The 63,687-nt window shown below is 33.9% G+C and overlaps 3 protein-coding genes across 4 annotated transcripts in view; all 3 read right to left on the reverse strand.

Annotated features, from left to right (window-relative positions):
• LOC18439999 (MATE efflux family protein) overlaps nucleotides 1-13,130 on the reverse strand; it is a 36,187-nt gene extending 23,057 nt beyond the window's left edge. For both annotated transcript variants that reach the window (XM_088863159.1, XM_020670857.2), the window contains exon 1: nucleotides 12,822-13,130. The gene's annotated coding sequence lies outside the window, so the exon portion shown is untranslated. The remainder of the gene's footprint in view (nucleotides 1-12,821) is intronic.
• A 10,341-nt stretch (nucleotides 13,131-23,471) lies between these two features.
• On the reverse strand, nucleotides 23,472-30,615 carry DIT1 (dicarboxylate transporter 1). Its single transcript, XM_011627182.3, has 3 exons — nucleotides 27,534-30,615; nucleotides 25,231-25,452; nucleotides 23,472-24,116 (listed from the first exon to the last, which is right to left on the reverse strand). Exons 1-3 carry the CDS (start codon nucleotides 28,623-28,625, stop codon nucleotides 23,754-23,756), a joined length of 1,677 nt encoding a protein of 558 aa, XP_011625484.2. The 5' UTR covers nucleotides 28,626-30,615; the 3' UTR covers nucleotides 23,472-23,753.
• A 15,285-nt stretch (nucleotides 30,616-45,900) lies between these two features.
• LOC18440003 (carotenoid 9,10(9',10')-cleavage dioxygenase) lies at nucleotides 45,901-57,175 on the reverse strand. The gene is made up of 14 exons (XM_006850157.4): nucleotides 56,762-57,175; nucleotides 55,165-55,235; nucleotides 54,504-54,518; nucleotides 54,163-54,274; nucleotides 53,357-53,456; nucleotides 52,578-52,640; nucleotides 51,548-51,658; nucleotides 51,021-51,205; nucleotides 49,478-49,613; nucleotides 47,353-47,470; nucleotides 47,136-47,237; nucleotides 46,651-46,902; nucleotides 46,343-46,454; nucleotides 45,901-46,169 (listed from the first exon to the last, which is right to left on the reverse strand). The coding sequence occupies exons 1-14, from the start codon at nucleotides 56,975-56,977 to the stop codon at nucleotides 46,146-46,148; spliced, it is 1,617 nt and encodes a 538-aa protein (XP_006850220.1). The 5' UTR covers nucleotides 56,978-57,175; the 3' UTR covers nucleotides 45,901-46,145.
• Nucleotides 57,176-63,687: the final 6,512 nt, after the last annotated feature.

The following is a 63,687-nucleotide window of genomic DNA, read 5'->3' on the forward strand; positions in this document are numbered from 1 at the left end:
TGGACATTTTTATCTAAAATAACAAAGAAAATTCACCCTAGAGTCAATGCAATAGACATTCGTAATCATGTTTTTAGTGTTAATAAAAAAAGAGTAATGATCATATAGGATTTTTTTTTATTCATGCGTATAGGATCTCAAATGATCACCATTAAATTTGGCATAGATCTTTATAAAAATTATCACATCACTATGAGATTTGACTTTTGCATATATTTATATCAAATTAATAGTGATCATTTGAAATCCTACACGTATGGGTATAGATCATTACTAAAAAAAAAAAAAAACAACCTAAAAAAAGCTTTGAAAATTTTATACAAGGGTGTACATAATTTTCCCAAACAATGCTCGAGGCAATCAAACACGCGCACACCAAAAAAAAAGAAAAAAGAAAAAATAAGAACTTAAAGTTCAAATAACTTACCCTTCTTCGTACGACGAGTAATCCGAAATAATCGGCGATTTAATAGAAGTTTCAAATAAAAAATAATAAAAAATCAGAAAGCAATAGATGGTCGAATAATGTAGATGAATGGACGGCTGCGATATTCTAAGATATGCGATCCCAAGCTGGAACTTATGCCTGATATTTTTATTTACTAAAACTATCCTGTAAATATTTCACCATGACAAATAGGTGCTGCTAACCTCCCTGAGCTAGCCCCTAAAGTATGACTTAATTTGAAAAAAAAATAGAAAAATTGTTGTTGAAGGCACAACTACTTTCAAAAAAGTACAATCATATAAAATAGACTATGCAATGATCACTCATTCTTTTCATGCGTTCATAAAATTATTTTATGGAAATTTAATATTAATGTAAGAGCACGGTTTTTACGAGTCCTCGTACTCACACGTGGAAGTACAGCCGCCCTTGATGATATTTTTTTTTTTATAGTTTTTAAGGAATATGTAATCCCTAATATGGAAATCATTCATGTGTAAAAAAAAATAGAAACTAAAAATAACATTTTTTTAAAGGATTATTTACACTGTTGATTTTTTTTTTTTAAGGACCATCATTTACATCCATCTTTGAGTGGATGGTTTACGCCTCAGCGAACGTAGAAATGCATCCCCGACGAGTATAACATTTTTCCTTAATGCAATAAACTATTCAAACGTCTTAAGTTTCTTAGCAAGATGTTTTAAATTTTAAAAAGATATCTACAAATAATTACTTTGACTAAGCTTCGCTCATTGCCATTACATGGGTCATTTGGCAAGAAAAAAAAAATAGAGGACACTGGAATATCATAAGTGAGATAACTTCTATGATAAAAAACAACATCCCAACACACAGTAATAGAAGATGGGAAATTCAATTAGGGGAGCTTTCTATGTTCTCCTTACAATATAGGAGTTCTATTCTCCTTTTTATCCAACCGTCCATTTTTTAATGGAGGGTTAAGATTGTCCTAATCACAATGTCATGTTTTTGTACTGGTTTATTTTTAACTTTTTTTTTAAAAAACTATTTTGACACCAAATTTTGGACGTTCATTCTTCTATTAAACTCACACTAACAAAAAACATAAAAAAATATTTTTAATAAAATAAAATGACCAAAATACCCTTGAAAGATTCAAGGGGTATTTTGGTCTTTATTTTTTATCTAAAAAATATTGTTAATATTTTTTATAGGTACGTCCCAATGAGAAGATGACACATCAAATTTTATATTTAAAAAAATTGTATTAAAAAAACCTAAAATAAAATACTTTGAGACATCGGATCTAATATCTAACAGTGAGTGATTCTCTTAACAAAAAATGGATGGCTGGATGGTAAAGGAAGGATATAACTTCTATGTTGTAGGACGAACAGATAAAACTTTCCCATTCAATTATACAACTCACTTGAGTGCATGAAGCACATATACTGAGAATAATGATGAAACTCTCGGCATCTACTACTAAAAAATAAAAATAAAAATAAAAATAATCCTATGCATCTTCCACTATTACTCCTTGTGTCACCATGCAGGCTCAAGGGAAAATATAATATCGATAGACAAATCAAATTTTCTCTCAAAATCCGCACCTAAAGTACATGAAGAATGAAGGTTCCAGCTTGGTTCTTCTCATGGCCACATCGTGAAAGAGAGAGAAGATCAGGGAAGGCAGAATTAGAGAGAGAATCCTAGAGAGAGAGAGAAGAAGACTCATGTTATAGAGAGAGACTGTGGAAGTGGATCTTGAATGTGACTAAAAAGTTTTTTTGAGAGAGAAAGAGAGGGGCCATACCCTCTTGGTCAACTTTCTACGCATTTCAGACATATAATGGTATTGAAATCCGTGAAATATCATACTGCTTATTCCAAATCTTCTAGGTTCATATGAGGAAGGCCAATTGATGAATTGTTGAACTTTGTCTAAGGCCATGATATGAATTTATATAAGGTGCATGTATAAATTTTATCACAACATGTAATTTTGCTGTCCAAAATCTTACTATGGTGGTTTAAAAATCAATGTTCAACTTAATTATAAAATTTAAAATTTTAAAAATAATGCAGATCAAGCTGAACTATAAACACAAAATCTTAAAAATATACAATATGAAATTTTTTTTCTCTTTATGTCTATAAATCTCAAGGTTGAATCATCAATCGGAGGGTTTTCCAATTGTGTTCATTAAAAAAAATAGAAAAAAAAAGGGTGAATGGTGGAATGCAAAATGCTGGTTATTGAATGCCTTTTGCATGTCACTTAAATTGAACTTCAACAACGTTACTTATAATGCACTCTCCAAGGGTTTTCAAACGAATCCTTAAGTGAAGTGCCTTTCAAAGCGGGTTGGACAGATTGGACCGGCTTCCTGATGTTATGGTTTTGTTTGTAAAGTCTTTCTTGACGTTATGGTTTTGGTTGTAAAGTCTTTGTTGATGATATGGTTTTGTTTGTAAAATCTATGCTGCTTCTTCTATCACTTTTCATTTCCATGTGCAATCGGATCTCAGCATCCATCCGAATCCTAGCTAAAATGGGATTTGTTGGTCAACATCAGTGAAAGTAAGCCACACTTCTAAACTTTGTCCGAATATGCAATTTTGGTGTCCGTAACTCTTATAATGCCATGAAATTTTATTTTTACCATTAATTATAATATTTACAACCCAAAAAGATTGAGTCAACAACATTTAAAAATCTTGAAAATGGATGGTCTAGATAATATGTTACAATATGTATTTTTTTAGGGATTTAATCCTTTTTTTCTTCATATTTATATATCTCGAAGTCTAAGATAACCAAGAAGAGGGTTTCTTAGCTTAGAAACTACTTTTTTTATGGATTTTTGACATGTGTGTTACTTCCGTTGTATTAAGGTTGATGGCTTATATAAATTTTGTCAAGAAGAAAATATATTTCGTTATCGAAATATATAGAATGTGCAGCTATCTACAGCATGATCCTAGAGGATTATATGTTTCTACACTTGCTCCCTTGAGCGAGAGAGTCCGGTAACAAGACATTTTTTTGTCAATGCTTCGAGATCCAATTTAGAATCACGAGATGAGCATTTTTAATGATGAAAAAATTTGAATTATGATTCCTAGAAACTTAAATTTAATTATCCAAGAATTAAGCGGTCTCTATTCAATCTTAAGATACAACTATTTCAGGCACAATAGAATGTTTTCGAGAAATAAAAACTTTTTCTAAAGATGATGATTTAGTAGAGGAGGTTTACATTATCAAAATTATGAATGGACAAGATTTTAACTAAAAGAGTAAATCTAGGATATACTCTGGCTGGGAGGACATTATCTTCTTTACTGTAATGACACTTAAGGGTGGCAAACGGTTAGACCAGGCTTGGCCCTGGCCCGGTATTTATAGCCATAGGGCTGGCCTAGGTCCAAGCCAAAAACACATGTAGAAAGAAAAAAAAAAAAAAAGGATTGGACCAGGGCGAACCATGCCAACACTAGCCCCTAGCTCGGTCCTCGAGCCACAGTTCATGGGCAGGCCCTGTTTTTTTAAGGCTGGGACTCATTTTACACGGTGGATATTGAGTGTGTTATTTTGTGCTAAGAGTTGAGGACAAGAGTCTTAAGTGGAATCTTCTGTACGAGGAGTACTTCGAAATGCTTGGCGATTTAATAGCAATTTCAAATAAAAAAAATAAGAAAAATATCTGTAAGCAACATAATGTCGAATTTTGTGAAAGAGTAGTAAAATTACTTGGTAAATATTTAATAGCAATTTCAAATAAAACAATAAGAAAAATATCAGAAAGCAACATAATGTCGAATAGTGTGAAAGAGGAGTAAAATAATTTGGTAAATAATTACGACTGAGATTTCCTAAGATGTGCGATCTCGATGCACCGACTTGGAAAGTGGCCCCACTTTCCAAGTTTGATAATATCATAATTTGATTTACTACTAGGGCCTAAACTTTTTGATAAAAAAAAATAATAATAACCCTAACGCAAATCCTCGTTTGGAAATTTCAACATTGGCTGTGAAATTTGAAGGTAAAAAATAATGCAGATCTTGCTGCTCTATGAACAGTTCAAAATAGGCAACTTGGATAATTTATTACAATATATACTATCTCAAGTTTGAAATTTTTTTGTTTTTCTTTCACAACCATAACGATTACGGTCGAGATCATCGATTTGAAAGTTTTAAATTTCAAAAAGAAGCTTTGCTTTTTCTCACATGGCCGAGACCTTTCTGAAACTTTTTTGTTTTTTATAAGTATCTATAAATATAAAAAAAATAACCCTAACGCAAATCCTCGTTTGGAAAGTGCTTTGGGGATCATAATTCTCTTTGATTGTTCTAAAATCAAATTTCAACACTGGCTGTGAAATTTGAAGGTAAAATATAATGCAGATCTTGCTGTTCTATGAACAGTTCAAAATAGGCAACTTGGATAATTTATTACAATATATACTATCTCAAAGTTTGAAATTTTTTTGTTTTGCTTTCACAACCATAACGATTACGGTCGAGATCATCAATTTGAAAGTTTTAAATTTCAAAAAGAAGCTTTGCTTTTTCTCACATGGCCGAGACCTTTCTGAAACTTTTTTGTTTTTTATAAGTATCTATAAATATTTTTCCACGGAAATTAGGTCCTGTCAACCTTGCCCCTCAAAAGCATGGACCTTATAAAAAGAGGAAAAACAACTGTTGAAGTCGTGAGGACTTTCAAACATGGAAAATAATATAAGGCAGACTTTATGTACTGCGATAATAAGAGCTGTCGACCTATGGGCACTTATCCCATGCAAATTCCAGTGATATATAAAAAGGGAAAGCATATAATGAGATCAATTATCTTTGATATAAAGTAGTTATAATTAATTTTGAAGATGTAAAATTGGATTGTTGTATTTATTTCATTGACCAAGCTCAAATTTTTTTAAAAAAAAATTGAATTTTAAATTATCAGATTTCACATTAGATGGTTATAACTAATTGTGACTTCTTTGTATCAAAGATAAATGACTACACTATAATATAACAAACTGATTCAATCATCAAAAATTTTTTAGCCATAAAAAGATTGTCAGAAATAATTACCCTGTCATGATTTGAGAATCTCATTCCTCATAATTATATGGGTCAATTGGCAAGAATAAAATTAGAGGCCACAACTTTTTTTTTTTTTTTGGGACAAGATTACTTACTTTTATTAATCACTAAATAAGTACAATAGCTGAAAAGGCCGCAGGAATCTCACAAGCAATCTTCACCTTAAAGTGAGAGAACTGTGATGATAAAAATAACATCCCAAAACAAAGTTTTTCGTACCAAAAGATTGAAAAGCAAAAGAATCATTTATAGAAGAATGGGAAATTGAATTATCCAATGCACTCACTTGAGTGCATTGAGCATAAGCAGTGAGAATATCAGACTGTCAAGGGCCCTACGCATCTTTCGCTATGATTATTAACTCTTTACACAGACACTTAGAAGATGAAAGAGCATATATCATTTTTATATATGCTTTCTCTATCTTCTTTTGTAATTCCTCATTTTTCTTTTCCTTTGTATTGAAAGTTGTAATTTGTTTCATTTTCTCAATGAAATGTCGTTGCAAGAGAGAGTGATACGTGACTCCTGTGTTCACACTCTCTCTCTCTCTAAAACGAGACCCTCATCCTCCCACAGGAGGCCGTATGGCATTTTCCCACCGCCCTATTGCTCATCTCTCTATGCATTTCATATAATATTGATAGCATAAAACGCCATGATGATGTGGTTTGCTCGAATTTAATGTAGGTCTATATGAGGAAGGTGTATTAATGGAGTTTGTCACCCAACCTACCCAAGGAAAGTACCAGTTTAAAAGTACAAAATATTGACTTAAACTGATTGAAAGATGAAACTTCTTTTCCTTTTTTTTCCTCGAGTGACGCAGATCAAGATTTGGCTTCCTTTACTTTTGTCTCTGTTTCTGTTTTTACATGTTAGAGAGAGAAAGAGAGGAGAGAGAAAGTCTATGTGATTTAGGTTTTGGAGTAAAAAGTGGGCACCATGCACACATATCTATAACTCGTTTCCACTTCTCTGGCAGCATTTGTGCCCGGAAAATCTCTCTCTCATACTGATTTATTTTCTAGAGAGAGTCTCCATTCAATTCTCTCTCTCTCTCTCTCTCTGTGCCTGGGTGCATGTTATATATCCAAAATTTGAGATATATGGGACTTCTATAAGGAGTTTCTTATTTTTATTTGATATGGGATTTGGTTATATATGGAATAAAAGAAGAAAGAACTTGTGTGAGCTATTTGGGACATCATAGGGAAAAGGTGATTTTTTTTAGCGTGAGAGAGGTAGGCGATTCATGTGTATAGAGATAAGTGAGCTTCCTATAGAGAGAACTATTATAACGGTATTTCTTGTGAAATGAGAGATTTGTTTCTTATAGAAAAATGGTTTTTATAGAGATTTTAGATAGTTTGCTCTTGCTTTATCTTTAAGTGAGAGAAAGTCTTAGTTTTCCTCAAGGTTCTCTTATAGACAGTAGTTTAGTTATAGAAGAGAGATAAGAGATTGGGGGATGATGCCAGTTTGGAGAACTGATCTAAAAAGGTTGCTCAATGGGGCTTTATTCAAGGGTTAGAGAGATAAATGTGCGTCTCAAAATTTGTGATGTAACTCTTTTTGGTATAATGAATTTTAGTTTGCCATGCTCATAGATGTAGACCTTTTAAGAAAAACCACACAAATCTTCGTGTTATTGTAGTGTTTTTTATTTCTTGTTTTACTGTTTGCACTCTCAATTTTGTTTCTAATTGGTTAGGTACAAGAACTTGGGATCCAACTTTAGGGATTCTTATTTCCACGAATAAGAGGGTCCTTAAATCCCAACAGTTGGCATTAAAGCTCATAGTCATCACAGTCACCTCGTGGAGGACTATTGGGTCCCTCGTGGTGTTTGGACTTGGATTGCTTCACCCTAAAGATTATTTTTTAATTAATATATTATAAAAATATTGTTTTAGATTGATTTGAGAATTCTAAAATTTGTTTAAACGATCTAGATTTTACTTTATATATATATATATATGGAAAAAGCTGAGATTAGCCCACTAGCTCATATGAACATACGAGCCCAACATCCCAGATTGAATTTGGACTATTTTGATGAACACGGATGTCCGGTACTGTTTGAATTTTAATTTTTTTCTACAAATCCAAATCACATTTTTTTCTACAAATCCAAATCACTTGAAATTTTAAGAGTGTGTTCATAAAAAATAGTTAAATCTTTGAAAAATATCAAAAAAAATATTTTAAATAAATTGATCAAAAATACCCCAGAAAATTTTAAGGGTATTTTGGTCATTTTATTTTACGAATAATTTTTTTTTATTGTTTTAGTAGGTGCGGCTTGATGAGAAAAACACATGCCTAAAATTTTAAGTGATTCGGATTTGTAGAAAAAAATTTAAAATTCAAACATGAAATGAGGTCGTGACCGTCAGATCGGCCCAGATTCAATCTGGGCCGTTGAACTCATATGTTCATATCATATGAGCTAGGCATTTTGTAGTGTCTTTCTATATATATATATATATAGATAGAGGAAAAAGCTGCACTAGCTCATATGAACATATGAGCCCAACGGCCAAGATTGAATATGGGCCGATCTAACAATAACAGATGTCTGGTAGTGTTTGAAATTTTTTTTATTTTTTTCTACAAGTCCAAATCACTTGAAATTTTAAGCGTATGTTTATCAAAAATAGATGAACCTTTCAAAAATATCAAAAAAATATTTTACATGAAATAAATTGACCAAAATACCCCCAAAAAGTTTGGAGGTATTTTGGTCATTATTTTCTTAAATAATGATTTTTATTATTTTTATTCGGTGTGGCTTGATGAGAAGAACACACATCTAAAATTTCAAGTGATTTGGATCTGTAGAAAAAAAAAAAAAATTCAAACACTACTAGACATCCTTGATCGTCAGATCGGCCCAGATTCAATCTGGGCCGTTGGGCTCATATGTTCATACGAGCTAGTGGGCTAATCTCAGCTTTTTCACACACACACACACACACACACACATACACACACACACACACACATACACACACATATATATATATATATATATATATATATATATATATATATATATATATATATATATATATATATATATATATATATATATATATATATATATATATATATATATGTAATAATTCTAAAGTAATATAATGAAACAATATTAAAAAAACCATATTAGTATCATTTGTTTGCTCCTAATTTTTAAATATAACAACTTTTTTCATTGTAATGTACTATCACAAAAAGGTAAAATTTGAAAGCATACCCTAGAAACTGTTTTTTAGCCCAATTCAAATAAAACCTCCATTTTAGTGTGATGCTTAGTTCTAGTCCTTAGAAAGATTTTTTTTCTTTTTACATCTTTTTTATCTGACAACGCTTTTGATGAACGGCTCCAATGGATCTACTTGGAAAAAATTCCTAATTTAGAGTGAAATCGGGAAGCATTATGTATGCATAAGAGATATAAAGTTACCCCATTGGAGGTATCAATAGGTATGTTACTCATGTAGGAATAGTAAGACTCGTTGTTTTATTGTGTTTCATAACACATAAGGATGTACCATCAAGATAGATGACTATTGATCACATACCTCTATCTCCTTTTTATTTCCTATTACTCTATTTCTGTGGAACAATCGGAAGACAGTCAAGTGGACACGTCGTGGGCGAATGTTACCGAAAGAGAAAAAAATTTGAACTTTGCTTTGTTTGATCATCTACCTTTATTTGGATTTCGTTTTTATCCAATATTGAAACCACTGAGATCCTAGTCTAGATAAGGGTATTTTTTTTAGCTTTCTTATCAATAGATTAACAATGTCAAAAAAGGAAAAAACTTGATTTTGAATTTGTAAAGGCCTAGATCTTGAAATTCACCAAATAGATGGTCTACATTCATTGTTAGAAGGAACTCATCTTGACTATATCTGGGGTGCAAACTGAATGTTATTTTATTTTGGATTGATTATTAGGACGAAGAGTACATGCCTGTGTGTGCAAAACTTCGGGGTATACAATATGCCACAACCATACTTTTCTAGAAGTGTAGTTTCATTATATTTCAATATGATACAATGACATCAAATTATTCCCCATATGTATATGTAGGAGAACAATTTCTAAATCTTATAGGAAAAAATGAATAATATTTTCGCCCCTGCAACGAATCTATTAAGTTCGTTGCGGTTTATCGTAAAAAATTGACAACCACAAACCTATTATATTCGTTACGGTAGCGGTACCATAACAAATATGACATAATAGGAGGGGTTTTATTTATTGTACAGTAACAAATAGATGGTCTAGATTCATTGTTAGAGGGAACTCATCTTGACTATATCTGGGGTGCAAACTGAATGTTATTTTATCTTGAATTGATCATTAGGACGAAGGGTGTGTGTCTGCATGTGCAAAACTTTGGGTTATACAATATGCCACAAACATGCTCTTCTAAAAGTGTAGTTTCATTATATTTCAATGTGATACTGTGACATGAAATCATTCCCCATATGTATATATATGAGAACAATTTCTAACGCCTATAGGAATAAATGAATAATATTTTCACCCCCGCAATGAATCTATTATGTCTGTTGCGATTTATCATGAAAACTTGACAACCACAAACCTATTATGTCATATTTGTTATGGTACCGCTACAGTAAACAAAGCCCCACCTCATATTCGTTACGGTAGCGGTATCGGAACAATTTCTAACCCTTATATAGGTTGTGATCGGTTTATTTATTAGAAAAATCATTACTTTTTGTTCAAAAAACTGTTTTGATAGGTAGCTTAATCATTAATGGAAGGTAAAATCAAAATTTTAACAAAATTTCAATGTTTTTTTGGATGTTAGTATCATGAAACTTTGGTTGTAGAATACTTTTTATCTTTTAATAAAAAGTTCAATTTTACCCCTTATGAAGATAACAAAAATACCATTTACCTTTAATGATATTTACACATATACCGTTAGTTGATGAGTAAGATATTACAAAAAGTAATTTATTTTAAGGAAAAGGTTTATATAAGGATGCTACTTTATAATGTCGAAGTACGGATGCCTTTCTAAAATCTATCGGAAAAGGTAGTTTTAATGTTGAAAAGTCCTTTGATTGATCATCTCGACATCGAGATGTATGACTATGAAAAATAAAAAGATTTTAAGTCTCAAAAATAGTGTATTTTATAGCATATTATCTACACTGTCAATTTTCAGGATTTTCTTATGTTTATAGATTTATTTGATTTTAACCATTTTTTAAATTTAAAATTTTATAATTAGATATAAAAATAGATTTTGAGATAATCTTAAGAACATTTTATCAAAATTATATACAATGATAAAATTTGAAGGTGCACCTTACCTCTACACCTACGGATGCATCCGTATGCAAACTGTACCCTTTTTTCAAAGGAGAAGTGTTTGGTGAGTTGGCAGACTCACACTATTTTTTAGTAGTCTCCCTATAAAAATATATCGCAACGATGTATTTTCAATCTAAAATTTTACAGTTCGATAATATCAACCATGACAATGATTTAAATTTGGAAATTTTCTTCTTTAAAAAATATAAATCATATTTTTTGAATTCTATACTTTTACCTTACATTCTAACTTTTAATTGATGTAACATTTTTTGACATGCATCTTAGAGATGGACGTTAGATAAACAAGGAACTGCAAGTTAACAGGGCTAAATCACCAAAACCTTGTCCTTTTTAAAAAGTGAACCACATAGTAATATATTTTGGTGTGATTACCGCGTTATGAGTGCCGATACTCTACACTTTACTCTTCCAAGGCCATTTTTCCATGCAATTTGGCAAAGAAACGAATATAACTACTCTTCCAAGGCCATTTTCGACAATTTGATAAAGAAACGGCTATAACCACCACTTAGGGTATGTTTGGTAACAGAGAAAATTGTTTTATAGGAGAATTTCTGAGAGAGTGGAAGTAGCAAACTCTAGTTGGAAGCTGAGAACGCTTGTATGGTATGGTAATCTGTACGTGAAAACTGGGGAAAGCTCGGGCTAGAGCTTAGGCAAAGAGAGATTGAGATTGTGCGGTTAGAAAAATGAAAGGCGGACAAGGGGGTTCTCGAGTTTCTCTATTTTATTGAGAAATCGACAGTTTTTCCCAAAAATAGGGAAAAGCGTGAAAATGCGGAGAAAAGATGGGGCTTTCCATGTTTTCCCCATTTTGAAACAAGGAAAAAAATGTTGTGACTGAAAAAATATTTCGTTTTTTCCTATTTTCTCAGTTACCAAACACGACCTTACTTGAAGTTGCAAAAATGCTTCTTTTCAAAGAAAAATATCAAAAAAGGGGTTGAAACTCCTTACGATATCACTAAAAGGGGTCAAAAGATAACAAATCCCATTTGAAGGTATTTTGTTTTAGTTTTTATATCAATCAGATAAATTGAAATTTTTTCAAACCGCCCTTATTCGACATTTGAAATGCGAAACATTCAAAGATATTTTCATCATTTATCATAAACAAAGCATCGGTACCAAATCACAAATTATCCTCTATAGTTCTGCATCAGGAAGGCGGAACACATTTTTAAAGTTTCCCCATTATCTCATGAGAATAATGCGAATTGAGAAAATTTAATTTTTTACCTTAGTTATTCAGCATTAGAAACACGGGACAATGTTCCTTTCTTTAAAAATACACGTCGCGTGTTCCTAATATTGAAATACGAGGGATAAGACGGTATTTTCGCTCCATCTACTTGCCCGAACAAAATGACCATTTCAGCCCTAGTTCTCTAGCATTAAGAAGTTGGACTTGGTATTTTTTCCTTTAAAAACTTTTTGTTCCTCTTTTCTAAAGCGGAAGAATTAAGGAATTTTTGGAAACAACATCAATAACTTTCTTATATCAAATGGTAAAAAATACTTCTGAATGTTGCGTATTTCAAATATTGTACAGGAGCGATTCTTAAAAAATTTAACATCTTTCTAAGGACGTACCTGATTGACATAGAAAACTAAAAGGCATGCCCAATAGAGTAATTTGCTATCATTTTGACCCCTTTAATGATATTGTAAGGGGTTTCAACTCTTTTTACTGGATATTTTCCCTATTTTCTAAAATCTCTTTCTTGAATTCTAGAAAATTGAAAGTTGATTTAAGTAGGGGAAAATCTAGAGAGGATGTTGTATTACACTCCAACGCATGTATTATTTTGTCCTTACTACTAGTATAAAAAAGATCTTAAAACAAGTACACAATGGAAAAAGATGATAAACATACCTGTATTAGAGGGACCATCACCAAGATGTGGCTTCCTTGATCCAGTAACCATATATTTGGTCCCATAATTTGAAATAAATAGGGAGAAAGCTTCTTTTCAGTACCCTAAACATGCTAATACGTAGGGTACTCTCTCTAAAGACACCTTAATTAGGCAACACCAATTGGGCCTTACACAAACACTGTAAGCAAAGACCTCACGGTTTTTTCAAGCTTTAAACTTTTCAAAATCTGCTTCAGTTGTACATTATTGGTCATGGTTGCCCTATCGCTCTCACCAAACTTGTCTGTGAAGGGTCACTTTATATTGCATCTTCGGGACACAGATTCATTAGATCTTCAACAACTCTCACTCACACTCACTCTCTCTCTCTCTCTCTCTCACTTAAAGATGGCAACGGGTCGGGTCCAAAACCAAAAAAATTGATATGGGACCCGGACCTGGACCAAAAGTATAGTGTGGAACTTAAACCCATACCCAGACTCGACCAGACCCGATCCAAAAATTAAAATATCGATGTATTTAACTGTATTTAAATATATTGGGACCTAAAAAATATTACCGAACTTAAACCCGGACCTGACCCGTCAGTTCTAAATTTTGGACCCATACCCGGACCTGGATTGATTGGGATTCCGTACTGTAGTGGGATTCCGTATTGTAGTGGACCACGTTAGAAAAGCATAAACTTCATTGAATTACGAGAAAAATGCATGATTCACTTTGCAAAAGTAGTGGTGAGCCAATGGTGCGTAGATAAGGTTTCCAAAGCATAATTAGCCTTTCACACTAGCAAATAGTGGAGTTGTGGGCCCCCAAGCAAAGTTGTAATTAACATGTCATCTTATCGCTTCTTTGATTTATTAAGGATAAGTATCACGCACTATCTACTAAAAAACATATAATTTGGAATAATATTTAAGGGCCAATGCGTGTGGCATGGGCCTTTTTCCTTTTGCCTGGCACACATTGTGGGGTCTAGATGCTGAGTCAGTGGCTCTCTTTTTTTTTTTCCTTTTTTTTTTTATATTAATATGAATTTGTTAATTACTTTATTAAATTAAAAATGAGTACAAGTGTCGAAACAAAAAAAAAGAAAGAGCACAATCAACTAGAGAAAGACACAGGAAAACACAAGTGATGCCATGAAACCCATTAATTTATAAAGCGGTGATTTAAAAGAGGACAAGTTGGCACAGAATTGCCCGGCATGGTTAGGAAATCACTTGTCCCCCATTCTGGTTATCTATAGGAAAACAAACGAGTGTAGAAGGGAACCAACGGTTCTGCACTATAAAATGGTGATTTGGATGGTCGATTCATCGATCCATACCGGTTTTTGACATGCGTACTGTTTTTTTCCATGTGTTTTTGTGTCAGTTCATTGTTTTTTCTACCCAGTAAAATAGCGATCTGGACCGTCGATTCGCCAATCCGAATAAGTTTTTGAGGTACCCGATTGAAGTCATCGATCCTTTTTTTAAATAATTAGTATAGAGCATCAAAAGAATAACCCTCCTAATAAAGCTTATGAACCTCGTAAGTTTTTTTATTCCGTGGCTTACGACAGTTTATGGTGCGCTTTTTTAATTTTTCTTTGTTGAGCATGTGTATTGTATTCCCTCTGGAGCATACTATGCATTAACTCCTGGAATTTTCAGAGTCCACTTTAGAATTGGAGAGTATCGAGAACTTCATAAAGCACGTAAATTTGACCTCAAAATTGGACATTTTTATTGAATCTTAGGATTTTAATCTTTTTTATTCCTAAAAATATGATTAGATTTATGATTGAATTGAAATCGTCACACTTTGATTTAGGGCTTCATAATTCGTGGCTTCTTCAAAGTCCTTGAGTAATTGGGATAAATCACATGTGTTGTGTTGGGATAATGCTACTTCTTGTTTCCCTTTCTAATCCAAAATCAAAATAGTACACGCATATCAAGAGATGATTGTCACTTCCAAACAGCAAATTAGTAACATGCTAGCATGAAGGGAACTTGATACGTATAAAACATGCCTTCATTGATGGGTGTCTTTACATACCTTACTCCATGCACTCGCCATTTCCTTGGCTCTTGTATAAACTGACTCATTATCATAATTGGATACTCTTAAGTCTGATTGGGTAATTGTCAGGTAAATTAGGTTACCTACCATTTCACTATATGGTCTCATGTATTTAATGAGATGGACATCCTTTTTCAATAGCTTGTGATTTAAACTAGGGGTATGTTGAAATCAGTTTGAACAAGATATAGTGCAGATTTCTTTTGCAAAATCAATAAGATTTGGTTGCATATCTCATAATTTCAATCCTGGAAAGATGTAGACGTTTTCCTAAATCCTTTATTCTTCGGGGAAATAGTTCATAATTCTTTCAACTTCACTCAGATTACTACTCACAACGATCAAATCGAAGTGGTTTGCACACATGACTATTCTTCTATAGAAATTTTGAGAGAGAGAGGAACTCTTTTAAGAAAAATAATAGTGTCCCACACTATTTTGTGGTGGTTCTTTCATTATATATATAATGATAATACAATTGTGTAATACATACTTTTTTATCTTGTTACATGCAATATATAATTTCTTATCTTGTTACATTCTCATCTCAAAAAGAAAGGATAACATTTCTATCTTGGCCTTTCCAAAAACTGAAATCGGATATTGTTTCTATTGCTCCTCCTCAAACTCAACTGAGGAGGCATTTAAAGCCCGAGTTTGAAGCAAATATCTCGAAAAGCATCTCATGGCAAATGTTTGGTAAAGATATCTGCTACTTGATTACGAGAGAAAACAAAACGAGTGATAAGTAATCCAAGAGCAACATTTTCACACACAAAATGATAGTCTAACTCAATGTGCTTTGTCTGCGCAAGAAAAATACGATTAACTGTCATACAATGAGCACTAATATTGTCACAAAAAAGTGTTGGTGGATGAAGAAGAGGCAACCCAATATCCCGAAGAATAAAAGAAAGCCATGCCAATTCTGCAACAGTGGATGCCATAGATCGATGTACCGCTTCAATACTAGAACGAGCTACAGTCGACTATTTCTTAGCACTCCAAGATATGCAGTTAGAACCAAGATAGGTACAGAAACTAGTAGTTGAATAACGAGTGGTTGAACATCCAGCCCTATCTACATCAGATAAGGCATATAACTCAAGGGAACTGGTAAATAATATTCTTAAATCATAAGATTGTGTACCATTGAGATAACAAAGAATCCGCTTAACTGCCTGAAAATGTGCAATCGTAGGGGCATGTATAAATTGATACACTATATTAACACTATAAGAAAGGTCTGGCCGTGTTATGGCAATATATTAGAGAGCACTAGCAATGCTCCGATAAAGAGAAGGATCAGGAAATGAATAAGAATTCCTATGAATATTATTCTTTATTGCCATTGGTGTTGAAATAGGTTTGGTACCAAGCATCCGCGCACGATCAAAAAGATCCTAGGCATATTTACTTTGTGAGAGAAAAATCCCGCATAAAAAATTAGATACCTCTATGCCAAAAAAGTAATGAAGAGGTCCAAGATTTTTCATTGCAAATTCCCTTCCAAGTTAGGAAATAAACAATTCTAGAATATCTGAATTATCACCAATGACAATAATATCATCACCATAAAGAAGAAGGATAACAATAATTTGACTAGTGCGAAAAATAAATAGAGATGAACGACTACGCTGCAATAAAATCCCAAAGATAATAAATAAGCAATAAATCGATCAAATCAGGCACGAGGTGCTTCCTTGAGACTATATAAAGCTCTTTTTAATCGGCAAACATAATTTGGATATTTTGAACTTACAAATCCATGAAGTTATTCTATAAATATAGGTTCTTTAAGAAAGCCATGTAGGAAAGCAGTTTTTACATAAAGTTGTTTGATAGGCTAGTGGCACATAGTAGCTATGGTGAGCACAATCCGAATACTAGTAGGCTTAATAAAATGACTGAATGTTTCAGATAAATCAATTCCAGCTACCTGATTGTATCTTTTAGCAACTAGTCTGGCTTTAGTCTCTCTAGACTTCCATCAGACTTTAATTTAGTCTTATAGACCCAACGATAACCAACAACATTCATATCTGGAAGACGTGAAACTAGTTGTCAAGTTGAATTAACATATAGGGCTTCAATTTTTTCTTCCATCACATAATGCCACCCTAGATGACCCAAGGCAGACTTAATAGTTTTAGGCTCTGAAAGGATAGTTTCAAAGGTAGGTGCACTTGAAATTATTGCCATGGAGAGCAGAATCTGAGGTCTTTGAATACCATCTTGAGATCTTGTGACCCTGTGATGATGAGGATGCTCATAGGCTGGTAAAAAATTCGATTGGTTGGTTTCATTAGTGGCAACATGTTCATCACCATGATTGTGTGTTGTATCATCCTGGACATCTTGGATTGGTGTTGCAGTGGTTATGTCTTCTTCTATAAGAGAAGTTGGAGGATTATCATTGGTGATGGGTAAAGTAGGACCTGAAGAACCAAATACATCAAGTACGTCATGTATAGGTCATTTATGTGGATGTGATGAATCAAAAGAGAAATGAATTTGTATGTCAGACTCATAACAATCTGATCCTTCTGCATAGATGAATGGCTCCCTCTAAACCTGAGCACTATCAAACAAAAAATTGAGGTTAACATAAGGATAAAAAATTTCATCAAATACAACATATCTAAAGATATAGACTCGGCTTGTGGGTGGATATAGACATATGTAGCCCCTATGTTGGATATTATAGTCCAAGAATACACATGGAAGAGAGAGGAGACTAAATTTGTTTGCAGCATAGTCTCGAAGATATGGCAAACACCGACAACCAAATACTCGAAGAGAGGAGTAGTCTAGTAACAGCTCAAAAAATAATGAGTGTGGTGAATCCTTTTTTAAATTGGTAGAGAGAATTCTATTGATAACAAATACTACAGTATGTTAACCCAAAAACGTTGAGGAATTCCTGCATAAAACATCATTGTAGGGCCCAATTCTACAATATTTTTATGTTTCCTTTAAGCTATTCCATTTTGCTCAAGGGTAACCTAATTGTTGCATGATTCCATTGTCATTAAGATGAGCAATAAATTCTTTTTTAGAAAATTCACCACCTCCATCACATTGAAAAACTCAAATTCTTTTATCAAACCTCATTTCAACCAGGCGATGAAATTTTATAAATGCAGCAAAAAATTCAGATTTTCATTTCAAAAGATAAATCCAAGTAAAACGAGTACAATCATCAACAAACAGCACATAAAATCGGTAGCTTTGATTAGATAAAATTAAAACAGGATCTCATAAGTCTAAATGAACCTTAAAGAGAGGTTCAGTAGAGGTTTTATCAACACCATTGAAAGGAAGCTTGCAATTTTTTCCCATCTGACAACTAACACGAACAGAATGAGATTTATTTCATGCATCAACATTAATCAATTATTTAGATTCTAAGTAACGAACAACATTATTTTGAGCATGTACAAGACGTTGATGCCACATATCTTCTGATGTTCTTTTATTCCGATTAGATAATAAAGCTTGTTTCACTTCTTCAAGTGCATATAATCCTCCCTTTCTACTCCCAATGGCCAGAGTTCTGTCTATGCCCATTTCCTTAATTAAAAAACCATTTGATGAGAACTCAAAAATGCAAGGGAAATATATTGTAAATTGACTAATCGATAATAGGTTCTTTTTCATTTCAGGCACCAAGAAGATATTAGAAACATTGATTTTTTTTAGAGCCAATAGCAATATTTTTTTAGCACCAATATGTGAAACAATTAATTGTTCATCATTCTCAACCATGACTCTATTTGTGCCTCTGTAGGGATGAAGATTTAGCAATTTACTGGGATCTCCTATCATATGGGTGGAGGCACCTGTATTTGGGAACCATTCTAAGTCTTGTGAATCAACTATAGTCATTGCAGCAAGGGCCTGATGAATATCTTCTACTTGGTTCATGTGGTTGAATAGATGCCAACACTTCAATGCAGTATGTCCAAGTTTCCCACAAATTTGATACTTTTTTCGAAGTGTCTAAGATGATTGTTATATCTGTGAATCTTGTTGGAAGCCTTGATCCATGTGTCGCATAGGAAGTATACCGCCACTTTCTTGATTTTTTCGGGGCATCCCACGACCCCTATTACTGATCTGGCTAGTTTGAACAAACCCACGTGCTTGAGAGTTGAAGAAACGTTGATCAACAAAGTTGTTCCTCCATCTACCTCTATAATTCTGATTACCTCTATTGCGTTCAAAATATTTTTGTTTTCCAACAAATGCCATATTTCGATTTAGATTTGAGTGTTCTTCAAAGATATGAGGCTGATTTCTAATGTCATGGCTTTTAAGAAGATGTATAATTTCATAATAAGAAGGAATCGAAGGGTTAAAAATAGTGGTAGCAAAACTCTCATATTTTTTACCATCTCTATTAATAAGCCAAAAAACATTATTTTCATATAGTACAAGTTTTTCAATAGCCGTCAAATTAGTACATATACTCTTGAATTTGCATATGTATTCTGATAGGGTTAAATTCTCTTTCTTACATAGTTGGAGTTACTGGTAAGTAACTCCCTAGCTTGAGAATTACCTACATAGGTATTCTTTAGGTATTTACAAACTTCTGCAGAAATCTTGAGGTCAACAACAAGGCTGAAAAACTCTTCTGATAATGTCCATGTGATCCAGGCTTTAAGAAGCCGGTCGGACTTTAACCATGATTTGTAATCTGAGTTTTCAATTTCATTATTACCATCAGGATAGGAAATCTTTTGGCTTGGTGTAGGGCAATCACCATTAATAAATCCAAAAAGTTACTGACTCTCTATGAGAGAAAGAATTTGAGTTTCCTATAAGATGTTATGTATCAACTTAATAGACACAAAGTTTCCTATATTAAGAGTGGAGGGATAGGGATATTTATTTGACGAGGATAAATTATCCACTGGAGCGAGTAGGTATTTGAAGGGAGAGGGTGAGAAAGGGGATTTGAGGGGTTTTTTTTTGGTATGCAAGAGAGGGTGATATGAGTTGTGCGTGACTTGGTTATTAGGGTAAGAAATAAGATAGAGAGTGGAGTCGGTTTTAATGGTGATGGAGGGAGTGCGTTAACTAAGGACGTGAGCTTGAATATGTGAGAGATAGAGAGAGAGAGTTGGACGTAGGATGGGATGAAGCTCAAGTATGCAAGAGAAGCCAAGAAAGTGAAACAATGAGGTGAAGAGAGAGTTTTTAATGGCCAGAAGGAAAAAATGAAAACATGAGAAGGAAAAATGGTGTAAAAAAAAAAACGATAATGGCTTAATAAAAATAAAAGATGGGGAAGGATTGAAGTACCGTGAGTCAAGATGAAGTTGCTACCTGCTTTAGATTGAGAAACTACTTCAAGATGAATTGAAGAGAGGATCGGTGATGCTCTGATACCTTATAGAAATTTTTAGAGAGAGATGAATTCTTTTAAGAAAAATAATTGTGCCCCACACTATTTTGTGGTAGTTCTTTTATTATATATATTATAGTAATACAATTGTGTAACACACACTTTCCTATCTTGTTACGTTCTCATCTCAAAAAAAAAAATACAATACTTCTATTGTGGTCTTGCCAAAAATGGGAATTGGATATTGTTTCTATTATTCTCCAGAAGAATGATCGATGAATATGCATGAGGAACGAACACAAACTCTTTTTACCATGTCAAACCACATTTGAAGTGCTTGTTTCAAGCTATATGGAGCCTTAATTTATTAATACACATATTGGGGTTCTATGGATTTTCATATGCTTCGAGCTGATGATGTGAGTTTTTTTCAATCAAGATGTTTATCACATGCATTTGATGAGAACTTGTTACATCATAAGTTTTAAGGAAACACATTATCCACCACCACATTTGTTAATGGAAAAAGTTTATATACCACATTTGTTAATGGAAAAAGTTTATATAAGGTTGATGTTTATCACATGCATTTGATGAGAACTTGTTACTTCATGAGTTTTAAGGAAACACATTATCCACCAGCACATTCGTTATTGGAAAAAGTTTATATAAGGTTGCAACATCAAAATGTAGAATTAAAGATGCACCTCAAAAATCTATCGGAAAAGGTTGTTTAATGTTGGAAAACCCTCTAATTGATCATCTTGACATCTAGATATATGAATATGAAAAAAAAGAAAAGATTTTGAGTCCTAAAAATAATGCATCTTGCAACACATTATTTACATCGTCCATTTTCATATATTTTGTATGCGTTTTTTCAGTTTAAAATTTTATAATTAGAGATAAAAATAGATTTTTCAGATAATCCTAAGAATTTTTTACACCAAAATTATATATTATGATGAAATTTGGAGGTGCACCTTAATTGGATTGTTTAAGGTTGCAACCGTATAGAAACCACACCCTTTGTTAATTCTCAAATCGCCATTAGATCCATTTTGTAGATCCACATGTAACTGGTTGCCTTTTTTCCTCCTGGAAGAGAATAGAATCCCATGTTTTCCTTCATAATAATGTTGCCTCTTTGGTTATTTTCAACTCCTTTAAACCTTCTCAACTCATGCTCCTATGTGACATGCATCATTCATGCACAATGCACACAATACAAATATAACAATTGTGGAGCCTTTTAACTGGATATTTTTACCTTTCTCGATAATGATTTACTTATTCTAGAGTTTGGGAGGTTGCCGGAAGAATATGTTTCTCCTTTGATTGTGTGGGAATGATTAGCTTCAAATGGGATTTTTTATCTCAATGGATGCTCCTTTCCTCATTCATATAAAACAAATGCATTTATATATTTTTTGTCATGGATAAACACTTTAGGAATATGAACTTTACAAACGTGTAATCAAAGTGTCATGGTCCTCATCACAGCACTGCGCTTCACATTAGGCTACACACCCATGTGTTTTGGTAAGTTAGTGAAGGAGAAGACCCCTTACTAACTATTTGATTTTCGTTAATAATAAGAAAAAAGTACAACTCATAAATTTATGACCCTTAAATAGGGGCAGTTATACCAAATCATAAAATACCGCAAGAAAAGAAAATCCGGCAGTCTAGATCTCCAAACCGCATCTCTCCAAACCATGTGATTTATAAATACGCTGTTGATGGAGCAAGAAATGACCAACAAAGGAGTAAGAAAGAGGACTAGATAATTTGTGAAGTTTTATGAATTATCTTTAGTTGACCCAAGAATCTCAAAACAAAAATCCAAAAACTGTCATGTTCTTTTGTTCTAATCTATTAAACCTTAAAATCAATGAACCCTAATCAGATAAGAAATCATAAGCCCGTAACAACAATACCGCCCCTTAAATGAAAAAAGATAATTCTGACCTAGATAATACCACAATTTTATGCTTTAATTCCATTTAAACTTTCAAAGACCCATTTTAAGCCGCGAGGCATTTTTTATCAACTTCGCGGGCAAAATTGGCAATGGTAGGCTTTGGTGCCATAGAGCACTGTGATACATTTAAGTTGTCATAATATACAAATGACCTTTTTTTTTTGATAATTTATATACAAGTGAAAAGTTATTACCCTAGAAATGTGTCTAAAAAAAAAACACTCCATGCATGAATCATAGTGCACATTGCCTTAATCCAATGTACTTTTGGCAAACCCTTTCTATTCAACATTGCACAAGAATTCCCACTTGATTTTGTCTACTGGATTTGTTCTTTTTTAATATTTCACTAAGGGCACGTTTGGTTCTTTGGTAAATGTTTTTCAGTAAATATTTTCACGTGAAAATTGTGTTTCATACATTTGTTTGGCGTAATGCATATGCAAATATAGCTCATGATAAAAAAATTTACCATGAAATGATTTAATTTATAGTAAAACAAAACTCCACCTCTTAGGTAGTAGAGAAATATTCCCTGTGCTTTTATTTTTCATATGCTGACCCATTATTCACAATACACTATTTACAATATAATATTTTATTTATATATTAAATAATATATTTATTTAATATATAATATATAAATAATATATCATTTTATATTATATTATAAACTATCTATAATATATATTAGTTTATACATTATATTATATTATTGTATATTATATTATAATATACTATAGTACACGGAAAAAGTTCAAACTTAAAATGTAGAATAAAAAATGCATCCCAAAAATCTATCGAAAAAGATCGGTTTAATGTTGAAAAACACTCTAATTGATCATCTCAACATCAAGATGTATGAATATGAAAAACAAAAAGATTTTGAATCCCATAAATAGTACATCTTGCAACACATTATCTACACTGTCCATTTTTAAGATTTTCATGTGTTCATAGATATTTTAATCATTTTTAGAGTTTAAAAATTTATAATTAGATATAAAAATAGATTTTTTAGATAATCCTTATATTTTTTTTCACCAAATTATATGTTATGAGTTGTGCCTTAATTTGATTGTTTAAGGTTGCAACCTTATAAAAACCACACCCATATTATATTATGTATAGTATATACCTATATTTATTTTATTAATGTAATTTGCATACACGTAAGGGAACTGACGTGAAACACAGGCAGGGAAAATAGCAAATAGAATAAATGGAAAACCGCCAAAAGAAAAAAAAAATTTAACCAATAGATAAACACATCCACATACCAAATATCCTTGCACAATGTCAAAATTTTCGGGGAACCCACTGTCGCAAAACAACAGCTCCCCCACCCCAACCAATCACTACGCCCTCAAGCTCTCAAAATTCATCAAAAAATACACATCCCTCTAATAGAAAAATAGAATAGGAACAACAAAAATGTTTTATTGCCTGGATATATAACCCAGAAGAATAATGCACTTTTTTGTAACAAAAAGAATCAAATCTGGGAGAATTACCTGGATTTCACCAGAGGCCAATGGTCTTCCACCAAAAGCCTCCAACTCCAAGCCAAATTGCAATATTTACGACCGAGATGAGGAAGCCATAGCCCCACCATTTGGCGAGTGGGACATAGTTCGCGCCGTAAAACACAGGGGCTGAGCCGATTCCATAGTGAGTGAGGCCACCCATGAGGTTGGATAAGAAAGCGAGGACCAAAGCACCAAAGAGTGGAGGGGTCCCGAGGGCACTTGCAACTGATAGAAAAGCAGTGAACATGGCACCAATGTGAGCAGCCCCACTTGCAAAGAAGTAGTGAGAGTAGTAGTACAAAAGTACTAGGATTCCAAATGAGAGTTGCCATGAGAGTCCCAAACCCCCAACAAACTGCACATTAAAAGAAAAAGATCAGTTTCCTCTTTCGTACTAACATTTTTAGTTACCGAAGTAAAGTATCAGTGTGCCGAGTACTATTTAGTTAGACATTTGATGACCCTAAGTAATAGAGTACAAATAGATAGATATCTCAGTTTTCATGGCAACTAGAGTGGAAAAAGATGTTAATATGGCAACTGAGCAATGCTTATCAAAGATAATCAAACCTACAGCAGCTTGGAATGAATTATAAACAATCAGTTATATATGAAGCTGCTGGCAGATTTTTGGTCAATCGGTTAGCAATGGTGCATCTACTAGATAACCCACAATTAATCACAACTCAAAGTCTTTTGATCTTCTCGAACACCCAAAAATTTGGAAGGAAGGCAGACCTTTCAAGAATTTCACAGAGAAGAGAGCCAATCTTATTTGTCTTCTTAAGTCAAAATCAGGATCAGATGAATCAACAGAAACGCCCCCATATCCAAGGGAAATTGTTGGAATTTCTCAAAACTGTGAATACATTTTTTTTTTGAGGAAGTAACTTTGAATACATTTTTTTTTTATCTTTTATGTTTTATATTAGTTTTTTAAATTTGTTGGTACTGAAGAGAGTAAACTTGAACGCGCATTAGGGGATTTGTTGCCACATAGGAGATCCCCAATACCATTTCTACTTTTTGCAACTACTATATAACAATTATTACTTCTCAAAAAATTTTCTAGTTCCACTAATCTAACTACATGTACTGTCTGCATCTCTTACAATAGTTACTATAATAACAAAGCTCCCAGTTCCACCTCCTACAAATGCAGTGTATAAACTCAAAAAGAAGAAAGAAGAAAGAAAGACTGGTGCTTATCCACTAAGACACGTCAACAAAAAGAAGGAAACAGTATGAGTTGCTATTATAATAAAGGCAATATGACACTCTTTTAAGTATTTTTATCATTCAGTTCAGTACTGACTAGCCACTGCTTTATGGGGCTCATTAACCATTTCTCATGCTGTTTCTATTGAATAAGATGCTTTGGAGTAATCTAAAGATGTAGCACTCAGAAAATCACTTCAATTGAAAAAAAATAAAAAAAAAACAAAAGGGAAGAGAGTATACAAGCATACCTTAACCACTGTCTCACTAAACCAAGTGATGAGACCGTATTTGTTTAGATAATTGGCCATTGCAATAAGTGCAGCAAACCAAGTGAGTGTATCCCAAGCCACTGATTCAGACAAGCACTCCTTCCATGTCACAACTCCTGATATGAGAAGAATAGATAATCCAAGTATGGCAGCTGTGACTGCATCAACATTTATCATCGCCCCAAATATCCATAGTCCAACCTGCACAAACAATCCACAAAGTCGTCAACATAATGATTGAATTATAATTTACTCTTAACACGTGAAAGCCAAATCGTATGAACTTCTGTCGAAGCTAAGTATCAGTAACTCTTGACGAAAATTTCTAAAGGAATTTAAGGTTCTCTGTGAAGCATGCGCAGGGAATGAACATATGGTCGTCTACCAACTAATTCGCATATAACAAAATCTACAAGAACTTTACAGAATATGTTGAAATCTCCACAATAACAGTACATTAAAATCTCATGTAAATTAAGAAAAATATAACAAATGTTTAAACCTCACCAACCAATCATAAAAGTGAAGTCTCAGATTGTGTGGTTTCCATTTATGATGAACAGTATTATGATAAAAAAGTACGGATTGTAATATATTATAAATTTCACAAATCAACCAGAGACTTGTTGCTACCCATGATTCTACAAATATCAAATTTCCTGAAATACCTATTGGAGATTTGGTTGCCATATCATGTCTGTTTTTTTTTTTTGGGTAAGCGTCATATCATGTCTGTTAAGAATGTGTGAGAATACATGTTTACCCCACTTATTTCTATGCATCCTTCATGTATCCCCCATAGCACAAAGAATTCCCATGTGCTTTTCTAGATCATCGATTTGATTGAGTAACAGTATAGTTCTAAAAAAAAATTTAGGGTATCCAGGCCTTAAAGGCAGCAAAGCTGCTAAATTATCATGTCAGATGCTCCTTATGTACAGAGGGAATCAGCTGTGCAGAAGCTGTCAAGTAAAGAGCAGGAAATACTAGTCTACGACAAATATAAGTTACCAGAAAGCAATAAGAAAAGCTTTAAATTTCGAGCATTTCATGAAAAGTAGTCCAACTTGTAAGGTAACAAGAGAGTAATCTTAAGTATGTCACACAAACAAACTAGATATATAATTGCATAGAGCAAAATATGGTTTTATGATAACTTCACAGTTATTTCCTCTGGCTTTTGTACTCATAAATTATAGATAAGTTATCTCTTTTCAGCATACATATTTTCTCTCCTTTGATATTGTTTCTCCAATTTTGGAACTACTATTATTCTCATTTTAACCTTCTTTTATTTTCTTTAATTATTTTGATTATATTTCCTTTGTTTCTATTTTCCCAAAAGTATCATAAAAAATTCCAGAAAAAAATATAAATTTTGTGACTGTCCCAAGAAATAAAGTCACCCAACTTTTTTTGAAAATTAGGCTTGTTAACACGGTTGCAAAACAACAAACGCAAAAGGAGTTTACTTTGCTTAACGTCATGTTTCTAGACAACAAGGGCCACAATAAAGCGGGCCAAAAGACTAAACATAACGACATAACTGCCCAATTATTGAATACATAGAAAACCCATTACCTTCCAAAACCGAAAAGAAAGCCATGCCACCTTTATCTCCTTTTAAAAACAAACCACAAACTATGCCACTTGTCCCCCCTATCTATCCTATCAAACTGTATAATCCAGAACTAGAGGGCCACAAAAATTTATCTTTTGGAAAAACCCAAGCCATTCATAAGTAGAACACTGAGAGTGATCCAAAACCTCTGGTTCAAATGAGGTTTGACTTTAAGACGAAAAAAAAAATTGGACTTATCGTCCACTAAATCAAAAAATTTATCAAACCCTTTTGTGTGAATACAATTTATCAAACCTAAGAAACTCATAAAGCCATATTTGGATAAAAAGAAAAAATAGAAACCAGAGTACAGTTCGAGTCATCCCCAAGAATTTGAATGATTTCTTCCTGAATCATAGCAGATGGAGACAAATAGAGAGTCCATCTACTGTACCCAACTTCAGCTTCAGTAAAACCAGGTCCAAAACCAAATACCACAATTTTTTCGGAAAAATTCTACACAACAAACACACGCCAAAAAATAAAAAAGCCAAAATATGCAGGAAATTCATATCACCCATGCATAGAGAAGAGAAGAAGAGGAACATTAAACTATGACACAAAATTATGTATCACCAACCTCAAATTCCCCTGTTTTCCCAATCAAAATATCCACAATATTGAAAACCAAATATACGAAAAAGAAAAATGAAATTCATACCGTAACAAGGAGGGTGGCGGTCATGATGAACTCATTCTTGCTCATAGGCCCCATCTTCTGCAAGTTTTCCCTTGCAAGCCTCGGTGCATCAGGGCTACTTTTCACCTCAGGTGGATAGACCAAATACAGTATCAATGGCACGACAACCAGTGAAACCAAACCAGGAACAATGGCACCCACTGCCCAAGCAGTCCATCCAATTGGTTGCCCTAAAACCGCACCAGCAAGCTTCGCGCTTAATGGATTAGCAGCCATGGCAGTTAAGAACATAGCAGAAGAGATACAGGAGGTTTGGAAACAAGTGATCATAAGCCATGAACCAAGCTTGTTCTCAGTTCCATCTCCTACATTGGAACCACAAGCTACACAGAGAGACTTCACAATTGGTAAGAATATACCACCTGCTCTAGCTGAGACAGAGGGGATAGCAGGAGCTAAAAGAGCTTCGCTAAAAACCAGACTGTAACCTAAACCTAGAGATGAATTTCCAAAAAGAGAGACAAATTGGTAAGCTACCCTTTTTCCCAACCCCGTTTTGATGAAACCTCTGGCAAAGAAGAAAGCCAAAGCAATTAGCCATGGAATTGGATCACCAAAGGCTGAGAAAGCAGCAGCAAAAGTCAGAGTTTTGGTGAGAACAGTGGCTCCAAGCCCCAAAAGGGCCACAGCGCCAAGAGGCAATGGCTGCGTGATTATGCCGACAATTGTAGCGAGAAAAATGGCGAGAAGCTGCCATGCATTTCTTGAAACACCAGAGGGTGAGGGGATGAACCAGAGGATCAAACCAGTGGCTATGGATGCCAATAATGGCTTTAGGGAAGCTCCCTGCCATGGCTCTGAAACCGTAGCAGGTGAAGTTGCAGAAGCTCGAACCACCGTGGAAGGATTCCTCGAACCAGAAGGAAACGATCTAGAAACCGAAACCCGAATCTGCTTCTGAACCAGAGGCAAGCGAGAGAAGAGCTCTTTTTTCACATGGTTTGAGGTGAGGTTGGGCTTGATTTGAAGGGCTTTTGCAGAGGATCTAGGCTTGCAGGTTGAAGAAGGGCGAAGCCCTAGGTTTAGAGGAGAAGTAACAGCAAAGGACGCCATGGATACTCTACAAATTCTAGGGTCTCTTCATAGGTGCATGGAGATTAATTAGGGAGGTTTGGAGATTGAATTAAGGTTATAAGAACACAAAAAATCGGAAATTTAAACAGAGGAACGGGAGTGGCGAGATCTAGAGATGCGGTCTTTGTAGAGAGTTGGTAATGCGTAGGTGCGATATGGGCCAGAAGACTTTGGGGAGTTTTTGACCACTTGATTTCGATTCGAACGGACTATATTTATTCGGAAAGTACAGAGTGCGTGCACCTTTGGAAACATCGTCGTTTATGGAGTAGGCCAGAATTTAAAGCCGACGCGGCAAAACAGAAATTTATTTTAAATTGAAGTGCTAATTTTTTATTCCCCTCGTTGATCTCAGCCCAGGTTTTAAAAAACGGGTGATGGGAATAGGAACGGGCCGATCCAGATCAGGACAGTCCTAAGTTCGTCTAAAATATGGAGAACCAGCCGGCTCCCTCAATAAAAAACCGCTGCTTTTCGTTCTCTGAATGAACCGGTTGCTGGCCATATTGCTGATCTAAACCGGCCTCCTACCAAACCAAACCAAAGCTTGTTTTCGAATGGGCCATCTAAGTCACTGGCCCGAACTTTTTAAGCTTTCATTACCCCCAACCATGCCCTTTCCGGTTTGTATGAGTCGCTTTAGCATCACACGTCCATTTTAGAGATCTAAGGTAAACTAGAGTCGCGTGCAAAAAAAATAAACTCACTTAAAAATCTTCTATTTTTAGAATTTGATTCTTAAAAAATTTTTAAACAAAGTTATTTATTTTTAAAAATTGCCAGCTAAAATCTATATTTAACGTGAATTAAAGAGGACGCACGTGAATATATTAGGTCTGACTCATAAAAACACTGCCCAATTTAAAAGTGTAAAATTTGAAAAAGTCAAATCCTCTAAAAAAAAAAATATTTTTTTTGGCGTAATTCATCCCTTTTTCTTTTTCTTTCTTTTTTTTTTGGTAATTCATCTCCCTTTTTTTTCTTTTTTTTTTTGAGTAATTTAACGGGGATAACGATCTCCCACCTCTTTTTTGAAATCGTTAATTTTTTTAAATCAGTACTAATTATTTAATGCTTTAGTTGGAAATAGAAGCCTAGACTTTAATACAAGCGCTGCTACCATTGTAGCCCCAACCCCATTTTGAATTTTTAGTGCAAAGGACAAAAAGGAAATTTAAAAACTCTCATGGACTGAAATTGCCCATCTTGTTTACAATTAAGAATGGAAGCCTAAACTTTAACAGTATACAAGTGGTGCTTCTACTGTAGCCCAACCCGGTTTTGAATTTTTAGTGGAAAGGACAAAAAGGGAATTTAAAAAATCTCATGGACGGAATTTGCCCACCTTGTTCAAGTACCAACACAACTTGCAGTTAAACGTGGTAACCAATGGTTTAAAAAACGGATCGGTGACCCGGATAGGGTTCTAAAAAACCGATCCGGATCGACAAATCGACGATTCGGATCGAAAATCGGGTGACTCTGATCGGAATAAAGCTTAAAAAAAATTCGAAAAAATTATTAAAATTTATTATAAATATTGTTTTTTAAAAATTCAATAAAAAATGAAGGTACTCCATGAAGAATTTTCATGTTTTTGAATGAATATGCGAATATTGATATGTTCTTTCCCTGCATGAACCGCCATTCAGCATTTAATTTACAGTATTTCGTGCTCATCCCAACACTGTTGCTGTTGGGACTCGATATGTGAATAATATGGCTAGGATAGGATGGCCTCAGAATCATCATCTCTCTCGTTTTCTCTTTAAATAATATGGATTAAAAAAAAAAATAACAAATTTTCAAAAAAATCAATCATGGATTAAAAAAAAAATCACAAATTTTCAAAAAATTTTATCATGGATTACAAAAAAAAATTCGATCATGGATTAAAAAAAAAAAATCACAAATTTTCAAAAAATTCAATCATGGATTACATAAAATTCGATCATGGATTACATAAAATTCGATCATGGATTACAAAAAAAAACAAACAAAAAATTTAATCATGAATTACAAAAAAAGAAAAAAACAGTTCGATCATGGATTACAAAAATTCAATCATGGATTACAAAAAACTCTATCATGGATTACAAAAAAAGCAAAAAACAAATAATTCAATCATGGATTACAAAAAAAAAAACAAACATTTCGATCATGGATTACAAAAAAAAAACAAACATTTCGATCATGTATTACAAAACATTGGAACATGGATTACAAAAAATTCTATCATGGGTTACAAAAAAAAAAAAAAAAACAAAAAAATCGATCGTGGATTACAAGAAAAGAAAACAAACATTTCGATCATGGATTACAAAAAATTCTATTATTGGTTACAAAAAAAACCAAAAAATTCGATCATGGATTACAAAAAAACAAAAACAATTCAATCATGGATTACAAAAAAATCGATCAAGTATTACAAAAAAATCTATCATGGATTACAAAAAAAAAAAAAAAAAAAAAAAAAAAAAAAAAAAAAAAAAAAAAAAAAAAAAAGAAAAGAAAAGAAAAGAAAAGCCTATGCACTATTCGAACTCGCCGATTCCGTACAGTGAATCGACAGAATCGTCCGGTTCTCTCTAGAACCGGACGATTTCCGATTTTTAGGTGATCCGATCCCATTTTCACGATTTCCGAGTCGAACCGGGCGAGTCCGATTCGACGCGACGTTTTTTATAACGCTAGTGGTAACGATGGGAAGGAGTCAGGTCTATGTCCGCCCACACCCAGACCCAATCCAAAAATGTTATTGAAAAAAAGCAAAACTCAAATCTAAATATATAATGTAGGACCTAAACCTAAACTCAAACCTAGACCCAACCAAAAATTAAAATATCTATGTATTTAATTATATTTAAATATATTTCATAGTGGAACCCAAAAAATATTACCAAAGTTCAATAGTATTCAAATCTAAGATTTAGACCCGGACCCGACCCATCAAATCTAATTTTTGAAAGCATATAGACCCAGGATTAAATCCACCCTCAAGTCCTGGGTTGGCTTTTGGTCCATTACCACTCCTATAGACAGGGAAAGAGTAACCATTCATTTACTCTCTCGGGTGCAATCCAATATAGGAGTCATTTTAGGACCACATTACCTAATGACTTGAAAAACATTTGTGAACTCTATACTTGATAAATACATATATATATATATATATAACATTGACCATCTAATTTTTCATGAGATTACATACTTTTAAGACCATTTATTTCTTTTACTATATGATCACAATTACTCCTAACCATTTGATGCCTTTGATAGTTTGAAATATGTCAAAAAGTTCAAAAAAAGAATTTTAACTTTGAATCTCATCAATGATATACTCAAAACCACGTGATTTGAAATCTAAAAGATAAAAATAATTGAGACCTCATAACACAAAGTAAATAATCTCTTTGCATACGTTTCTTCTTTTTTTTTAAAGGCAACATCTTAAAAAAAAAGAACTCAATTTAAATTCTGTCTTTCAAAAATAAATTTATTTTTTTTAATAGTGTCTCTTTGAAGTACTTCTCAAGATCTCCAAGTGATGAGAGAATGAGTTGATATAAAACATATGCTCCTACATAAGCAAAATATACACACTTCACTATTGAAATTTAGAACTTTGGCTGAAACGCGTCTCTTTTTTTTTTTTCTTAACGAAGAAAAATGAATTCTATGGGAATACAAAACCAATTAAAATTCAAATGAAATTTTTGAGACTTAATAAGGTACTAGAACTACTGCCCCTTAGTAGACATCGGATAAAACTATTAGGTACTAGTACTACTAAATAACTAAAAGAAATCTTTACATGCTTCAGTTCCAATGTCACAAGCTGGTCCCTAAGCATCTCATTTTAATCAATCTGCTTGAAATATTTTTTTTTTAATTCTTATTTTATTATAAAATTTGGCGCATGGTCACAAAGAGCACCTAAAAAACAAAAAGAAAACATTTATTTTTTATTAAAAAATAAATGTTTTGATCATTTTATTATAATAAATACTTTTCTAATTTTTTTTAAAAAAGTTCATGAACGGACAATATTGGAGAGGGAAAGGGAGTCGATTTCAAAATCGAAACATATTTGTTAGGCGGCACCTTCCCTCTCCCGACTTTTGTTTTTTTTCTTAAATTATTTTGTCCGATAAACCGAACACCGAATGAATAAATTTTTTTGAATTTAAACAAAAAAAACGCTGTCTGGCGGTGTTCGAATCACCAGAAAGCTCTTTAAGTTTTGTAAATTTAGAAAGAGAGAGGCCGAAAATGAAAGAGATAGAGTGCAGTCTTTGCTTCCTCAACAATAGCGAGGAGGAGTGGCAGGGGCGAAAGGGGGAGAGGAGAAGCCTCACAGCAGGATAAAGGAGTGTGGATCAGTGGCAGCATCGGGTTCATTGCGAGGTCCTTCTTCCTCCGCATTCTCTAGGGGCTCTTTGCCATCGTCCACCACGGGGCATGAGCATATGAAAAAGCAGCGGTGGAAAAAGCAACTACCGCTGCAACTCCCCGTAGTCATCAAAGGTCATAGACCAAAGATACAAGCTCCTAGCCACTGTAAGTTTCGGGCATCTGCCCTTTTTCCTCTTCGGTAAATCCAGTATCGGTTCGCATGTAATTTCCCCGTCAAACAAACAACATTCTTTTGCATCTCAGAAAGCACTCTGCATCTTCCTTTTAATCTCTACATCGATCGATAGATTGGTCTTGACTTTTCTAGTTAAAAAAATCAGAGACCGAAAACACTGCATCGTCCTCTTAATCTCTACATCTCTCTTTAACTTGTTTTTCAGAGAGAAAAGAAAGCATGCACTCTCTCTCTCAACTCCTCTCTCTCTCTCTCTCTAAACTCTCCTCTATGGGCGTGACCTGCTTTGGCTTCGGCTTCGGCTTCATGGGGGCTTTTTTCGTTTAAAAAGAACTATACAGTAATTCAAACACAAGACAGCTTCTCTTTGTTTAAACGTAAAATACCCATCAGTCCAATATTCGGTTTACCGGACATCAGATAACTTAACGGAAAAAAAAAGTCGAGAGAAAGCAGATTGGCCATACATAAATTTCTCTTTTTTAAAATACAGCCTCCAAGGAGTTCACACTCGGCAAATTCTGTGATGATATATATATATATATATAGATATATATATATATATATATATATATAAGCTTTGATATTGTAACTGATTAAACGACTGAGAACAATAGTTACATATGCATTATAAGACGCTGCAGGACAATATCGAAAGGACTTCGGATTAGCATCTAGCATTTCTTGAAGAGAATGGGATATTTCCAATGAACATAAGATGAAAATATGCCTATTTGTTGTGTTTGTGTAGGACTAGCAATGGGTCAGTCTTGCTTTGCCTCTAGCTCGGGCCTCGTCTCTGTGAGGCCAGCCCAGCCATGATCGGGGCAAAGAGGCCCTGGCCTAGACCCTATCAGGGTAGGGCCTTGCCAAGCTAGATAAGAAAAAACAAATAAATCAAAGAAAAAAAAAAAGGGACAGAAAAAAAAGGAAAATGGCCAGGCCAAGCTGCCCCTATCATGGCCTGGCCCTCAAGCATATTGTTGTGGCCCAGACCCTAGGCTAGGGGCTCATTGGGCCGAGCCACCAGGCCCATTGCCACCCTTATGTTTGCGTTGGTTTACAAAATTGCCAAACCGACTCAAAACTAAGTCGTGACAAGTCCGAATCCCTCCTTAAATCAGATGTGAACTAATTGATTGTTCATTCCAAAGCAAATTACATATAAACACCAAATAAAAAGGCTATTTTTTGTACAATAACCAAAAACTATCAAATATTCGAACAACTCGTTTCTTTTATTATTTTTAGTTATCTGTTGTCCAGTGTTTCGAAATGCCGGACAACTCTCTAAAATCCCCAAAACCCAATCAATTATTTCCGATCATGTATGAATTGATAGATCTATTTGTCTATATTGATTGTTTTTTATGGATTAATGAAAATGTGCAAAAGTTTTATTAGCTCGCTCCTTCTCTCGCCACGGAGCAGACGTCCAAAGCCACAACCGCGCATATTTGGCCCATAAATCGGATAATTGCATTTTACCCTATCAGGCTCAAGGTGATCTACTTCATGTCGATAATTTGCAACATTATGAACTGGGTTATGACTTCGGATGACTACTCCGTGAAGAGAGACGGCTTGACAGTTGCAAAGTGATAGATGAAAGAGCGAGAGAAGAGAAATGACGGGAAGTAAGGAGTTGCTTAATTTTTTGGATTCCAAAGAATTACTCAGTATTCCGAACAGCATACAACAAAAAACTAGAAAACTTAAATGATGCGAGATGTTTGATAATACGAACACTGAACAGCTCTTGGAGATTGTGCAAATAAAAACCCTCATATCCGATGTTTTCATTGCGGTAGAGGAGAGTGACTTAAGGGGAAAAAAAAAAAAACTGTAGAAAGAGAAAGGTACTTATAATATATGGAAAAAATATGACAATGCGGTAATAAAGGCCCCAAATACTATCCTTATGTAATTTGCTTTTCACTCTAACACTATCATCTTTTTTCTTTTTTGTCTTTTCTATATTTTTATTTGAAAATATCATCTTTGAACACATTTTAGATCCAACTTTTTACAAATCAATCCTTTTGTACCCCTTTTCCATATCCATAAGCAATGTTTTCATATGAAAACCACATTGAAGTGAAGTTTTATGTCGAAGGGAAAATGATATACTGATCTTATTTAGGTCCTTAGGTCGATTTTCCATGTAAATTACGTCCCCCCTAGACTGGCCTTTTTTTGTCCCGTAAATGCCCCCCGGCCCAACACTATAGGATATGCTAAGCACAAATCATATGCAAAAGATTTCTTACTCCCACATGAGTATATTATTCATTTACTCCCTTCAGCAAAATACATGCTAAGGTTAGATCTCAAATTTGGGGTTAAATTTTTCTTTGATTTCTAATATTTTATTTATTTTTATTATTTCTTATTTTTATGCAAAGAGTCGGCACATTTTGAACTTTAGAAATTGAGGAAATTTTTGTTTTCTTATTTTATTATAAACTATTAGATTTTTTAAGGACTTATTTACTCTATGATCAATGCTTTAGTTTCGTCATTAAGTAATATTTTTATGTGTTATCATTAGTTTCCTTTCTTCATTGATTAATTATTTTCTTAATGGTGATTGGAATGACAATGGTTGGGATGTTTTTATACTATCCAACCATTCCTTTTAGTATTGGACTGACCTATTCATTTGTATTATTAATATTCAATTAATCTTATAGACGTTGATTTATTAAATTTGTTACTGCGAAATTACTGTAGTATTTATACAAGAACACGTCACTCAATATTTAATACTCTTTCACAACTTCATTAAAATACATAATATATCCTCAAATTTTTATCACAATACACATTTTTTTAAAATTCTTTTAGTACTTTTACCAAACTTTTAATGGCCTAATACCACGGGTTCAGCCAATTCAATTCATCGAGCTAAACCGGAACCGGTGGATGACCAGTTTATCCCACCAGTCCACTTTTTAAAACATTGATCGCATCAATGTTTTAAAAAATGGACCGGTGGGGTGAACCTGTCACCCACCGGTCCCAGATCATCTCAGTGAACAAAACCAGTTCATCCATGTACTTCACAATTTAAAAAGTTCTAAAATAACAAAAAAGAAATTAAAAATCAAAACATGTAGGCCTGTGAAAAGAATTGATGATTATGTTACATATTTCTGAGTTTAGTGAAAGTGTATAAATATTGAGAGTCATGTTCCTATTTAACTCCCACACATTCATTTCAGAATAAGAAATGTAGCAAATCACAAGGGTAACATCCATAACATCAATAAATGTATATAATATATGTATATGCATCAAAACATATAATCTAATGCCATAACATCAATAAATGTATATAATATATATAATCAAAACATATAATCTAATGCCAAAATATCATAGTTATCCTGACGACCGTCATTCACACCACCACTAGACATTGGAAATTCGTGTATTTTTGTATAGTATTGTGTATATTTATCAATATCATTTATTTTTTGACAAATGCACAATTTTATGATCGATAAACAAGTGGAAATACACAATATAAACACTTAACTAAGAGATTAACTATACAATATAAAGTTATAAACAATGTGTAAGTGTTAATTAACCAAAGAAATATACATGAATGTCAAAAATCAACAAATAAACCTTTTAAATCATTCCTAACATTGTCCAAAACAAAAACCGGAACAAAATATAAGGGTGCGGTTTCAAAATAGAGCCTACCTTTTTCATGATATGTGGTTTCAATACTGGATATCTTTTTGATAGCCTTAAAATATATCTTCATTTTTATTTATAAAGTTTAAAGCTTCAAAAATAGTGTAGATCGAAAGATATATGAAAACTTGAAAATCTTGAAAATTGACAGTCCAAAAATGCGTTACAAAATACTTTATTTTCAAAACTTGAAATCTATTTTTTCACATGTCCATGCATCTTGATATCGAGATGATCAATTTGAGGATATTTGGGCATCAAAATAACGTCTTCTAGTGAAATTTTTAAGGTAGGCTCGAATTTGATTGTTTAGAGCGTCAGCTTGTCCCAAATATAATGTGATATTTACAAAAGAAGAAAGTTTATATAGGCCTCAACCTTAAAGTGTAAATGATGAAGTAAGGCACACCTCAAAGTGAATATATATATATATATATATATATATATATATATATATATATATATATATATATATATATAGGGTGCAGTTTGTATAGAGCTGGGAATCTAAATGATCAAATTAGAGCCCACCTTCAAATAGTGTAGAGAAATGTGGTTTTAATACTGAATTTTTTTTCCTGGCCTTAAAATATATTTTCATCTTTAATTGTAAAATTTAAAACCTAAAAAATAATGTAGATTGAGTAGATCTATGAAAACTTGAATGACTTAAAAATTGAAGGTCCAAAAATGTGTTACAAGATGCAATATTTCCAAAACTTGAAATCCATTTTTGTTTTAACTCTATGCATCTTGACGTCGAGATATCAATTTGAAGATATTTGGGTATGAAAACAACCTCTTTTAGATAAATTTTTGAGGTCGGCTCTAATTGATTGCTTAGAGCCTAGGCTCTATATAAACTTTTCGCGTATATATATATATATATATATATATATATATATATATATATATATATATATATATATGGATGGGGAAAATTTTATAATAATTAGAAATTAAAATACATTTTCAAGCCATCCAAGTAATTTTTTACACCAAATTTATATCTTTAGATAAAGTTTGGAAATAGTCCTTACCTTGATTGTTTAGAGTTGCAACCTTATAACAAATTTTAAAAAATCAGATAAAAAATAAAAAATAAAAAATGAGAACATAAATTGAAATCATTAGAAATCAGAGGGAAGAACAACAAAAAATGTTCTTAATCATACCTAACACTAAACAAACACCCTAACAAAAAGATAGAGTTTTTTCTAAAACCAAATCTTTTTCACAAATAAAAAACCTAGCAAAAGTTGAATTGAAATCATTAGAAATCAGATAAAAAATCAAGAAATGAATGTTATGTCATAAATCATTCCTAATAAATTATAGAATAAAAATTCCAACAAAATGTAACATAATAATACCTATTTTGGATTGAATCTAAGCCCTTCAAGAAACATATCCCTAACAAAGTTGTGGATAAAAATTCAAAAAACTCAGAAATCTACATCCCTGAGCTCAGATATCCAAAAAGCCAATTTAGACTAAATATCTTTGAACAACTTATTTTGATCCAATCAATTATGATTTGACCTGCTAGACGCTCCAAAAAGATTATTTTGAAACAAATTCTAAATAAATTGATGGAGAAAGGGTGGAGAAGTCAATAGAGAGGTAAATCAGGAATTTCAAGCTCAAAAATAGTGATCCAAGTTCTGCTTGTAGATATGATAGAGGGCTGAGAGAAAAGATCAATACATGGACATTTGGAACAGGTTCAAAGAGGCCATTTTTTAATAAAATCAGAAAAGAGGGACTCGAACCAGTCACCTCCGTAATACGATCGACTCGGGCATCACCCAAATCGGGTCGTGGATTTTCTAAACCGGGGTTCGTATCATACCTGGAGATGCACATGTTTCCTCGACTGCCACCATTATTTCTTCAGAGGAAGAGAGAGAGAGGCGGGCAATAGGATGGGAGAAAGAGGAGAGAGAGAGAGCTGTTCATGAGTCCTGCTAAGAGAGAGAGAGAGAGAAAGGAGTAAGAAGCATTGCCATTTCCAGAGCCTCCAGAGCTGACAACAACATACAGAGAGAGAGAGAGAGAGAGGGGGGAAGCAGGTTAAGAGCAAGCATTGTGGAAGTAGGTCTAAAAAGCGTGTTGCTTTCATCAAAACAAATAAAGCGCGGCGTCCCAAAACACAAAAAAAATAAAGACTTGGTTCTTATCCGTTTCAACATTTTTGTGTTTTATTATGATGAAGATTCTCTGTTTAAAGAAGAGATAGGGCAGGCAGATGCTATGTTCTGGTACAACTATCGAGGAAAATGATATTAAAATCCAACCAATAATGCAACGCTGTTACGCTGTCAACCGGCTCGGCTAGGCCCGCCCCGGCCTGATGGCGAAAGCCCACCCTCACGTTGTCAAGGCCAGGCTGTGCAGGACCAAATGAGGACACGTAAAATAATCAGAAGAAGGACTATTATGTTTTACTGCTCAATCCGAGTACTTGTGCTTCGTACCCTCGCTAGCCTCGGTTACTCTAGTCGGGTGTTCCGTCCGGGGATATTAAAAGTAAATTAAAAATTTAAAAAAATAAAAAAGAAAGTAATTTATTTGTGATTTTTTTTTCGATTTAAAGTTTAGGGTTTAGGTTTTTAATCTTACTTTAAACATAAATTTTTTTTATTTTTTGAATTTTTTTGTATAATTTATATTTGTTTTTTTGCTAACACATTAATCGGCCCTACTCGGGTCAAGTTGCTCATATTCGACCCGATTACTGAACTCGGGCTTGGATTGAGTATTCGGCCAGGGTCGACCTTTCTAACACTAATTGCAGGTCTCGTTCAGGCCCCGATTTTTTGCCATGGTAGCCTGGTCCTAGCCCAGTCCTCGAGAGATATTTTATAGCCCTACCCTGGCCTTTTAAAGCCATGTCGACCGGTCCATTGCCGGCCCAAAAGTAGACCACAGTTTTCAATACTTGGTTTTTGAAAACCATCCATCCATCCAGTTACTCAACTCGGGAATGGGGATTACATGCTCCTGCCCACAAGATGTGAAGTCCCACAATAAGGATATTTTACGAGCTATAAATTTCCTGTTTATTTCAAGCTTAAGTGTTACACAGTCGTGCAATTATATTTTACATCACCACTAAAAATGATGGTGACTTTGTTTCAATAAAAATAAAAAGAGATTCTATAGCATGAGACCATCTACTGTTGATTCAAGAAGGTTACAATTACTTGCAACTATCCGATGTGAAATTTGATAGTTTGAGTGGATAAAAAGGAACAAAAAGTACCTTGACAATTGCGGCAGTGTTGTTTACAAATTATGGATTTAGTTGTCCCGTTGCGAGTTTTATTCCATCATGTCTACAGAGAAGCAATGACTTGGCAGATGCGCTAGCTAAAATGGGTACATCTCTCTGATTTAGTGATTTATGATGATGTAAGTGTGTTGTTATGATTTAATTTCTGTAACTTCCTGTTTGATTAATAAATGTTTTGAATATTGTCAAAAAGCTGGATGGTCTATGTTCAATTTTTAAAAATTAATTTTTTAAGCACATATGGAATGGGTTAGATTTTTTTTTTTTTTTTTTTTTTTTCTAAATATGTTACATCCCCAAATTTTGGGAGCCTGAGGTTACTATTAGATCGGATTTACTCAAGAGAGTGAATGCTAGCTCTGGAGGGTAAATCTATGCATTTTTATTTATACGAAATCGCCTTAAATTCAACAATTGAATGATCTAAAATGAGCTATTTGAGTTTATAAACAGATGAGTGTCCAAATAATGGATAGTACATTCTTGGAACCGGTTTTTCTAAGGTAGTTTAAAAAATAATTTCAACTGTTTTTATTAGATTGGAGGCTAGGATGACCAAATTGGATCCATAAAACACTCATATGTACGTTTAGCACAAGACAATCCCAACCATTAATTTTATTTCGGTCCATGTCCATCTTAGGCCTTATTTCATTCTTCCTGTATGCTAATTTTAATGTTAATTGCATATGATTTCTAGTTGTCTTTTTGTGTAGGTTCTTGGATTGGGTTCCACATAAATCCCATCTTTTGTGGAGTATTAAATATATGTATGATAAATTTGAGTTTACCTTTAAAGGAAAAATCAATGAGCCATTTCATTGACTGTCCCAGCTAAATCCTTTATTTAATTTTTTACCCAATTTATTTGTTTTACTTTCAATTATCTATACATATTAAGAAATTTGGGCTTTAGGGGTTTTTCTTATTTTTATTTTCTTCTTATTATTCTCTTTGTTTTACATTTTTTATGAAAAAGGCTTTTTTCTATCATGTAATTGTTTATATTCATAAAAAAGTTTTCTAAAACTCACATGATCTTTTCAATGTTGGAAAACCGTCTCATTGACCATCTCAAACTTGGGATTGAGATATGAGTGTGGGTATGTGTGGGTGTGTGTTAAGCAGTGTATCAAAAAGCGCTAGGTGGGCGCCCAGAACCTGGGCGGCTGCCCAATTGAAAAAAAAGTAAAAATCCCAATATACCATATTCCAAGTTGAAAAAAAATAAATAAATAAATAGAAGTCGAGAAAATTTTTTTGATAATCCATATTGTTAAAAAAGTAAACTGTAAGACCATACAAGTGTAGGATATAAAAGTCGACAGACTCAACACTCAACACAATAGAAATATACAGAAATTTAGAAAATATACAGTCTAACAAAAGTCAACACTCATGACTCAACACAACAGTCAACAGACTCAACACTCAGTACCAAGAGGCAAGAGTCTTTAATCAATCATCAAAAGGAATGTGAATAGGGCAAGCCTCGTCATATGCATCAGAGTTGAGGTCATCATCATCAAAGTCATAGCCTTCTTCAATATAACATTCGTCCTCTGTTACTTTTGAATCTGCCTCTTCCTCCTCTTTTTCTACCATCCTCTTACTAGTATGTGCAGTCTGTGCATATGAGGCCTTATGAGTCTTGGCTGCTCTCCCTTTTTATTTGCGCTTCTCTGAACTCAAATATTGTATAATTTCCTCCCGCCTTGGTAGCCTCAGGAACATTTTTACATAGGGCAACATCCACCGTCATACCGGCAATGTGTTTTTTAAACCGGTAAATGCCCCATTAGTATATTTTCCACAATAATTACATTTAATACGATTTTTATTACTTGGATTCGGGTTATCACCATACTTCCAACTCGGATCACCACTCCGACTAAAAACTGGAGAAGATACTTCCATAGAATAATGCTTATTTTCATCATTTTTTGGTTCTTCAAAATCCAGAAGATGTCTAATCTTATCTTGAACTGCTTCAAGAACCTTTGTACAAGAAGCAACATTACTTCGAACACCAGCAAGGTATTTTTTTAATCGGCTAATAATGCATAGGTATATTTTTCACAAAAATTACACTTTATACAATTTTTATCATTTGGTTTTAGATTGTACCCATATTTCCAACCCGGATCACTTTCTTAGGAGTAGCAGAAATAGATCTATAACAAGGATTTTGTTATTGTTTTTTTTTTTCATAACTTAAAAATTGCTTAAGCTCCTCCTTGATAGCTTCAGGAACATTTTTACAAGAGGCAACATCCCCCTTAATACCGACAAGCTGTTTCTTAAGCCAGTTTATGCCTCATTTTGTATTTCTTTCACAAAAATTGCATCTAAAGCAATTTTTGTCATTTGGATTCGAGTTGTATCCATATTTCCAACTAAGATCTCCATTCCAACTAACTCTTGACGAAGACATCTCAAAATAAAACAAGCAATCTAAAAAATACACTTACTTTGGTTGCTTGAACTCCAACTTTGAAAAACACTTCGATGATTTGATCTAATGAAATGTAGTTTTTTGGAGGTTTCTGTTACTCTAAAGGGGTTCTGGTGGGTTTAGGGTTCAAATGAACCTAAAAGCCATCATTCTTAACTTTTATATCTTTGAAAAAAATGGAAAAATAAAAAAATAAAAAAATTCCGCCTCTGGGTGGGGTGCATGCCCTGGGCGGCTGCCCAGAGACCACCGCCTAGGCCTGGGCGATGCGCCCAGGCCTTTTGAACTGCCTGGGCATTGGGCGGTCCGCTTTTTTGAACAATGGTGTTAAGGCTTAAAAATATTGCATCGACCATTCATTTTCAAGATTTTTAAGTGCGTATAGATCGGCTTTATTTATAAAGTTTTAAATTTTATAATTGAAGGTTAAAATAGATTTTCAAGAGCTACTGTAGAAGTTTCAACGCCGAAACTATATCTTTCAGTATAACTTGGAGTGGACCTTATTTTTACATTTGAACAATTGCTTCATGCAAGCTGGATCGCATTTCTACAATATGCGGGTTGCCCGCATGCCAACCGTGTCCTTTATGTTTAACCTTGTCAAAAACAAGAATTTTCACGCCTTATATTTGATTGCATGCTTTGTTTTATTTGTGTATTTTTATTTTCTTTGCATATTTGTGCAATGCATGGGCTTCAAACCACCATAAATTTCCGGAAAGTACACCATATGTCTTTGAGATGATGCTGCAAGCATGATATTCCAAGTAATATGAACTCTCAGTCCTCTTATGGTAGTTGATATGGATTGACCATCGATCTTACATGTTACATGGACACAAGTCGGTAACATTCTTCTCAAGCACATTTAGTAACTAGAAGTTGGAGATCCCCTAAAACTTGGTTCTAAGTCGTTAGAAGCTAGAACTATTGGCAACTAGAATTCTGGATTACTTATTTGATAAATAGAAAAAGCTTGGGTGAGCTCACTAGCTCATGGAATAGTATAAACTCAATGATCCAGATTGAATTTAGACCAAATAGTATAAATCCAATGATCCAGATTGAATCTGGACCGATCTGATGAACACAAATGTCTAATAGTGTTTGAATTTTTATTTTTTTTCTACAAATCCAAATCATTTGAAATTTTAGACAAGTGTTATTTTCATCAAGACACACATAATAAAAATATAAAATAAATAATCCGCCAAAAATTAACCAAAATACCCTCAAAACTTTTTGAGAGTATTTTGATTAATTTATTTCATGTAAAATATTTTTTTGATATTTTTCGAATATTCAACTATTTTTTATGTACACGTTCCAAATTTCAAGTGATTTGGATTTGTAGAAAAAAAATTAAAATTAAAACACTATCGGACATATGTGATCGTCAGATCGACTCATATTCAATCTGGACCGTTGGACTCATTTTTTCCTGTGAACAAATAGACTCACCCTAACATCTTCCTTGATAAATTTATGAAAGTTTTCGTATAACCATGAAGACTTAAAGCCTCACTGAGAGTATGATTTTTAATAGAGCAAAATAACGTACCAAAAGTCATGAAGTCAACTTTAATTAATTAGAAAAAAGCTTTTATGGTAATGATGATGATGTAGAAAGTTCTCATGTATAGGATCAGATTTAGTGTTCTAATAAAGCACCACAGACTTCACAGCTGAGAGACAGTATGATGAGAGAGGACTAAAAGCGGAAAGACACCAAGAGAGGAAGAAACCAGAGATAGAAATGACAATTTTTCAAAGAGAAAATGAATCATATACACTGCATATGGTTAGAGCGAGCGTTAGAGAGAGAAACATAGAGGAGATGGCAGCACTAAACATTTAAAGAAAGAGGAATAGAGAGGGCACAATGAGGGAGTGATGGGAAGGTTAAAAGAAAGAGAAATAGAGAGGGCACAATGAGGGAGTGATGAGAAGGTTAAAAAAATGGAGTTAGAGGGAGAAAGGAGAGAGAAAGAAGAAAGATGATAGGAGTGAGTTAAAAAGAGAGAGAAGCAGCAGGGTTAGAGAGGATTGTTTTTTGAGTGAGTTGGAAAGAGAGAGAGAGAAGAGGCAGGGTTAGAGAGGAATTTTTTTGTTTTTTGGTAGTTCATTGGGAAAGATGGGCCCTTACCAGAGTTAGTTTTTTGAAATATTAGTGGTGGAAATGGAAACCATGTGGTGATTAGGATGTGGGTGCTACCACCACGACCCCAGCCCAGGATTGACTTGGGAAGAGAAAGGGCACGACTAGTGAGAGAGAATTAAGGCTGGGGCTTCACTGACATGCATTAGCTCAAAAAGTTTGCAAACAATTGGTAGTATCATTCCCAACAAGATTACACCGGTTGCTGGAGATGATGATTTTTATGAAATTTTCACCCAAAACAATTGCTAAATGAAAAATAATCACAACACGAAAAAGGAGAAACCCTTGAGAAACCTGCCCGATCGCTCTCAGGAAAAGAGAAAAGGAGGGGAAATTTATAAATAAATCCTATTTTATTTTTGATATTTGAAAATAAACCTATGCATGTCATTTTGACAATCAAGTCCCATTTTTTAGAACATAAAGTGTATTTTAATCTTTTTTCTTTTTTATACATCAAATTCCACTCAAATTTAGTGCGTACATACTTCTCGCCATGATATGCCTATAAAAAATAAAAAAATTAATTTACAATAAATAAAATTAATAACCTACCCCTATATCATGGCGAGAAGTATGTATGTACCAAATTTGAGTACAATTCAATATATAAAAAAGGGATAAAACTAAAATCCACTTTATATTAAAAAAAGAAGAAGACGTTTTATTGTAAAATAGCAAATACATACGACTATTTTTAAGTATCAAAAATTAAATAAGATGTATTTGTAAATTTCCCAAAATGGAAACTAATGGCTTAAGGGAAAATTCTCCCCAATTGTATGCATTTGCTGTACCACCTATAAATTTCTTTTTATTAACAACATAACCACCCATACCTACATACAATTCGCAGAGGGCTTTCTTAAACTGATACGAATTATCAGTAACAAATTAGCACAATTATTCTTCCCATTTATTTTCAAAATATTCATACTGCCTTACTAATAGATTGAAAGTTCATAAAGTACTCAACTCACAAGCTACATAAAGACAAGAATAAATTTTGACCCAAACACAAAAGGTCCAAATTATATCATGTTGAGATAACATTTTCCTAATATATTTGGAGAAATAAGCATGTTTTCAACAATTTTGGGACCATGTTTTCCACAGCTATTAGCAATTACTATTATAATAATCCCTGGGGTACATTATCATGACCTGTTTTATTATGATTTACAGAGTTAGGAGAAGATGGATAAGCTGAAATCGCTCTCAAATGTGCCTGAAACACTGTAATGGATACAACTTGGAGGTAGTAATACTTACAATAATAGTTAAAGCTACGCTTGCTGTCGAAGTTGCTCCTGATCAGAAACCAGTAAAACTTTGTCAAAACAGTTCATACAAAAAGTCGAGACAAATAGAGAAAGCAATGGAAGAGAGGAACGGATAGCTTATGCTTAAAACTGAAGAGTGCAAGTTCAAATCCCAGGCTCAAAGGAGGAAGGGGGGAGAGAGAGAGAGAGAGGTTACAAACCTCAGAGACAAAGAAGGCATGGAATCCATATGGAACTCTCTTGGGGAGTTCGACAACAGCCACAGGCTCCTGTGACATCGTTTTTGCATCAATGACATTGATTTCTGATTTTCTGCAGCATCAAGGTACTCCAAAATTTATACCAATCCAACACAGAAGAAAAGGGAACGGCCATATTTACCAAAACATCAAAGGAGAAGACCATGAGATCACTACAAATTCCACAACCAACATAGAGCTATTAGCCACTATGGAGAGAGAGAGAGAGAGAGAGAGTAGTGTCAGCATCAAAAGATAAGAGCATGTACCCTGTGTTCTCATCATGCACGAAGAAGATCAAATAGCCATCATCCTCTTCAGAGGTGGTTCCAGGTTCCCTTGGCACGAATATTGCCTCTGAACCATATCGTCTTGGGCCCAATTCAAAGATGCCCTGCACATTTCCTCCTACTTCAAGCCTTGTTTTACCGGTCTCAGGTTCAGCATGCAAATCAAACTTGACAATTGCTTTCACTTTTGTGATCCCCTCAAAAGTAGTCCCATAAACAAACCTCTGCTTCCTGTAGTTAGTAACATTCATTAGAATTCAATATATCGAAGCACTAACAAATCAAGAGTATTACAACATCAAATTCAGTTATTATTACCTTTAATATATAAAAGCTTTTGCATGTTTTTCTTATCCACGTTATTTTTATTTTTATTTTATTTTTTATTTTTTAGAATATTGAGACTGCTTAAAAGAAGACGTATCAATATTTTACCAGTAGCAGCAACATGGTAGAGAAGTCACCTGCCAGTGTAATTTTCGTTAATCCGAGGAAAATCCACAGCAGACTCTGATAGTTTTCTCTGAGAAGCTTCACCAGTTTTCATATGGAATCGCATCTCATAGCTGAGCAAAAGGAACGATAGAAACACTTTTAGCAACACTCCTTCGGATGAATACGAGAAAAATGAAAATGAAAAGTGAAAAAGAAGAATGAGAGGTGAGTTCAGATTTTGCATACAGTTCATTTTTGAAGTTTGCCACTTTATCTTTTGAAGAGTTGGTCTCAAGTTCCATATCGAAATCCTCTAGACGACAAGTAATCAGAACAACTTCATTGCCATCCTCCCAGGCATTGGCTGTTTAAGCAAACCAGGGTTGTAAGTTGAAGAGTGGATAGCCAAGAGAGATGCAATTACGTATAAGTTTCTAAAACATCAAGCACGATCATGAAGTTCCCAGTTTGTAGCTATTTATGACTGAAAAATCCGCAAAATAACCATTAAATTGGTTTAAAACCATGGATTAATAAAAAACCACGGAATTTGACTCAAAATTGGCCAACACAGTACAGTTAGTGATAATAGAAACTATCACCAACACGACCTAGCAAGTGATGAGAGTCAACCAAGTCAAAAGAGTACAACAAGTTTGTTCATACAGGTTCACAAGCATTCAAGACAAGATATTTACTTTATTCAACTTAACGCACCATCAATTTTATATTTTATTATCAATGCATATGGCATATGAAGATATGGTGTTAACTTTTGTGTTGAAAGATTTTAGTCAGCGTCTCATAAATTTGGATTCTTGGATAAAAGATATAACGGTTATCTGTTTTGAGGATTTTGGGGGTAAGTTTGGGTCAAAATTCTTTACATACTATTTTGAAGTATTCATTCTTTGCACCCTTCTGTCCAAGTATTCTTCTCTAACTCTCATCCTCCTGCATCTAAGATCAAATTTTCATGTGCTTAATTGCACAAATGGAACTTTGCCTTCTAAACTTCTGGTTAACAATTTTAATTTTCGTAGTTACTTTCTATGTAATTTGTCAAGTTTTGTTAAGTTAAAAACTTATTGTCTGCTTGCTTTTGATGATTCCCCCATATACTTTTGGATTTTCTTATTCTTTTCCTTGGTTTAAATGCATCAATGTTGCTTAATGTTAGCATATAGTACCGGTCAAATTGCAGCCTCCTCATTAGATTATCTAATGTGACCGGGAATTGAGTAATGTTTCAAATGACTAATAATATTGCAATAAGGGGCATTTTGGTCTCTTTTGTTATGATTATGATAGCTTTACACACCTATGATTGTTTTTTCATATTGCTTATACTCATGAATCTTAATAGAAGGGACAACAATCCAGTCACTTAATAATTAAATCTGTAACCACATTTATATATTCATGAAAAGAATCATCATCATCATTCGAGCCTTATCCCAATTATTTGGTTCCCCTTGCCCTTTAAGAGCCTTCCACTCGAACCAAATCGCCTGTCTTCACCGATGTTCTAGGTCAACGCTGCACATGGTTAGCTCACCTAAGTCTACTTTCCCTCATCTTATTGCCTATTGGAGCCACCCCTAATTTCCCTCTGATGTACTCATTCCGGATTCTATCTTTTCTTGCCTTGTCACTCATCCATCTCAACATTCTTATCTCAGCTACACTCATCCTATGGATATGTTATTTCTTGACTGCCCAAAATTCAGTCACATAAACCATGGTTGGTCTTACAGGTGGCCAATAAAACTTCCCCCTCAGTTTCGTTTGTATGCCACGATCACATATAACTCTGGAAGAGCATGTCCACTTCGCCCACCCAGCTATAATTTTTTGTGCTACATTTTCCTCAATCTCTCCATTCTCATGCATTATCGACTCGAGAAGCACATCTTCCTCAATCTTCATGACAAGAGTATAGTGGGAAATTGGGATGATAAGCTGTTAAGCATCATGACAAACTCTAGGGTATACAGTATGATCTAATTCTACCTTCACATTAGCATAACTTAGAAGGATGAAATTGGATCTAGACACTTCCACCCACCTACAGTGATTTAGAATACAAAAAAGAGAAAAAATAATAAAACACACACACATGCACACACACACACGCACACACACATATGTATGTATGTATGTATGTATGTATGTATGTATGTATATGTGTATGTATCTCTAATGCATATATATGTATATAATGCTTTTCCCATGATGTCAGGTATTGTTATTTAAGAAAACCTTCACGCAAATTCGGACAAGACTGATTTAAGACCAAGAACCAAGCCTATGCTCAAGATGTGTCAAAGCCAGGGTTCCAAGAATCCAGATAGAAGAAATACACTCTCACCATTATGGAATATGAAGCAGTTTGGAAGCTCGAACCATCTAATCTGAAGTTCGTCCTTTGCATATCGTGGAAGTACACCGAAACGAGCCTTCTTTGTATTATCAAACGTGAAAACAAGCTTCCCCTTTACCATGTCCTGAAAACGAAGAATGGTATCGATTTTATTAATTGGAGAGCCTTAACATTACTACATGCCTAATTCTAGTCCAATGCAGCTCCTGATGAATCTGAAATAGGTGTTTCAAACCACCAATATGTTTGCAATAAAAAAGTAATCAATCCACAGTAAACATAAGTACAATAGATGTAAATGACAGGGAATAACCGGACAGATAAAACAATGGCACACATATGAGCAAGAGATAGAATAGAATAATCCAAACACTCTATAGAACAAAATGGAGAAAGCTCCAATATATTGCCTACCCTTTCCAGTTTAGACAGGAAAAGAAAGAAGATACGCAATTCCATGCTCATTTAAATATAATAAGCATCAGGTGATACAATATGCAATGGCCAATGTTGAATTACTAAAAAACCACAACATAACATGGGAAAGAATATTAACATCCGATAGACTAAAACATAGCCAGCCCTTTGTCAAACAAAACGAAGGATGGGGATGGAGAGGAAGTGGGACCCAACATGGGTCATGTCTTTCTCTAATAGGTCCCATTCTCTCCATCAATTTCCATATGTTTAACATCAATAAAAAGTGATTTTCCGGAGCCCCTCAAACTACAATAGTGTTTCCCTAACATGTAAGAACAAAACCAGCAGTTGATTAGAGTCGCTTATAGCCCAGATGCTACAAAGGGCACAAAACAACTCAAATAAACACACATATTTTGGATAAATTTCATGGTGCAACAGGGAAATTACTAAAGAAAATATGATGGTTAAAAATGCTGCTAAGACCCCTAGAGTAAAAACACATAACTGAGAAAATACTTTCCACCATCGAAAGAAATCCAAAATTTCCTGGAAAATGACAACTAGTGAACATGATTTATTGTTCAAGCATGTCAAATGTGTTAGAGGACATGGTATAAGTACTGTTAACCTCCTGTTTTTGAGAGAAACTGTCAACCCCCTGTTAATTGTGTTTTTCACTCCAGATGCTTCTAACTCTCAACTCAGAGCTTTCTCTTCGCATGAAAGATGCAAGATAAAACTACTTGACAGTAATTTTGTTTCCCACATTTTTTTGCAAACAAATATAAAAGAAAAACAAATTTGGTTTGGAGCCCATGGTTCAATTAAAAGGGTCTGTTGTTGCAAAATTGGCTATGGGTTCGAAGCCGTCTTTACCTATCAAAATGTCGGAAAAAAAGGAAATACTCAAAGTTTGATCTGATTCATATCTAGAAGGTGGTACCAACATAGAGGCTGTGGGTTTGAACTCAGACATTACTATTTAGGAATTGGCTGTAGGAAAATTATGATGATGTTATGCCATAAAAAAACAAAGATAGTTGTAACTGATATCCTATTAATTTCAGAAAATTAAGCAGAAAGCATCTTTCCATAAAAAATGACACACCTTTGGTCGAAAGTACAGAGGCAGATCCATGAAGATCGCATAGTTTTCAGTGATGGCAAAATCATGCATCATGACAGGGTCTGATATCGTTATGGGAACCGGATCAAGCATCACACCTTTTTTAGTGATCACACGATATGTAACATACGGTGGCGTATGTGAATACCCAAATGTAAACATTTCTCCTGCATCCAAGATTGCTAAAAGTCAGCACCCATATCCTTTTTCGTTAGCTTGTATGTGCACTTTCTAAAATTAAATGTAGCAAATTTTTCCTTTTCTAAATACTGATGTCACCAAGGATGCGTTGCAGTACTTTTTTTAAAAAAAAAACTTTCATTTTGTATGCCCTGCCCCACCCCCTGGAAAAAAAACAAAAAAAAGAGGATTTGTTTAGTTAACAGCAACCAACATTTTCTTTCATGTGCATTCTCCTATCAGTATTCCATTTGTAACAATCTTGCATCTCGTTTAACAAATCAAATATATATAACTGTTGCATTGGGTTCTCCAAGATGGGAATTTACCAGTGAAAGGATCAACCTTCGGGTGAGCTGTGAAGGAATGTTGCAATCTCTTGTCATAGTCCAATAACCCAATTGTTTGCAGATCACCATCCTCAAGAACCTTAATTACATCTGTACACAGTGGAAAATATTTGGAACCAGCTCCATAAAAATGACAGGGACGTTCAAAAGTGACCATAGTGACCTTGATCCGCATCATCAACAAATAGTTAAAAGAAACTATACTATAATCCATTGTTCTGTAGAAAACCATAGTCCACTGGGGTTATCACTATCTGGTGAAATGATGGGCAACCTTTTAGAGAGAGACCCACCATTGGGATCATGTGGTCCCACCGTCTCTTTATCACCTTCTATCATATCATTGGATTTTAATGAACCAGTAAACAATAGTCTCGCACAGCCCCTTGGAGTAATAGACATTCCCATAGTTCAATTGCATCATGGACTCTCAAGGGTATCAGGATTCTACAGCTACTTGCTTCCTAATTACACAACTGAGAGAGTCGCAGAAAGCTAAGCACACATATGACTAGATTTGGTTAGCTGGTTAATTTGGGTTTACTTTTCGCAGTGTAAAAAAGCATTCACCTTTTTGTACATTAAAAGGATGCAAATCCAGTTTAGTTGCCCACCAATCCAATTTATATGTTTAGCTTTTCTGTATATTATATATATTTTAATGACCAAAATGCCAATGGAGGCCATTAAACATATTCCGAACAACAAGCAAAAGTGTACCCAATCAGATGACAATGACTGGCATCTAAACACAAGTCATACACAACACCATCGCTAGCATTTTGTTTAATAGCAGCAACTGGGAACTATATATTGATGACTTAATATCTTGAGACAAAATGATTCTAATTGCCAATTAAGATACCATTTGCATAGTTCATTCTTCTGGAAAAAGACCGTCCCGTCATTGCTAGTTATATTTTCAAAAAATGTCATGTCTACTAACTCTTTCAAAAATTGGGCTTCAATTTCACATGAAAAGGAAGCCAAAAGTCAAGCAGTAACTTACATGGTTTATCTGCTTCTGAGAGAGCCAAAAGTCTCCCCTGATGAAAAATGAGAGCTGTATTCCCTGGCATTGGATCACAAAAGATAATTTAACAACTGAAGAGCCAATCCTAAGAGGCAAAAATAAGGAATGCTACGAGACAATAAAGGATGCACCAAATTATTGGCACACGAAGGATTAAAGACCTCCTAGAGAGTCCTAAGCTAGACTTAAATTTAAAAAAAAAAAAAAGAGAGGAAGAAGAAGAAGAAGAAGAAAAAAAGTAAAAGTAAAGGGGATACTACGTATACCCTCTACCTAAAAGATCCTATAGATGGGGACCCCTTGACATTTTTTCTTTTGCATCAAATCCCTCGACACTGTTTTTCTTTGCATCTAGCACACTAAGTGAAATGTTCAGGCAATCTAGGACAAAATGTCCTTAAATAAATAAATAAATAAATATTAACCCAAGAGTTTGGCACTCCCAGTTCCGAACTGACTTGAGGGAATTTTTGAGTCTCACTCAGGGTGGGGGGAAGCAAGAGATTGGGGTGGGGGTGGGGAAAGGCAGCTTTTGCTTTTTTGAGCAGGGAATGTGTGGGGAAGGGGCTGGGGGGAGGAGTTGGTGGTTGGATTAGATGCAAAGGGTAAGTCAAGGGATATCTTCGTGTGAAATAAAGTATATCTTCGTGTGAAATAAAGTTTGTTCCGGGTCCTATTGTAGGATCTTTTAGGTAAGGGGGTATATGTAATTGAAGAGATTTATGGAACTCAAATAATGTATAATGTTGACTTACCTGTTCCAGTTCCATATGAAATATCTAGGACTTTCAATTTTGAACAAAGCACCTGCATGTATACAGAGAAAAGTCCAAAGACACCTTTGATGTCTCCAATCTGCATAAATCACAACTTTATTGTATTACTTTTAAATGGATTTAGATGGTGGCAGATTAAGAGAATGTTTGATCCATATCAAAGCAAGTTCCCTCATTATTTCTTGACAAGTGAATTATCTATGACACCCAAAATTAGATTATGCTTTTAAATCAAGATGACAGTGCAAACTCGATGTATATGAACTAGTGAAGGAAATATGCATAGAAAAATAAGGAAAGATTTAAATCAGAAGAATTTAATAGGAGGACATAAACAGATTTGGCAGAGATGCAAATTTTAAAGTTGAAAGCCTATTTTGATTGAACCAACGAAACTGATCCAAGCCAAAGTTGGACTATTTGATAACTTGCAGCTCAATTTGAAAGTGTTAACTGATATCAGTTTTACAAGAAAAAATCAATGTAACCTGCTCTCACTAAGCCAAGGATATCATATTATCTTTAAATAATAGCATGGAGATCCCAAGAGCAACTAAGAAAGATGAATGATCCTGTTTAATGAGTGATAGTTTGCAATCTAGCAGAGCGGAATGATATTGTATGTGAGAAAACTAATCAAATCTGATCATGGTTTCCAATACTACGCCTAATTATTACCCCAAATAATCCCAAATGGTGTCGAAGGAATACTGTAATGTTGAGGCATAAATAGCGTTGCCTTAAATTATTGCCTGTCTTCAAAAGTTAATGAAATACATGGTTACCTTCAGAAATTTAGCTCGTCCAAAGAACTCCTCTTGCTTAAGGCGTGATGTCTTAACAAAGCGTGAAACATAGGCTGCTTTGCCATCTTTGATTCTCATGCCATGCACCATTCTGCAGCTCTTTTGAGTAATCCATTTAGTACAAGGAAGTCTATATATACATGAAATCACAATCTCCATATGTTGCATTTCGAAACATTATACTTTTTAAAGTAACAGTTGTTGTCAACAGTAAGAAGTCTAAAGAGAACTCATCACCGCAGCTAATCAGTTATGTAGCACAAAAGCAACCTTAACCAAAATGCAGTTGAGGATGAGGGGTATAAGAAGAAGATACGCACCCATCTCCATCAAACCTGCACATAGGAAGACAAAAGAACATGTCTATTGTAAGCTTGAACAGATTTATTTTTCTTTTATCAGTTTTACAAGAAAAAATCATTGTAATCGACTCTCAGTAAGACAATTGGTGTCAAGCAATAAACGCCAGGCTCTTTTGACATACATAAGGTCCAATGTGAACAGCATTTATTTAAAGAGAGGGAACAGTATTGAAAGAGAGGGAACAGCCTGGCCATTTTTAAAATCATGCAAAACCATGAAGTGTATTATCATCTAAAATTTAAAATGGACTTGATTGGACTATAAACAAAAATAATGTACTACTAAGAAATGAAATAGAATGAATATCATGTTAGTATAAAAAATAGTTTCACTAATCAAACAGAAAAGCTTGCACAGATACCAATAAGGTAAAAAAGGAGGGAAAAGCCAAGGAGATAGTAAATTTTTTCAGTTTATTTGCAAGAAAATGTCATTACGTATGCTTCACTGCTTCAAAGTTCAGAGGTCCTTTTATTACTGGCCAAGCACATTGAAGCACGCAGACATGATATACACACCCATACATGCACATATTTGCACGTTACATGCATGCATACATGTAAATACACATGCATGTGCGTGCGTGTAAAATTCTTAAAGCTAAGAAAAGGTGAGTACCAGTGATAGCCCGCCACAGGAGCAAATTTCGGATTGGGACCAACTCTAACAAACTCCCCATTCAAGCAATCCTGTTCAAGTGAAATCACCCAGAAAATTACATATTTTCAACTTAATCATCTCAAGGTAAGAGGTCTTCAGAGATAAACTTAGACTTTAATTTATTTGAGTTCATTTGAAGAAGTTCCAAGGGCTTGCACAAAATTTTGAGATCTCTTCCCCTCTTCCCACAAGGTCCCCCACACCCCCCTTCCCCCCCCCCCCCCCCCCCACACACACACACACACAAAAAAAAAAAGAAAAAGAAAATACACACACACACACAAAAGAAAAAGAAAATACACACACACACACAAAAAAGAAAAAGAAAATACATACACACACACACAAAAGGATAGCTATTCAGCTATGTCACTTGGACACTCATGTGATTCCTAGCATGTGTTGACAAGCCAAAGAAACGACACCTCCGTCTAAGACTTTAAGAACTTAGACAATTCTCCTTAACCTTTAATTTTGAAATGTTAATATGAAGGTACTGATGTCACCTAAAATCCCACCTTCCTAAATGATGTATGGGCACATGTCTTTCTAAAAGGCTAAACTTTTGGTGTTCACATTTCTGACATGCATAACCGACACTAACACTCGTATAAGCGTCTTCATAACTCATTTACAGACAGATGAGAGAGAGAGAGAGAGAGAGGAGGAGGACACAGACAAGGAGAAGCGGTAGGACGAGGAAAAGGGGGAGAAGAAAGCAACCCAATATAGGAAAATTATTCTCAAGAAAAAAGAAAACAACAGAAATTTCCCAATTATAGAAGAAATAAAGGAAAACTCGATCTAAGATGCTGTAGGAATTTTTCTTTAAAAAATATATCATTAGCAAAAAGAAAAAAAACCTCACGCAATGAGATCATTGATGAAAGAGTCTGAATTCCCACAAAATCAGAAATAAAAAACCAAAATTGAACTTTCTCAGAAAATCCTACAATTACTAAAAAGGAAAAGAAAGACTGAATTTCCATTACTCAAATGCAAAATTACAATGTAAAAATATAAGATAAAACGTAATAATAAATCACCAAACATTTTCATCTACATTCCCAATTTTAGGAACGAAAATTTTTAATGTCAAATAGGAGTTGGACCAACACCGAAAAAGCGAAACTAAAAAGAAATTAAATTAGCTAGGTACAGAAAATTAAAATGAATAAACAAAAAAAAACCTAGAATATGTAAAAATAATAAGTACAATAATGGAAAATACCAAATATTTGTGGGAGAAATAAATCAGAAAATCCGGCATTCCGCAAATAAATAAATTCCAAAAATATTGTAAAAATAAAATAAAAGAAGATGGAACACCTGAATTTCCAACAAAAATCACAAATAACAAAACCAAATCCGATTATGAGTTACAAATAAACGAAGAAAAAGGAAATAATGAAAACGGAAATAAAAACAGAAATATCCCAACATTAGTGCTAAACCTGCAAACTAAAATATCATACCAACACCGATTAACGATCAAAAGCTAAATTCCTATAAAAAACCTAGCACATATAACATTCATTTAATTAGAGTCACTAACCGGTAGATATCCTTTAACAATGAGGTCTTGACAAGGGGGCGTCTCCACTGAAACTGGTGCATAGTTCCCGGAGAGATAGTAGTTCGGCTTCGAAGAATCGTACATGGCCCATACAATCAACTTCTCCACGCCATCCAAAACCTTCGAAATCAACCCCTTCTTAGGTTTTGGATCCACTATCACAACCCCATCTTCCACCTTCTCTCCCTCCACCATTGCTATAACTCAGAGAAACTCTCTCTCTCTCTCTCTCTCTCTCTGTGCAAGCTTCTACAGTCTCTCTCTGCCTATATATGCATAGTCACATAGACTTTCTCTCTCTAGAATTGCAGCAGGGACTGAGTTTCACAGCGAAAAACCAAACATTATCTGCCGCTGCTGGGCGCTTTGAGAGTGGGAGTTCCAGAGTGACATGTGGACAACTGTGGTCCTATGGTTTTTAAGGAAATCTCACAAGAACACTTTAATTATTGAATGTAATTCACATACGGATGCATCCGTAGCTCTACAGGAAGGTGCCCCGTCAAATTTGCCCGTCAAATTTTATCATGGTTATAAATTTTATTATGGTATATAATTTTGATGTAAAATGTTTTTAAATTTATTTTAAAATTTATTTTTATATTTAATTATAAATTTTAAATTTTTAAAATAGTTAAAATCAAATAGATCTATAAACATATGAAAATCTTGAAAATAGACGGTGTAGATAATATATTGTAAAATGTATTCTTTTTTAAACTTAAAATCTTTTTATTTTTCATAGTCATATATGTCGATATAATCAACAAAAAAAATTTTCAATATAAAAATTACCTTTTCTGATGAAGGGACATAAATAGCTCTACATTATAAGATAGCATCCTTATATAAACGTTATAAATGTTTTCCTTCTGCGATTCCCCCCTTGCAAAGGAAAATGTGCCAGATTGCCAACCCTCTATAGTATAAGCAAAGGCATACCTCTAAAATTTGGATGCAATTTCAATATTAAAAATCCTATCAAAGGCTTGAAAGTCCATGCTTAATTTTAATTATAAAATTAAAAAATAAAAAATATTGTATATTTAAAAATCTTAAAAATAGACGATTAGGATAACTTGTTGCAAGATGTACATATTTAAAAAGATTGTATACTATGAAACCATTTATTATTGTTACAATGAGATCATAATCACTCTTAGCTCTTTGATGTCAAATTGAATGGCTTAAAGTGTGTCACAAAGTTAAAAAAATTTTACACTTATAACTATCGGATTTAAAATTTGACGCACAAGAATGATTGTGACCTCTTTGTTGTAAAAATAAATATTCTCATCGTATACTTTTCTATATTTAAAAACTTGATTTTATTTATTTATTTATTTATACATCCATGCATCTCAAGGTGAAGATCATCAATTGAAAATGTTTTTCAACTTCAAAGCACTCTTTTATGCTTGGTTCTTAAGGTACACCTTACTTCTAAACTTACGACCACATATATACTTTTTCCAATTAGTGTTCAAAAAAGTATTGGAGCGTAAGTGTGCAAAGACCAATTTGGATGAAGGGTACGGTTTGTATAGAGCCTAAGCTCTAAACAATCAAATTAGAGCCTACCGTAAAATAGAGTAGAGAAATGTGGTTTCAATATTGACAATCTTTATGATAGCCTTAAAATATATTTTTATTTTTATTTATAAAATTTAAAGCTTCAAAAATATTATAGATCAATAGATCTATGAAAACTTGAAAATCTAAGAAAATGACAGTAAAAAATACATTAAAAAATACATTATTTTTCAGAAGTTGAAATTCATTTTTTTTCTCATGTCCATGCATCTTGATATGGAGATGATCAATTTGAGAATATTTGAGCATCAAAACAATCTCTTCTAGTGAAATTTTGGATGTAGGCTCTAATGTGATTATTTAGAGCCTCGGCCCTATATAAACTTTTCCCTTGAATGAATTGCCCTGGTCTTTTTCTCTTATGACAAGAATGGTTGTTCTCTTGTTTTTTAGGGTGAGGCGATGCTTTCCAAGTAGTGTAGAGGGTGATGTTGATTCTCTTTGAACATGTGAAAGCACAGAGGGTGGGTTAGTGATTGGCCAAAATGGGGTTACCAAAGGAATCTTTAAAGACTTAAGATTTTAATCTTTGGCTGATTGATTTTCGCTATTAGCTTTGTTTGGTAAGATTGAAAACTGAAAATTTTAGGGGAATATCATTTTAGGGGTCAAGCCATGTGGTTATATTAGCAGTTTTAGCAATAAAGCAGTTTTTACTTTCTAAAAAACTCTTTTATATTGATGAATCTCTTCAAGAAATTTATCTAAACCATCAAAAGATTTTGTACTCCGATAGGAGTATACAATCTGTCTACCCCCTCGGGTAAAACTTAAATTAGGAAAGTCTTTTAGATTTCAAATTTTGGGATGTGATCAATAGAACTTGGTGACCAACCTCCAACAAATAATAATAATAATAATAATTGAATCTCTCTATATGCCTAAAACAAAGGCATCCTAAGATTGCACAAAAACCATCCAATATTACAAGGGAAAGATCTAAAAGGTCTAAGAACTCCAAATCGTTCTTCTTCTTTTTTGAATTTAATAATATAGTTACACTTACATAGATCTAAAATTCCCCAAAAAGAAAAAAAAAAATCTCAATTAAATCTTTTGCCCAAGGGAGTAAACGTATAATATGCTTATGTAGAAGAATAGTAATATAGTATATATGCTCATCTAAACACCTCCTATGGGAGTACACCATCCATCTGCTCCCTCGGTCAACGCCTCTGCAAGGAAATATTTTTTAGGTTCTAAATTTTGGAAATGTGATCTCCAGAACTTGACAACCAACCACAAAGAAAAATAAAAATTCTCTCTCTACATGCCTTAAAAAAAGGCATCCCAAGATTGCATAAGAACCGTCCAATTTTACAAGTGAAAGATCCAGATGTTCAAGAACTCAAAAATCCTTTTTTTTTTTTTTTTGAAAATAATTGCATTAGATAGATCCCAAAATTTGCAACAAAAAAAAATAAAAAACTCCCAAGTAAATCTTTTGTCTGAGGGAGTAAATATATAGTATGCTCACACAGGAGCATCACATACATGCTCATCCAAACCCAAAAGATTTCCTATTTCTAAAAGAGTATGCCATCCATCTGCTCCCTTGGCCAAAACTTATGTCCGAAAAACTTTTAGATCCCAAATTTTGGAGATGCTAACTTTAGAACCTAACAACCAACCTCAAAAGAAAAAAAATTCACCCACTGCATGCTTAACAAAAAGATCAAGAAGGAGCAGAGAGTCCCTTGGGAACTTTGAGCTTTGTGGCGGGAGGTGATGGATTTGGTTGACAATGTAATGGTGTCATTTGCTCATGTTTACAGGGTGACTAATGCTATTACCGAAACCCTTGCTAAAGGGGGAATTTCTATTCGTAGCCTTTTAGTTAATGATGATGTAATCTCTTTTCCGTAAATTATAATAAATTTATTGATCTTGGTCAAAAAAGAAGAAAAGAAGCATCCAATTTTTCATGGGAAATATCTAGATGTTTAACAGCTCAAAAACCTTTTTTTTTCTTTGAAAATAATAATAATGTTATATTTAGATGAATCCTAAAGTTTAAAATAAAAATAAAAACTCAAAATCCAATTTTTTTTTTTTGAAGTAATCATAAAGTTATGGTACTATGTTTGTGGTCACACACACTCATATGAATGCTTCCAAACCTCATTACTTAGTTTACTTGTTCTTTTGGTTGCACAGTTTGAGAAAAAATAAAGAGTTTATAAGAATTAGCATCATTATGTCGGTTTACAGGTTAATTGTTAAAAATGTCTGAATTGAGTAAAAATGAAAACGCCTAGAAAGCCAATCGGCTCCAACATCTCCAACTCGAAGAAAGTTAAGATCTAAACTTTGGAACGATTTTACCTAGCAACTAAATGAGATGGAACTAGAAAAGCCATATGTAAATATTGTAATCATGTTTTTGTGGCAAATACTAGTGATGATACAACCCACCTTAGCCGTCATATTAAGGTTTGTCCTAAGCATCCATATCAGGATTTGCAACAATTATTAGTTGGGGAGCTTGAAAAGTTTGATCAAGACGTTAGTTATAAACCTCTTGCAAAGATGGTTATTGTTCAAGAGTACTCATTTTGTATGGTTGAGCACCATGATTTTAGAGAATCGGTTAAGACCCTTCAATCCAAGTTTACTATAGTGAGACAAACTACAATAAATAATGATTGCATCGCTCTATATTAAGAGGGAAAAAATACTTTTTAATATTTTAGAAAGACCAAATGGAAGTGAATCTTACCACTTACCTTTGGACATATAATCAATCTCTTGGATATATGTGTCTCACGGTGCATTATATAGAGAGTGATTGGATTTTAAGAAAAAAGATCATAAACATCAAATTTGTACCTTATCTGCACACAAGTTTAGTTATCTTGAATGCAATTGAAGGATATATTTTTTTATTGGAATTTGGACAATAAATTATGTGCTATTACTGTAGATCATGGTTTCAAAAAGCAGACCGCCTAGGCGGTCCAATGGGCTTGGGCACATCGTCCAGGCCTAGGCGGGAGTCCTGGGCGAGGAGTCCATTGGCGGCCACCTAGGCACATGGGACCCACGTAGGCGGACGCTCGGGACCCGCCTAAGCTGGCGCCCAGTGCCCAACCTTGGACGGCCGTCCAAGGGTGTTTTTTGTCTTTTTTACCCTTAAAATAGGGGAAAATGGGGATTTAAGTTATTGTGTGACCTAAACCTCTACCGCTCTGTGGGAGGTGCAAAGGTGTTTTGTTTGTCTTCTTCTTCTCTATTAATTTTCCTTTATTTTATTGTTTTTCGGTGATAACTAGTTCAAGATTAATTTTGGAATTGTGTTTGCTTTTCTTATAGATCGAATATAGTCTTGTTGTGAGGTTAACATCAGTGTAAGAAATATTGAATTGGAGCGGTTAACTGGACATGGGGTCAGAAGCGGTTCCACCAGCCTAATCGGGCAAGTCTTGGGCGGCCAAGAAAGTATTTAAAAAAGATAAAAAATTTAATAAAATATGAAAAGTACGTTTAAAACAAAGCAAATCTAAATAAAGTTGAAAGTTAATTAAAAAATGGATTTTAAATAATTGATTTGTGTCTAGGGGTATTTTTGAATTTTTTAAAAAAACATGGAAAAATGTAAAGTTAAGTATTAATGACCAAAACAATTTCCAATATTTGCCAAAGTTATGAAAAACATTAAAAATGCATTATAAATAAAATCTCTTATTTTTAGGATGTTATATAATTATTTTTGAATGTTTTTAAAATACTTGGTCGGTTCACGAAAATCGGCCGAAACCGGATCAAGCCACTAACCAGGTGATTAGAATTTGAACCGCTAGATTTTTCCGACACTGGTTAAGATTATTTCGTGAATTGTATTTGCTTTTCTTATAGATCGAATATAATCATGTTGTGAATGGAAACCTTGTAAATTACATTTGTAATGCAATTGTCCTAGTTTATGTGAATATTTTATTGAATTGTCAGTTGTCGATTGGTGGATAATGTATACGTTAGAGCGAAATGCTTTCTTAAGTTTCTTAGGAATGGTTATTCCGGACATCATTAAGATTGCAAAAGGCATAAAGAGGGAATAGATAGCTGAAAGGTTAGGGTAATGAGGGGGTCTCTATTGCTCAGTTGGTTCTTTGAAAGTCATTTGAGATCTTTGATGCAGCAGTAAGAGGTCTTTATGCAGTCAGTAGCCCCTACCAGTAAAATTTCCACTTTCGGAACTTTGAGGTCCTCATCCATTAAAACCCTTGTTGGCAAACATGTTGAGATATTCATCTATTATTAGAATTTGTGGAAGGAAAGGATTTTGAGCATCTTGCCTTTGTTATCTATTCTTTCGAGCATCGCTGATTTTTGAGGAATCATTTTCTATTAGTAGGATTATTTTTTTATCTTTTTCCTCTTATTTTTGTCCTATGGTGCTTGAAATATGATCATGGTTGATATCAAAAGTGGAATTTTTATCTTCCTCTTGTACATAATGACTCTCACTCATTAACAGTTAGAGAGAATTTGGTGTTTGATGTTGTCGTTTGATCTATCTGGACAATTATTTATAAGTCTCTCTCTCTTTGTGGGTAAATGTGCTTGGTAGCTCATATGTAAGTTTGCTCGGCCAAAGCCTTGCAGACCTGAAAACATGTCAACCGATTGGTGTAATTGGAAGATTTTCTTGGCTAATTTTTTTTGTTTTTTTACACTAGGATCTTTTAAAGCCACCAAAATTTTAGAGTTTAATTTGAATAACAGATAATTCAGGCCGGCTTTAAGAGATTACTTCTAGGTCGGGCCCAATGGTCAACCAAAGTTAAAATAACAATTGTAATATAGGAGAAACTGAGTGTGTGGAATTGGAAAAAATTCTCGCTTCTTTTGTTTTTTTTTTCCTCGTGTGTTGAGATTAATGGATGCTTATGAGTGTCTCTTCTTACATTCGTAATATATGGTCTTACAAATTCAAGGAGTGTTCCACCAAATGATAATAATAATAATAATTTTTTCAAAATAATAATAATAATAATAATTTGGCCGGGCTGGGCTGGGCCCAACATTTCATTGCTGGCAGGGCCGGACCTGGCCCAAAATAATAATTTTCGGGTTGGGCCTTACCAGCTGGGACAAAACTGATCCGGTGGTAGCCCTATTTGCGAGCCTTATGATGGGCCTTGACTGTTTTTTAATAAAAGCAATACTAAAAATAGGAACAGGTTCAATCTGTCTTGAATCCCTGGTTGGATGGTCCCAAAATTTGAATTCTTAAAATAACCAAAAAGAATAATTTGAAATAAGAATCACCCTCAACCCTCATCTCTAATATTTTATATTCTTTTTTTTTA

Source organism: Amborella trichopoda, chromosome 3, assembly GCF_054954075.1.
Source record: "Amborella trichopoda isolate Santa Cruz 75 chromosome 3, AtrichopodaSantaCruz75HAP2 v2.0, whole genome shotgun sequence".
NCBI classification, from domain to species: domain Eukaryota; kingdom Viridiplantae; phylum Streptophyta; class Magnoliopsida; order Amborellales; family Amborellaceae; genus Amborella; species Amborella trichopoda.

Bases quoted from the DNA above. Each gene is read 5' to 3' on its own strand.
- DIT1 (XM_011627182.3), bottom strand. From the start codon at position 28,625: ATGGCGTCCTTTGCTGTTACTTCTCCTCTAAACCTAGGGCTTCGCCCT. The intron at 25,453-27,533 runs GTATGAATTTCA...TTGTTTGTGCAG, and splicing joins CCGCCACCCTCCTTGTTACG to GTTGGACTATGGATATTTGG. The intron at 24,117-25,230 runs GTATGCTTGTAT...TTTAATGTGCAG, and splicing joins TTAGTGAGACAGTGGTTAAG to TTTGTTGGGGGTTTGGGACT.
- LOC18440003 (XM_006850157.4), bottom strand. From the start codon at position 56,977: ATGGTGGAGGGAGAGAAGGTGGAAGATGGGGTTGTGATAGTGGATCCA. The intron at 51,659-52,577 runs GTAAGTTACTGC...CACTGTGTACAG, and splicing joins CTCAGAAGCAGATAAACCAT to ATGTAATTAAGGTTCTTGAG. The intron at 46,170-46,342 runs GTTTGTAACCTC...GTTTCTGATCAG, and splicing joins ATGCCTTCTTTGTCTCTGAG to GAGCAACTTCGACAGCAAGC.